The 60,948-nt window shown below is 47.1% G+C and overlaps 6 protein-coding genes across 11 annotated transcripts in view; 2 read left to right on the forward strand and 4 right to left on the reverse strand.

The window, feature by feature from the left end:
- The window catches only part of coq8b (coenzyme Q8B), a 12,417-nt gene extending 443 nt beyond the window's left edge, over positions 1 to 11,974 (reverse strand). Inside the window, exons 1-15 of the mRNA XM_061217841.1 lie at positions 11,851 to 11,974; positions 11,036 to 11,214; positions 10,065 to 10,439; positions 9,320 to 9,386; positions 8,679 to 8,750; positions 7,964 to 8,083; positions 6,835 to 6,920; positions 6,132 to 6,272; positions 5,648 to 5,729; positions 5,227 to 5,320; positions 3,788 to 3,929; positions 2,182 to 2,289; positions 1,438 to 1,503; positions 1,082 to 1,168; positions 1 to 864 (exon numbers count right to left, since the gene is read on the reverse strand). The exon at positions 1 to 864 is cut by the window's left edge and continues 443 nt beyond it. Of these exons, the coding sequence (XP_061073825.1) occupies positions 574 to 864; positions 1,082 to 1,168; positions 1,438 to 1,503; positions 2,182 to 2,289; positions 3,788 to 3,929; positions 5,227 to 5,320; positions 5,648 to 5,729; positions 6,132 to 6,272; positions 6,835 to 6,920; positions 7,964 to 8,083; positions 8,679 to 8,750; positions 9,320 to 9,386; positions 10,065 to 10,439; positions 11,036 to 11,214; position 11,851 (1,911 nt within the window). The 5' untranslated portion in view covers positions 11,852 to 11,974 and the 3' untranslated portion in view covers positions 1 to 573. The remainder of the gene's footprint in view (positions 865 to 1,081; positions 1,169 to 1,437; positions 1,504 to 2,181; positions 2,290 to 3,787; positions 3,930 to 5,226; positions 5,321 to 5,647; positions 5,730 to 6,131; positions 6,273 to 6,834; positions 6,921 to 7,963; positions 8,084 to 8,678; positions 8,751 to 9,319; positions 9,387 to 10,064; positions 10,440 to 11,035; positions 11,215 to 11,850) is intronic.
- An 826-nt stretch (positions 11,975 to 12,800) lies between these two features.
- Positions 12,801 to 13,226, reverse strand: nanos2 (nanos homolog 2). The gene has a single exon (XM_061216345.1). It carries the CDS (start codon positions 13,224 to 13,226, stop codon positions 12,801 to 12,803), a length of 426 nt encoding a protein of 141 aa, XP_061072329.1.
- Positions 13,227 to 15,950: 2,724 nt separating this feature from the next.
- On the forward strand, positions 15,951 to 24,515 carry fbxo46 (F-box protein 46). Of its 3 annotated transcripts, none has more exons than XM_061217836.1 (2): positions 15,951 to 16,425; positions 21,524 to 24,515. In XM_061217836.1, exon 2 carries the CDS (start codon positions 21,641 to 21,643, stop codon positions 23,576 to 23,578), a length of 1,938 nt encoding a protein of 645 aa, XP_061073820.1. In that variant the 5' UTR covers positions 15,951 to 16,425; positions 21,524 to 21,640; the 3' UTR covers positions 23,579 to 24,515. The 3 variants fall into 3 exon arrangements, with proteins under 3 accessions (XP_061073820.1, XP_061073821.1, XP_061073822.1); XM_061217837.1 differs by lacking the exon at positions 15,951 to 16,425 and adding an exon at positions 16,957 to 17,150; XM_061217838.1 differs by lacking the exon at positions 15,951 to 16,425 and adding an exon at positions 21,290 to 21,418.
- Positions 24,516 to 26,737: 2,222 nt separating this feature from the next.
- slc5a2 (solute carrier family 5 member 2) lies at positions 26,738 to 38,578 on the reverse strand. 3 transcript variants are annotated; one of them, XM_061217843.1, is made up of 15 exons: positions 38,468 to 38,578; positions 37,922 to 37,993; positions 37,291 to 37,395; positions 37,057 to 37,116; positions 35,628 to 35,732; positions 34,581 to 34,686; positions 32,745 to 32,825; positions 31,803 to 32,032; positions 31,208 to 31,343; positions 30,693 to 30,800; positions 29,888 to 30,038; positions 29,500 to 29,668; positions 28,870 to 29,085; positions 27,028 to 27,181; positions 26,738 to 26,952 (listed from the first exon to the last, which is right to left on the reverse strand). In XM_061217843.1, exons 1-15 carry the CDS (start codon positions 38,576 to 38,578, stop codon positions 26,738 to 26,740), a joined length of 2,019 nt encoding a protein of 672 aa, XP_061073827.1. The 3 variants fall into 3 exon arrangements, with proteins under 3 accessions (XP_061073827.1, XP_061073830.1, XP_061073829.1); XM_061217846.1 differs by having other exon boundaries at positions 27,046 to 27,181; positions 38,468 to 38,506; XM_061217845.1 differs by having other exon boundaries at positions 27,040 to 27,181; positions 38,468 to 38,506.
- Positions 38,579 to 41,682: 3,104 nt separating this feature from the next.
- si:dkey-260j18.2 (uncharacterized protein LOC325231 homolog) lies at positions 41,683 to 48,771 on the reverse strand. Of its 2 annotated transcripts, none has more exons than XM_061217839.1 (6): positions 48,628 to 48,771; positions 47,070 to 47,308; positions 46,538 to 46,691; positions 46,309 to 46,387; positions 45,852 to 46,079; positions 41,683 to 45,293 (listed from the first exon to the last, which is right to left on the reverse strand). In XM_061217839.1, exons 3-6 carry the CDS (start codon positions 46,689 to 46,691, stop codon positions 43,823 to 43,825), a joined length of 1,932 nt encoding a protein of 643 aa, XP_061073823.1. In that variant the 5' UTR covers positions 47,070 to 47,308; positions 48,628 to 48,771; the 3' UTR covers positions 41,683 to 43,822. The 2 variants fall into 2 exon arrangements, with proteins under 2 accessions (XP_061073823.1, XP_061073824.1); XM_061217840.1 differs by having other exon boundaries at positions 47,070 to 47,470.
- sars2 (seryl-tRNA synthetase 2, mitochondrial) lies at positions 47,861 to 60,324 on the forward strand. Its single transcript, XM_061217851.1, has 16 exons — positions 47,861 to 48,143; positions 49,409 to 49,504; positions 49,852 to 49,881; positions 50,581 to 50,721; positions 51,304 to 51,358; positions 51,513 to 51,576; positions 53,527 to 53,632; positions 54,202 to 54,249; positions 54,389 to 54,497; positions 55,122 to 55,167; positions 56,351 to 56,438; positions 57,653 to 57,765; positions 57,860 to 57,953; positions 58,263 to 58,355; positions 59,345 to 59,410; positions 59,992 to 60,324. The coding sequence occupies exons 1-16, from the start codon at positions 47,877 to 47,879 to the stop codon at positions 60,130 to 60,132; spliced, it is 1,557 nt and encodes a 518-aa protein (XP_061073835.1). The 5' UTR covers positions 47,861 to 47,876; the 3' UTR covers positions 60,133 to 60,324.
- Positions 60,325 to 60,948: the final 624 nt, after the last annotated feature.

The raw sequence follows: 60,948 nt of genomic DNA on the forward strand, positions 1-60,948 counted from the left end.
ATATGTCAGAAGATATTTACCCTCATGGTGATATTGGATGAGAGTCTGATTTCCATGGGAGAGGAAGTTAGCTCACCCTAAGGCTACACAGTGTGTTCTCCAATGGCACAGTCAGAGAAAGAGGAAGAGAATTGGGAGACAGAAAGAGGGAGAGAATAAGAGACAGAAAAAAGAGAGGAAGAGAATAGGAGAGAGAAAGAGGAAGAGGAAGATAACAGGAGAGAGAAATAGGAAGAGAATAGGAGACAGAAAGAGGGAGTGGAAGAAGAAGAAGAGAACAGGAGAGAGAAAGAGGGAGAGTGTACAAGACATAAAGAGGGAGAGAGAACCCGGAGGGATCCGAATGAGAGAGCCAGGTGCTTGTGGCTGTAGCGTGTCATCACAGGCTTCAAGGCCTCTTCATCACTGTCCCATGCCCCCCCTCTTCCTCATGGCACATCCTCCCCCTCACATTGCACAATATTTACAACAGCACCTGAAGCCTGGGGCAGTAAATAAAATTTAAAAAAACATTTCTGTCCCCATCCAAATGCCCCCCTGGGGGGGGCTCCCGGACCTCACCCCCTCCTGCATCTAGGCAGCCCTCTGCTGGCGCTGGCCGGTGTAGGCGTGGTAGATGTCCCGGAACATGTCGCGGCAGGCGATGTGGGCGTCCAGCTTGGAGCAGATGAGGAAGGAGCCGGCCATCTTGCGGTGCAGCGAGTAGCTCTCCTCGGGCGGCGGGGTGAGCCGGTGCCGCAGCATCACCGGGATCAGGCCCTGGATCCGCCGCGTCGTGCTCTGCGTCCCAAAGTCAAAGGGCTCCGGGGAGGCGAAGGCCTCGCCCAGGATCATCACCGCCTCCACGTGCGCCTCCTGGAACGCCTGAGGGAGGGAGCACAGGATGGAGGGAATAAGGAAGAAGAGGGTCAGGGAGGATGGTGGTTGCCAGGGGAAGAGTGGCATAACACAAGGTAGCATGGAAAAGAGTACAGTGGTTTAGTGCCCATGACATAAACACTGTTCCCCCTCATGCTCGACAATGTCAGGGCACTCGGAGATTTTCATACACAAAGCAAAGAGCAGGTGGGGAATAGCTCACTTTGGTTTCAAATCCAGTTAGGAATTTGAGGTCTTTGGATTTCTGCAGCACAGTTTCCCGGTCTCCTACGGAGGCAGCATACACGACCTGGAAACAGGGAGGGCAGCAGTGCGTCACAACCAGACCATGGGGCAACAAACCCAAAGGGGCAACAAACCCAACGGGGCAACAAACCCAATGGGGCAACAAAGCTAACAGGGCAACAAACCCAACGGGCTGTAGCCTCCGTCCCAGACGATCGTGCTTGCTACCCGATTGGCTGATTAGCAGGGCCCACTCATAGTGGGCAGGCAAAATTAGTTCCGAAATTAAACCACGACTTCTAACATTCGAAGGTCACAGACAGGAACCCATACCTCTATGTACTGGTCGGTGAACTCTACTGGGTAATCTCGGCAGGCTCCAAAATCCAGGAGGATCACCTGGGGGGGACACATACAGAGGATGAGACTGGAGTTTGGAGAATAACGCTTCAGTACTAAGCCAATGGTCAGCTCCAATCTTGAGAAAGTTCAGTCTCCACTGCCACTTCATCTCAGGCTCACTGTGAATACGCATGTAGCACTGAATCCTCAATTATGTAATTAAGATAAAATGTAAAGACTCACATCTCATGTTTTCAGTATCTGATTACTGATTCAGTATAATGAACAACTAAGTCAAATAACCTGAGATGTCAGTTATTAACGGCCGAGACATGAGAAAACCACCGCAAGTTCCATAAAACAGCTGTCAGATAGAACTTGTGTAGCTCAAGTCCACGTGTGCTCTCAACAGGAGATTAGGAGGCTTAGCACTGCACCATCAACACAGCAGAAATACGATGTACAAACAAGGACAGTGCAAGCAACACATATGCACGCACACGCACACACACGCGCGCACACACACGCACATGCACACGCACACACACACACACACACACAGTAACACAACAGTACACCATGTACCGGCCATGGATAAAACTCCACGGTATATTTATTATTATTATTTACATTATATATTACATATATATATATATATCATATTTCATTTAACAATGGAACAAATCAACATGGCTTGCATGTATATTCAGGAATGCAACACAGCCCCACACGCACCTTGTTCCTGTCAGCATTGTAGAAGAAGTTGGCCCAGTTGGGGTCTGTCTGCATGAAGCGGAACTCAAACAGCTCTCTCAAACACAGCTGGAGAATGTTGTGGCTGATCTGCGAAGGGTGAAGGGTGAAGGGTCAATCAATTCACAACTGACACCTTCACTGCCAGAAACAGGAACCGGCCAAGAGTCCGCGATCGCCTCACACTGCAGTCTAGGTGGTTCTACTGCCACCTGCTGGTCTGCTGGAGTATGACACTGACCGGATAATGTGATGCCTGAGCCAGGGTGAGGGTGAGTCATTCAGGCAGTAATGATATGGGCAGTCACGCGAATCAGAATGATCATTTGGTGGATCATAAACTCCTCAAACTAAGAAATATGAGGTATAAAGATCACATTAAAGTTTGTACATCCGTTCTGTGCAAAACACAGGACTGAATCAGCAACTGCACTGAATTGTAATGCTGACCTGACTTATGAGTGTGTCCCGAATGTACTCCCTTTTAAAATGGTTGCCTAGTTACAGTTGCTGCAGTAGAATGGAAACCAGGGTGTTTATAAGCAGCAGGCATTGGGACACGGGCAATATTTCAGGCACACTGATGGGTAAGAGGCTCTGCTTTTAGGCAAGCAAATAAATCCAACTTTCAACAGCTGTGTGGTCTTAATATGGTCTGCAGGCTATGGCTGACTACTCATCACAATGTAAAAACACACACAATGTTTTTTCACCTGAAGAACAAATGGGTCCTAGTTGTTTCTGTACCTTGATTCACTAAACGACATGGCGACATGGCTCAGGCAGTAAGAGCAGTCGTCTGGCAGTTGGAGGGTTGCTGGTTCGATCCCTGCCCGGGCTGTGTCGAAGTGTCCCTGAGCAAGACACCTAACCCCCAAATGCTCCTGACGAGCTGGTCGGCGCCTTGCATGGCAGCCAATCGCCGTCGGTGTGTGAGTGTGTGTATGAATGGGTGAATGAGAAGCATCAATTGTACAGCGCTTTGGATAAAGGCCCTATATACATGCCAACCATTTACCATTTACTAAACCACTCTGCATAAAGAAGATGCTCAGGAGAGGGAAGTAGGGGGAATTCTGGGATATGTTCACTTATGACATATTTAGGCATTAAGAGCTCCAGGAAATGGTTGTTAGGTCAGACTGATACTAAGCGGGAACCCTGGCTGGTGATGCACACCTGCTATGACATCATCTCAGTGTTCCACAGGGAAGAGCACTTCAGAGCACAGTTATGTCACTGGGCTACGCCTCGATTCCGCAGCTGACGCAGCTGTTACCAGCTCATCCAGGAAGCTGCAGAAGCAAGAGCTTCCCGTAACACACTGTGAGTGTGTGTGTGTGAGTATGTGAACGTGCGTTTGTGTAATAATGAATAATCCGTTATTTCGTTGATGCTTTTATCCAAATCGACGTACAGTTGATAAGACTAAGCAGGGGACAATCCCTCCCAGAGCAACGTGGGCTTGAAGGCCTAGCTCAAGGGCTCAACAGCTGTGCGTATCTTATTGTGGCTGGATCAGGGCTTGAGCCACCAACCAGTTTGCGAGCAGTCATGGGACTCCACAATCAGGGCCCGGTTAGCTCACCGCGTTCCGGGTCTCCTGGTCGAGCTCCACGCAGCTGTCCAGCGGCACCCCGGACACCAGCTCCATGGTCAGGACCCGGGTGCCCGTTAGCTCGTCCACCACCTCGGGCACCTCGAAGAACGGGTCCCCCTCCAGCAGGGCCCTGGAAACAGGGCACAGGGCTCAGCGCAGGCCCCCTCGACAGCGCCGCCCACGAACCCGGAGATGACCGCCGCACCGTGCCGATCAGCAGTCTGCGGAGCGGTGCTCTTCATGTCCAACACGCGCTGACTAAATAGACTGCTGCTTATGATTTTCCATTCACAGGCCTTGTAGGCTGTCAGTCGAGCAGATAACGCTTCAGTAAAGGCAACTCCTCTCCTGTATGCAGGATTTTGCTGCAAGTTACCCTGGCTCAATCAGCTAATAAGCTGTACGGACCATGACCAATTCACTCGTAAAGTAGACCCCAATACAATGCAAGAACATATAGACAAGAACAAGATCATTTATCTGCTGTGGTTTATATCACAGAATGTGTCTATAAATAACAGATCATGTAAATGATTGGGCTGATTAAATAATAAAAGAAGCAGAAATTGGTCTGAAATCCAGAGACCGTTACGGCCCGCCTTGCCCATCCCTGAAATAAGGGATACATGGGACACTGAAAGCAGGTGCTTCCACACAGGTGTGGTTCCTGGGTCAGGTTAACCAGTAACATCCCAGCATGCTCATGGTTGTGTTTAATAATGCTGGGCAGCCCCTGATTGGCTGTTTCTTTGGTGCCATAGCTGGAATCTCAGTGACTTCGATCTCTGAGGTGATTGTTAGGGGATGTTTGCCAGGAGCTTCAGTGACTAAGACTGCTGATCTTGCTGAGGAACAGTTGCTAAGGTGATGCTGTCATGCGAATTTGAGGGAAACAACAATGTCAAATGTCAAAACCGAATGCCAATCCATGACCAAGAACAAGTTTAAAGGAAAATACCAACATTTTGGGAAATAAACCTTTTTTTTTTTTTTTTTTTTTTACTTACCCAGACTTAGATGAGATGTTCAATTTCATTTTCATTTTTATGCATTCACTGGCTCAATCCCCATGTTAGCAAAACGTGTTAGCTTAGCATAAAGACTTGAAGCCTATTGGAGTCAGTACCATACCTCCTTCAAACTGAAGAAATACACCTTACAGCAACTCTGAAGCTGTCAACATGGAAACATGGAAATTGAGTCAGTGAATGCACAAAAATTCAAATGAAATCGAACAGTCTGGGTAAGTCGGAAAATATTATTTTTAGTTACTGATTAATAAAATAATATTTTTAGTTACTGACTGAAAATATAATTGAGCGCCAAAATTATAAGTTGTGGTTTAATGAGAAATACTGAGAAACAATATTAATGAAAGGAACAGGTTTACACTAAATAAGGAACAAACCAAATGACAGTTGGCCTACCGGAACCGCTTGGCACACTCTGCCTCTCTCTTGTAGTCGCATTCCCAGGCCAGCTCTCTCTGAAGGACCTCTAGACTGCTGTCAGCAAACAAGCCTGAATGAAAAAAAAGGCTGGTTTTCAAAGCTTACTGAAAATTAAACTATTTAATTGACCAGAGTTAAGATTTCTGACTCTGAAGTTATGATTCAAAGATTAATTCAGATTAAGATGAGATTTAAAAACAGCAGCGGTATGGGGGGAAAAAAAATCCCCCAACACAATAGAAACAAACCATCATTGTGTATAACAATAAACATATTGTTATGCGTAAGTGGCACAGTGAATGGAACGGCCTAAAACAGGACAAAATGAGAACTGCTACCACAGAAAGACACAGCGGCAGTGGCCAGCCCTGCCGTGTGGGGGAGGACAGAGCGTTACCTTCCGGGAGTGCCACACTCATCTTCAGCACGGACATCAGGTTGTTGATGTCACTCCGGATGCTCTCAGCAACCCCCGGGTACTGCAGGCAAGGCGTGTCCAAAAATAAAAAAAAATAAAAAAATAAAATAAAGAACACAGGGTTACTGGGACAAAAATGCTCAGGGACACGGACAAGCTGGTACCCAGGGTTACTGGGACACGGGGTTTCCGGGACATAGGGTTACTGGGATACAGGGTTGCTAGGACACAGGCTAGCTAGATTATGTGTACAACAACCAATCCATAATAATCATGTGATGTTTATTTCCTGGTAAAATAACACTACTCATGGGAATTACTGAAGAAATAATTAATTGAATGTACCATTGTGACAATGACAAAAATCTCTAGCACAAACCCACTGAAAACAAACTGAAATGGGAATGGTTTCCAAAGGGAGAGTGTCTCTGTCTTACAGTGGCTTTTCACCTCCTGCTCTCACCTGGATCTTCATGGCCACCTCCCTCCCATCATGCATCACGGCATGGTGCACCTGGCCAATCGATGCAGCTGCAAAGGGCCTCTCCTGGAAAAAGGCCAGCTTGTCCCTCCAGCCAGGTCCTAGCTCCTCCTCTAGAACTTTCTACACACATAAATGCACATGTACACACACACACAAGCACACACATAGACAGACACGTACACGCAGAGACACATACATACACATGTACACAGACACATACACACACACACAGACAGACAGGTACACGCACACACAGACACACATACACAGTTCATAGTTACCTCAGGGACTACTGAACTTATTCATTTCAAGGCCCCCTAAAATGACCAAATAATGGCTGCCATGAACTGGTGAAATAAAATTTGTGTAAGGATTCAAAGAAATGGAAAAATAGTGAAACATATGTATGGAATGGTAAAATTGTTTTTTTTCTTCTGCAAAATCAGTAAATTGAATTAAATGCATGTAGGGGAAAGCAAAGAACTGATATTTAACAAAGTTCTTCAATACTCTGTAAACATGTGTTTATCATTAGAAGTAAAGTAAAGTATCAGCTGATATACAGGAGAATCATAAATATTTTTTAAATAAATACTGAAATATAGAAGTTCCAGTGGCAGAAACATAAAAGGCCTGCCACGAGCATATAACAACACACTAGTGTGTACAAACACACACTTACTTTCATCTGCCAGGTGGGCATGAAGTCAGCACTCTGTCTGACCCGTTCAAAGACCTTCTGCAGCTGGGGACTGATGAAGCTGTTATCTGGTAAAGAGTTTGAATCAAATGAAAAATACATTCCACTGATATTTTCGTATTTTCGGCCAAGCACCGTTTAGTCCTTTGATATTTCAATCATGATATTTTATCCTATGAAATAAAGAATTGTACATAGCATACACTTGTTATAAACTAAGTTGTCTAACAGCAACAGTATTAAACATTTATCAAATCCACAGGGTTTTCCATACAGACATCGGCAGCAGGGAAAAAAAAAACAAAAGAAAAAAAAAACACGCACACACACACGCGTCAACATGACTTACGGACGATTACATCATTAACCGTGAAACAGGATTTGTAAGCAAGGCAGTTTGCACTGCTGACTCAGCAAAGGGATTTGCTGTCTCACTATGGAGTCCCCTGTCCTGGAACAGATTCAGTGAGGCTAAGTCTTTGGCCAAAGGGAAGTATAACAGAACATCAGTAAAGACAGCAGTGACACTGCCTTGCAATGGAAAATACAACAATAGAGAGGAGAGAATGCTGGTAATAATCAATGGAGCAATGCCAACCGTGACTGATGGATCATTTCTGGGCCTTTCCAGGATCCTGGAGGGATTACCAGGGAGTCAGTCCATCAATATTAACCTATCGGTGGCTAGCAATGTGTACTATGTGACTGGTGGAGCTCCTCGCTGTTTCTATGACGAAGGTGACATCATGCCTGTCTGAACCCCATTCTATTACCCTCTGTTACCGATGCCTGCCATTCAGCTATTCTCTCACACACACACACACACACACACACACACACACACACACACACACACACACACCAATGATGATTGGCTGCCATGCAACTGAATACAACCATGACCCATCCAACTGGACACACCCCCGCTGTTTTTTTTTTTTGAACTAATTTTTCCCAAAAACCTAAAATGAAACTACAGATCAGGGACATGCACAAACTTATGGAAGATATAATTGTAGGAGCCCTAAATGTCCTTTGTTCCCGTCTCTGGGAGTGAGCTGACAGTGGGTGCTGTGCTGTGCCCCTGACTGAAGGGGACAGGGGGGTTTACCTTGTATACTCAGCATCTGGCCGATTTTGAGCGCCGCTCCCCGCACCTTGCACAAGGTCTGCACGATCCTGTCAGCGTTGGCTTCAGACAGGAGAGGGGAGTCCAGGAGGGCCTGTGAATCTGGAGACACCAGAACACTGCCTTCAGCTTCTATGCATACCAGAGCCTAACGTGGCCTTGAAATAGTTTCTAGCCAAGTTTAAAAGAGACGATTACGAAACTCAATTTCCCAGAATCTCTTGATTTGTGATCTCACTTGTGTTCTCACCCATTTAATTTCAGGGAATTTACATCCATATCGGGTTTTATTACAGTTTTATACATAGTCCCCCCCAAAGGCAGTCAAGGAAGCCATAACGAGGCTGAGAAATAAGAAGCATGTATGTAAATATATACACCATGCCCCCTTAGATCCTCCTCTACAGACGCTAGAGGAGGCGAGGCATTATGCCATCCATGCTCCTACATCCCCAGTCCCCTGAGCACACTAGAGCCTCAAACAAAATCTTACTTTTAACTTTACTTACCGATTTTTATCTTCTGCATTTTATTTACCATATTATATTTTATGTTATTTTATGACCGTTTTATCACTCATTTTACTATGTATCTGTTTTTGTTTTTGAAAGTGCTCTGTGTAAGCAGCAAGAAAATTGCTTTATAAATAAAGATTTTTATTACTATTAAACTGCCTGCACCCAGCTGTCTATAGTACCTCCACGCTTGCTTCCCAAGGACTGCTTAGCCAACTCTGCAATGGCTCCAAGACTCAGCCCCACGGCCAGACCTGCGGGAACCACAGTACATGTAACCCTTCAGCCCAGCACAGCACAGCACAGTGCAGCAGAGGGATGTCTTCAGCTCAGCACAGTTTACACAGCACAACCATACCATGAGCCAAGACAGGCTTTGATGATGCATTAATAATCTCATTAGGAGGGATTTTCAACTATAGATGAGGGGGCCACATGGGGCCTACCACAGCTGTAGTCTTGGCACTTTGCTCATTGAGAAGAGAAACTACTCATTCATATCAGAAAATGTGACTATTTCTAAATCAGTGTTTGCACAGTGTCAGCATGCCCGCCCCCCATTACATTGCTTAAATACATACCCAACATTTTAGGCCTGAAACATACCCTTCATAAGTACAACACAAATGACAACGCCAGGCCAACACACTGCAGACTCGCAGCCCGGTTGAGCATAATCAATGTCTCTTATGGCCCTGTGGAGGTAATAAACCAAGGTGGCCATCCAACCATAGCTGGGAAGGACTGATCTGAAGAAAGCAGGAATCGAAGACAGCTTCATCCTGCTGTTGCCTGTTATAGTGCTTTGGGGAGAACCACGTACCCCCGAAATTAGCGAGCCGGCTGATACGAGAGGCAGGGACCTTCCTTTCTCGCGCTCGGTCACTCAGCTGGGGGGCACAAGGGGGAAGGAGGGGGGCACACTGTAAGACTGCCCTTATTTTAAGAAAGACATATACTGTAAATACTAACCCTAGACCACAGGACCACGTTACAACTCTAAAAACGATCCAAATCTGGGAAATAAGGATTAGCTGTTCCAGTTGTTATGCAGTTCTGTGAATGAGGGGTTTAAACCTGGGGTTATAAACTCCAGATAAGCACACCCTACAAGTAACCTTGCAGGTTTATACATTTTTATTTTATTTGTTTATTTGACAGAAACAATGTACAGTCATTTGGCTGACCCAGAATGAGCAATCAAGACAAATTTCAGTTGTGGTCCCTGGGCAGGTCACATTAAAATACTCAATTACAGTGGTAAATATAAAAGGGAATCACAATCAGACATAATCATTAAATGTCATGGCTAAAAAAAAAACATGCAATTACTTCACCATTTTAAGTAAAAGGAAGAAAATAAGAAGAAAAAAAACCAATAAAACACATTTACAGCTGACTTTGATTTCTTTACAGCCATCATTTAAATAGTGAAACTCTTCATTTCTGTTACAATGGCAGGTGCTACATTCCAAACATTTGTTGCTTGGCTCGAGCAGTGAATGGGCACGAGGTTAACACTACACAGTGTAAAGTAAGGACACATGACAGTGCTGTCACATACTCACCTTCTGTCTGACTGGTCGGGCAAGAGTCATTCTCTCAGGCACCTGTTTGGCGTCTCGGGCCTTCTTAATGTCCTCTGCCGTCAGCCTACCGATCGCAGAGTCGTGGAGAAAACGGGCCCCACGAAGCGCCGAGGCGTAGTGCAGAAACCTGGCCCCTCCCGGCCCCGCCGGGGCCCCGGGGCCTTCCCACCCTGCAGCCCGGTGGGAGAGCGGCTCCCTGGGGGCCTCAGGGCCCTGCAGGCCCTCCTGGGGCCCCGGGTACCCCTGCCCAGCAAACTCGGGGGGCATCTCAGACCCCATGGCCCACTTGGTGGCTTCGTCCTGGTCCATCTCCCCCCACCCCTCATCATCAGGGAAGTCGACTGGCTTAGGAGTCTGTGGGAGGTGGGGTTAAGGTCATACGGGTTTAGCCTTAATACTGCGAACACTGCTTCCAATGAGTCACACAGTATGTGTTCATTTCTGCAGCACCATTTAAGAGAAATAAAAAAGCTTAACAGCTTGGACCGCAGCAGTTTACGATCCACAGAAGAATTACTTACATTTTGAAGTCGCAGAAATAGGAGTCTCAGTGATACAAGTAGGATATTTCTCTCAATACCTCACATGATATAATTAAAATGTAACTGGTCAAACAGTAAGTAAGTAATGCCACGCATATTTCTCTCAATAAGCCACAGTACAGTAATAATGTATGGAACATAATTTAAACATCTCATTTATGATGAGCAGGAGATGTTGGAATGCTTGATGTTTATGGTATGACAATGCTAATAGGCAATTGCCTTTTTCTCTAAGAATTTCTGTCAATATGCCACACCATATACAGTAAAAAATAATGTCTGGCTAGGGACCCACTACAGTACCTTCAAGGACCCCCCTGTTGAAAACCCAGGGTTTAATGATTAACCAGTCAGTGAGGCTGTAGGTTGAGGGCTCATAGGAGATACTGTCAGAAGGTGCCCACCTACCCCATTGCTCCCCATCGCCATGCCAACCACACCCTCCACAGCCTCCTGTACCAGCTGGATTCCTGCGCCGAGGGTGGAGTTGCAGGCCAGGAGCCTCAGTTGCTCCCCCTGCATGGCAGCAAAGGCTGTGCCCACCCGCCCTGCCCCACGCAGGACCTGGAGCACCTCCGAAAGCATCACTGCACAGACACAAACAGTGCGTGGACCTTAGAACCAATTGTCTTCGGCCACTGTCAAGGTATTGCAAATACACACACACACACACACACACACACACACACACACACACACACACACACACACACACACACACACACTACATAAATATTCTCTTAAAGAGAGTTGCTGCTAGTTTCCTTTCTGAAATCTATTAATTCTTCGGACGTTATAGCATTCTTGTTCTCATTGGAGGGCACACAAGTACACAGAGGCTATATGTTGCTATAAGGCCACCTGGTAATGGAGAGTAACAGGAGTGGCTCTCCAGGACCATGTCAGTAACAAATTGTCTGCTGCGTTTTATTTACAGACTTTAAACTGTTCGTAGCTAGCTAGTTTATACAAAACACTACTCTGAGTCAGTTCATGTGGATGTGGATGTGGATGTATGTGGATGCACATTGCAATATCCGTCACGTGCAAGACATGCATTTCATGAAAAAATACAATTACAGATGTTTCAAAGTTCGCTCAATTCTTAAGACATTGACATGATTCAAGACATGATTCCCTTTGGATGAAAAACATTAGTGGCTTGAAAAACAAGCACGCACAGACTATATTCCACAATGTAATATTAACAAACGATTACTCACTCTGCAAAAATGTATATTGTAGACAACAATATTGTCTTATTGCCGTCTTCCCTACGTGCCCTTCGCTAGTCTCCACACAGTTCTTGTCGGAGCTATTGCTTAACTACTACCGGATACGGAAATGAAGAAAAATTATGACGAACGCGATGTTCCTCCAATTAGATTCCAAAACAAAAGGCGGGTGGCGCAGGACCTTTTTTGACAGGCATAAAAATACTCCAATACGGGTGCAGGAGAATACTTTTTTAATCGGTTGCCATGGTTCAGCCAATCGGGATGGAAAAAGGCGTGCCTCCCCACCGCAGTGGCCAATAGCAAACCAAAACGACTAGCATGTTATAATGTGTTGTTTCTGCACGTGTTGTTTCAGTTGGCTCATCAGCGCCCTGTGGCAGTCTAGTCCGAAATAGTCTAGTGTCCTGAAAATATGTATTGCCTACAAAATGTACAGCTGACTGTCCGACAAACGGAAGGATATGCAATCGCCTACTTTTCTTCACGTTTGTAAACCAAGACAATAAGCTATTCACATTTAGAGGTGTCAATTCTGAAAATACCAATGTTCCCACCTTTGAGCTATTGAGTCTACTGTTTGTCAATTTTTTTAATATGTGCACATGTAGGCTGATTGTTCACATTTATTTACGTCAGTGTACATAAACAAAAAGCATGATAAACTTTTGTTCATTCATCGTTTTATATTTAAAGTAATTTAAGATAGTTTTGAAAATAGAACAGGGTTTAGCAACTTAACCAAACAAAATAGAAGTTACATTGCACTCGATTCAAAGTAGAAAAATATTTTTCTTTTCTTATGGCTACAGCAACGGCTGGAACATGTTGCAAGCAGTATTCATTTTAAACATTATTCCTTATCAACATTGGCACTTTGTTTTTCAAAAACACACTATTTACATTCTTTTGGGAGCTGTTCGGTCTCCAGCGAGTCCTTAAAACGAGCTGCGCTGTGGGCAGTACCGGCGGGTGTGGGCGCGGTCTCCGGTGGCCTCACAGATCGGGCAAGTGTAATTCCTCAGAATTGGACAAATGACCCTGCCGTCCTTCGTCTTAAGCCGATGGGAGCGATAGATTTCGGCAGTCTCGCCGTTTTGTTTGCAGAACCCACAACAGACACCGGTAACACAGAGGGAGGGGTCTGAAATGGTGCTGATGGTGCTTGGGCTTGAAGTCTGTCGGCTCGCGGAGAGTACGTGCTGCTGCAGATTGTGCTCCGCCGGCTCCGGAAGCTGAAGTTTGTTGTGCTGTGCTGGACCGCTCTGGGCGCACAGTCGCGCCTGCAAAGGCGCAAGGTTCATGTAATCGTGCCACATGTCAAAGAGACCGTTATGGCCACGGAAGTTCTCCTGCGGATTCATATTTTGCTGCACTTTCTTGTCTTATTTTTCAATTGCCACATACGCATGCCGTATGACTTGTAGCCTGTGGTCAATTTATATGTTGTCAACCAATGAACAAGGAAAAGAAACATATGTATCAGTTACGCACTGGCCGAGTTGTAGACACGCGTAGACACTTAAAATGAACCCATTTAAATTACCCAACTGACGCCAGCGAAACGCCGAATGTAAACACTTGCGATAACTGCGCCTAACTGCATACCTGTGCCAATCGGAAGACAAAAATAGGATACTAACACGTTTAATGTGAAATATTTGGAATGCATTCAGTTGCTGTTCAGTTGTGGAACAACATGGCACAAATTAATATAATACCTTGGAGTAATAGCGAAATAGTCATTTCAACATCAATCTCTTGTGACAGTAGGCTGATTCACTACAACCTTGCGTCATTCATCAGTATGACAGATGATTAAAGTGACAGTTCTGTAGACGCCAAGTAGGCTATCCATCACAGACCGGATAAAATGCAAGTTTAAAAGCATAACGCCCAAAACAGCTGGAAAGCAATCAGAAAAGAACAGTGATGGTTATAAAATGTGTTATAACCAGACCTCTTATAGTGGAAGATGTTCATCATTGTATAGAACATCTATTATAAAACATATGTATGAATGTAGCTTTACATTTATTTATATATCATATGGTCTGCCTGGATAATTATGAAATTATATTTTCAGAAATTATATTTAAAATGTTTTATTCAATAACATTTTAATAATATCGGCTTGTATATATGAATAATGTTAGGAAATTATGTGGGTGACATTACTTTGCAACTTGTAATTTGAGTCACGGAAAAAAAGGTGTAGGTATGTGTATGTATTCATTATTATTATCATTATTATTATTTTTATTATTATTATTATTATTATTATTATTATTATAATTATTATTATTATTATTATTATTATTTTATGTTTCTTTTCTGTTAACACTATCATGCTTTTCCATGTAAGTTGTGGGGTGAGTGCATGAGGGTTTTGTAGTGTGTGTGTGTGTGTGTGTGGGGGGGGGGGTGTGACAGGTTAAAAAAAAAGTATAAAGGTCATTGCATGGTGTTGCTGTCAGGAGGAAAATGGCCATGTGGTCTCAATAAGCATGACGTCTAGACTGAGCTGAGCAATGGCAACATTGTAACTATCTCTCTCTGGCTTTGCCTGCTGTTTTTCTTTGGACAGCAGACAAAAAATATTGTGTGCTGGGGGTCACCCCTGCCAGTTTCTGTATATAGACCTGCTTGTGTTCTAGCAGGCATGCAGAGGTCAGTGCAGCCACTCCTCCATGAAACAGGGGATCTGCTGGTGAGCTCCACTGGCCCAGGAGACAGGCATGCAACCGTGCAAGAGGCTGCACACACACAAGCCTTCTGCTGCAAAATGGCTGCCATGCATCACCCTGCATGGTGCACATAGGTGGTGCCTGAGGTGAACACCCCACTTCATTGTAAAGTGCCTTGTGATTATGGATTATTTTGTTTTTTATTTTGTTATTCCATGTATAATTGTTTTTCACACAAGTGCTCTGTGTTCAGTAATCATCGTTGTGAAGGGGAACCTTTATGTTTCAGAATTGGTCTTCCAAAAGGTTAAGTTCAAGTTCATTTAATCAAAATGTAACAAAGTAAAGGTTTAAATGATGTTTCATTAGGTGACTAGGTCAAGGGAATCAATGCATACTGCTATAATGAGTCAAAAGTTTGGTCTTTTCCATTCTGACTGTATATACTGGCTTTGGTCTGTGAGAGCTGTGCATGATTACCTACCCTGACAGACTTCCAGGTTTAGTTTACTATCTAGTTTTCTATCTGCCAAATGGAAAAATGTGATACGTTCTAAGTTATTTAACAAATCTAGATTTAAAAATACCAGGAAATAAAAGCTGAAATCCTGTCATCTCATGTACATATTTTGACCTCAAACTCAATTGTCTTCAGTGTTTAGCAAAAACAAAGGAATTGACCTTCGGAGGGGATTTGCAGCAGAAAGGGTTCCAAAAGGCTTGTCTGTGTCTCCATGGAGGAACTATTGAATTCAGGTGTTCTTTGTCAGACAAAATGCTTCAATAAGGGAGCTTTCACACTTTCCAGAAAATAAATAAAATGGGTTCCCCCATGGAGGCAAGCCAAAGAACCCTTTCAGAACCCCTTTTTTCTGAGAGTGTACAGAGCAGTTTTTGCCTTGCCCCATGGTGATGGAGGACATTTACTTGTCTTTGTATATTCCATTGAAACAAAAAGGCATGGACAAAAAAAATTGAGAAGTGAAAGTGTCATGTAATGCAGATTTATTTTTGTTGGTTTTTAATTAGTTTGAATCTTGTCTTTGAAAGGGTCTTCCAGAGCTGGTTCTGCTTTTCAGATCTACAGTTTCTCTGGTGTCTCTTGCGAGTGCTGAGCCTGGTTCTATTCTAACTATTTTGAAAATATGTGGGGTTTGCAGTGAATTATATTGTTAGTCTTGAAAACTAAATTTTAAGATGGAATTGCATAATTGGCACAAATTGTACGGATGTGTATGAACAAAACACAATCAACGTGTGGCTGTCCACTGTCCGGTGCAATGACATGATCAGTTTAACTCCAGTACCCGCAAGCTGGTGGGCGGCAAAAGAGGGGGGAGTCAGTGTGTGATCCATATATGGGCACGCCATAGACTCTGCATTGCTATTGGATGTTGGCCCTGTGCAGCTGCCTGTCAACAAGATGGCCTTCCCCTCTGCTCCGCTCTGGCCGATTATTTTGGTTATTCGAAGAGCCAGCTAGCAGACTAGCATTTGGCCTGTTTCTTTTACGACGTAGGTGAAGTGGTACCCTGTCATTCGAATCAGATAGTTAGCTACATTAAGCATAAAAGACGTAGCGGGCTGGCTAACGTTACATTAAAGGGCAATAATTCAAGCCCGATATTTACCCAGGGGCCATAACTAGTGCAGCTAGCCAGGTACCGCTGCGTGGGTAAACCGAAGAGGTAACTTAGCTGCCTCTCGCTACCTCGCCTGACATTTCCATCGGACCTCTTCCTCGTTCTGTAGCTGGCTAGCTAGTTTGTTGTGTTGATGAAAAACAGGCCGTAGAGCCGGGACACTGGATTAATTAAGACCACTGGAGACACTGGGACGCAGAACAAAAGAAATAACTTGTAACATATTTTCTGAGGTAAGATCACCCAATATTTTTGATTAGCTGTAATCTATTTGTAAATGTTTGATCAAAATCGATATATACAGTCAGCCTTCACCATGGGACAACATCAACATTTCTGTTGTTGGATTTGGCTGGTAAATTAGCTAACGTTAGCTGGCTAATGGACACTCTTATTTTACGCTAGGCTAATTGGCGAGCACTTGCTGTCTCATTATGTGTTTAGTAGACTTAATAGATGACAGTCAGTGTGTGTATTGAAATAGTATCAAACGTTAGCTAAGTTAAACGAATAAGTGGGTCTGGCTGGCTAGCTAATGTTAGCAACATTCTCATACATCCGCGTTGGCGTAGTCTAACGTTAGCTAGCCTAATAACTTGGCTACTGTATTTGCCTAGCTAGGTAATTAAATGTTGGCTATCTATTAGCATTAAAATCGAGTGGAGCAGTAGCTAAATGGTTTCCTATTTATGACCGCTCAATTGGCTAAAATGCTATATAATCTACACATGTCAGAAATGGTAACGAACTTTAGGTAGCTAGGCTAAGTGAGACTGTTAACGTTAGCATAGCTAACGTCAACGATAGTTTGCTAAAATGGTTTGTTTGCTAGCTAACTGGAATAACTAGTTGCTTAGCCTAGCTAACTTTGCTCTGCTTCGGCTTGTTGTCTTTTAGATGGTCGTTAGCCACCGTGTTATCAAGGTTTGAACCATCATCGGTGTGAATGTTATCAGTTGTAAGTTTTAGTAAAATCACTTCGCATTATTTAAGATCGAAAGATGCGACAACGCTAAGTTGGCTAGCTAGCAACATGTTTGCGTCAAATTGCCAACAAGCTAACTTGGCGAAGCAATGGCTGTCTAGCTAGAACTGACGTTTCGGTTGAATAGAAATATTGATGACATTAGCTGCTTAGGTAAGCTAGCTAAGTAAGCTATTATTAATTTTCAATGTTCACTGGGTAACGCACATGTAGCTGCAACTCTAGCTAAATAATATACCCGTCAACCCCAGCATGTAACGTTAGCTCGACTAGTCTTGCTAAGTTATTTGTAGCTAGCAAATTTAGCCTGCTCCTCTCAACGCTAAATTTAACGTTAACGTAACCAAGTTGGCTAATTTTGTCATTTGGTTGAAGTATTTAATTTGTACCACCACTTAGCAGCTTTACTAACCGAGGTAGTTAACTTATAATCGTAGTTTTGGTGGGATTGTTTAACTACATGAAAAGTTGGCTAACTAAGCTACAGTAGGTTAAATGAAGGCAACAAAACATTTATCAGCTGTCTCCGTGGTATGACCGGTACGCTGACGTTACTCACAAACAATCGATCTGAAAATTGACAGATCTGTTTCAAGAACAGTGTCCAGGCTGATTAAGACCAACTGGAGTGGTAACCATACATGTAATTTAATAATACCGAAGTTGTTCAGGCCGAACCAACGTTATGTATCTCGCAACTGGATATAATGCATACAATATAGAGATTGTATTACCTATTTGATCTGTTAATGAATGTCTTAATGTGTCCATGTGACGTAGAAAGCTTCGTATTCATTTTTTATTGCATGCAACGTTATCAGTTGTGTATGTGTGACTTTGGACGCAATGCATATTTAGATTCACTTACGACTGTTATAAACAGTCTGTCAGGCATGAAGCTTTCTGATTCACTCTGCGTGTGCCAACCTGTTGGATAGATCTTAACCCTATGCTAATGTGAACAATCGTTCAGCTTTCTGAATTCACAGCAACAGTTCAGACTAAGCCCAGTTATTGAGTGATCAAAGTCCTTTGAAAGCAGTCTTCAGCATTTTTTTAAGACCCAGCAATTGAATTTCCTGTTAGGGTTTTTGTGCAAAAAAAACACTTGAATCCATGAATCACTTTCCCGTATTTACCAAAGATCTGTAACCATGACAAATCGGTCCACCTCGGTACTAATGAAAGCTGGGCTGGGAATTATGAGCGATTGGTCCAAAAAAAGGCTTTAATTTCACATGCATGTATGATGGGGGGTGGGGTTGAGGTGGGTGTTGGACAAGCCATTCATGGTGCAGGAGGTAATACTTTGTTGAGTGAGAAACCGGAGGGCCAGGATTAATCAAAGTGCGAAGGTTCTCCTCCAGACTTGACTGTAACACCACAGTCCCCGGCCCTTAGCCAAGGCTCCTTCGATCACTAATTTACCATTTATTTATTTTCTTTGTGAGGAAGGGGCCCTCTTGATTATTTAATCGCGGGTGGGTGGAGTGAATGTGGCGGGGGGGCCATTGTTCCAGGAGCCCAGGAGTAATGGGCCTTTCCTGCTGGCCTCTGACAGCCGTATTGTCTCCGCCTAGCCCTGCGATGGGGAGAATCAGCAGTGGTGATAATTTATCGCCCTTCTATGTCGTCCGAGAGCCTCAAAGACAGGGGGGGGGAAGAGGGCAGCCGGCCTCTCTCCGCTGGATGGGACGGGTTTGAAATTAGGCACTTTGGAGTGATGGGCATGCGGGGGGCTGCCTTTAAACACGTATCGGTCTGAGGTTGAGTGAGGCCCTTTTTATCAGGCTGAAGGGCTTTCCTGCAGGGGCCGTCGGCTGTGCTTCCAGTGTGATAAGGACGTGAGAGCTGCCATTCAGGAATGCGTCCCGGGCGTACTTGCTCGTGAGGGGCGCGACGATGACACATTTGGCTGCACTTGCTTTGGCTCGGTGAGGTCACTGGGATGGAGACGCTCCTCTGGAGGTGCTGCACCGCTGTAGGCCAGGCGGTGGCGCCAGCGAGGCGCAGGAATGATTTTATGTGGGAGGTGATTTGGAGGATTATGCAAAAAGCTGAAACCATAACACAGGGGCTTTGGTGTTTGTATGGGAATTTATTCTTGCCTTTGATTTTGTCTCGCTGTGTGGAAATTGAGATGTTTGTGGAGAAGGGTTAAAACGAAACGACTCATGTTATTTCTGTGTATGATTCTTATTTGCTTTCTCTTCCCCTTCTTAACTTCTCTTCCCCAATCTTTTGGGTCAGTTCAGTTTCACCGTATTTCACAACTTAACCGAGATAGGTACCGGAAAGCGAGTAGTTCAAATCATTCCTGGCATAGAACATGGGGGGGGAAAAAAAGTAATTGATGGTGATCACCATAGGACTTTGCCCATTTGCTGTGGGATTGTAGGACTGTGAGCTGCTTCAGCAGTTCTTTAGGTAGAGGGTAGCTTTTTCCACGCCACGGATCAATCCAGACGTTCCATTGTCCGCGTCGTGCCAGTTAATCTGCAGTGGTCTGGTTGATAGCGCTCGCTTATCTTGGTGCAAGCACTCGGCACTTTTAGTCGGCAGGCAGTCGTTACTGGGGCCGTGGGTGCAGGGTTCGTAGCCGCTATCTTCGGTTTGTGTTCGATGAGCCAGCAGGTAGGAGCCTCGGTGTCGGTCAGCCCCGATGTGCTTGTTGCTCGTGGCCCTCGCTGGCGGCGAGGCGGCGAGGCTGAAGCGCACTGAAGCCGGCGGCGGGAGCGCCGTTCACCCACACCGGCTCTCAGGCAGGCTGCGGCAGCGCCTGTCCCTCTTATCTCGTCACGCTTTGTCCGTCCGTGGTGGGCGTAAATAATAGATGTGTGCCGATAGACACGCCCTTCTGCCCACTTTGCAGAGTGTTCTTCAGTCGGGGCCAGGCCGCTGGACCCGAACCGCTCTCAGAACCAGGCCAGGCGTTGCCCAACTTATACAGGACCACTGCTGTAATAGAGAGAGGAAGAGGGAGGGAGAGAGATATCTGGGGTTCATGTGCGGTGTAGGCCTATGGCGGGGGGCTCATGGCTTGGGCGGCCTGATTATAAACCCCTTTACCCGTACTTCTGCTGTGACCCGGCTGGGACTACTGGATCTGCTCGCCTGTGAGGAAACCCGACCCTGTTCCTAGAGATCTTCCATCCTTTAGGTTTTCACTTAAACCCTAATTTGAAAACCTGCAGGACGGTAGATTTCCAAAGAACTGGGTTGCGCAGCCCTGGCTTACAGGAACCACATTGGCCTTCCCGGCTGGCACACATGCATGCATGCAGGAATGCACACACGCTCTTTTGGGGACGGTGTGCTATGCTGGCATTTGCACCCCCGTCCAGGCGGAGGGCAGTCCAGACAGCACAGAGTCATGGACCTCCCACCCCAGACCTGAATGGACTCCCCCAGCGGTGGGACATTGTGTTCTTCTCAGATTTAGCCATGTAAATTCACAGCACTTGTCGATGAACAAGCGTACTCCTCTTGGCTGCGAGAGGGCCGTTTCTGTTGGCGACAGACCAGCGTATCTGTCATTCGAAACAGCTGGACAGTCGGTCCCGAACATCTCGTCCCTCCTCCTCTCCTGGGTTTTTGGCAGGACAAAGCGAACGGCTCTCTGCCAGGGTAACCCGCTTTACCCTCCCTGAGCTCGTGACAGACACTGTCAATCTTAAAACGGCGCAGACGCACGCCTCGCCCTTCCCCTCCCGATGGCTCCGTTTTGGCCTTCCTCCGTCCTGAAGTGCACAGAATCCATTAGGCGCGCTATTTCTCCACTATCGACTGCTTGGGAGAGGCTGAAATGGAGCTGTTTAATTAATTTGAGGCCTGCATGAGGAGAATTGCTCTTACCGTAACCTGACGTAAAGAGTAATCGAGTTTGGCCTTTGAGCCCCGGTGTTAGACCCAGGCTCTGTGCCCTGTCTGGGCTTGCAAGGCCCCTTCGAGTGGAGGCGTGACCGGGCTGCTCCCGCCGGGACCATCTCCCAAAATTAGAGCGCCGCGCCCCTGAAACCCGACCCAAACGGGGAGGCGCACGGAAAGCTGCAGCCTGTACCCCCCTCGGTAATCTCCGTACTTACTCGCCTGAGGGTCCTGTGTCTTTGCTTTGATTTGGCGTGTGTTGTGAGTGTCACTGACCTTTGAGATAAGCTGTGAACATTTTTATTCAGAAAGTGTTCACTCAGGAATTCTCGCCAAGGCGGCAATATTTTTCCAGTGTGATCTTGGTGGCCACAGTAAGCAGAAATCCAGAGTACAATGTGTAATGATTAACCTGAAGGAAGTTGAGTGTGTCCCTCCTGACCTGTGAGGCTGACGGCTGGTGTGTGTCTCTGTTTCAGATCACATGCGCCCCGCCCTGTGGTGGCGCCCTCTGGCCCGTGCAGCGAGTATGAGCGGCGAGGGGCACAGCGGCTACCCCGCCTAAAAGACCACAGGCTCCCCGCCGCTCCCCGAACATGGACCGGGACACCTTCTCCCACATCCGGCTGTGGTGCCCCCGGCCCTTCGGCACCTACTCCCAGAACAAGCCCCGTGCCGGGGGGGCGGGGGGTGCGGGCGCCCCCCTGTGCAAGGCTGACGCTCCGTCCGACGCCAGGGAGGAGCAGGAGGAGGACGCCGGGTCCGAAAACACGCCCCCGGACCCGGCCCTGCCCGCCAACCCGCCCGCCCCGCCCGCCCCGGCCGCACCCTCCTCCCCGGGGGCCAAGGTGGAGGACGGGCGGGTGCTGCTGGACACCTGGTACGTCATCAAGCCGGGCAACACCAAGGAGAAGATCGCCTTCTTCGTGGCGCACCAGTGCAGCGGGACGGGGCTGCCCCGGCCCAGCGCCATGAAGGTGAAGGGCAACTGGGCCACGGACTGCACCAAGGCCAAGCGCCGGCGCCGCTGCTCCTCCTACGAGCCCCCCGGCCGGCCGCGGGACCCCGTGCCCCCCGAGGACCCCGCCGAGACCGACCTCCTCTCCGTGGCCGAGATGGTGGCGCTGGTGGAGCAGCGCACCGCCTTGGCCCTGCAGGGCATCGTGGGCCAGAGTCCTCCCGCCACCGGCAGCGCCCCCCAGACCGACCCCACCCCGGACCCCGCCCCCGTGTTCCTGTCGGAGCCCCCCGCGCCCCGGCCCCCCTCCCCCGGCGCTCTGGAGCCGGAGCAGGAGGAGCCGCGGCGGGTGGCCGAGACCGTGGCACATTTCGAGCAGCAGCAGCAGCAGCTCAGGGCGGGGGCCAGCCAGCCGGCCCGGGAGGGAGACTCGGGCCCCGGGGCCTCCCACGCTCGGGGTGAGGTCCGGATCGCCTTCCGGGTGTCCAGCCTGGACCCCCGGTCCCAGTCGGAGCCGGCGGGCCGCCCCAGCTGCATGTTCATGAGCTGCGGGGGCGGGGGCAGCCAGGCGGGGGCGCGGGCCAAAGAGAAGATCACCTGCGACCTGTACCAGCTGGTCAGCCCCTCGTCCAGGGACCCCGGCCTCCTGCTGGCCTCCTCGCCCAAATCCGACCCCCGTGGGGAGGGCGCTCCCGAGAGGCCCGCGGGCGGCTCCGCCCCCGGCTCAGACCCTGCCCAGGAGCTGGGCGCGGCCGATAAGAAGGGGGCGGCGCCGCGGGAGCGCGTGACGGGGTTCCACGTGGAGGTGGTGGTGACGGGCGCGGTGGACCAGTGCGTGTTCTACGGGAAGGACAGCACGGAGAACGTGCAGGAGGAGACGGTCTGCTTCGCCATGTCCGCCCCCGCGCCCGACACCTGCGAGGACCCGCCCCCCGGCCAGCTCTTCTTCCTGCAGGCCCCTCGGCCCGAGGAGGACGGGGGCGGGGGCCTGCGCTCGCTGGACTGCGCCAACAACAACGGGCCCTCGGGGGGCGCCGTGGAGCGCCCCGCCTCCCCGTCGGGCGCGGGCGGGGCCGGGGACGAGCGGGCCGACCCCTCGCTCTGCCGGCTGTACCGCCACGTCTCCCACGACTTCCTGGAGATCCGCTTCCAGATCCAGCGGCTGCTGGAGCCGCGCCAGTACATGCTGCTGCTGCCCGACCACATCATGGTGAACATCTTCAGCTACCTGCCCACGCGCTCGCTGGCCGCCCTCAAGTGCACCTGCCACGACTTCAAGGCGCTGATCGAGACGTACGGCGTGCGCGCCACGGACTCGCGGTGGAACCAGGACCCGCTGTACCGCGACGACCCCTGCAAGCAGTGCAAGCGGCAGTACGCGCGGGGCGACGTGTCCCTCTGCCGCTGGCACCCCAAACCTTACCACCACGACCTGCCTTACGGACGCTCGTACTGGATGTGCTGCCGGCGCACCGACAAGGACACGCCGGGCTGCCGGGTCGGCCTGCACGACAACAACTGGGTGCAGCCGTGCGAGCTGGTGCAGACCCGCGCCAAGAGGGAGGACGGGAGGTGAGGGGGGCGCCCCCTCTGACCCCCGCCCTCCCCCCTCCCCCAGAACCCCCCCCCCCCCACCCGTGCCAGGATTAAGGGGTCACTTCCCTTCTCACCGACTTGTCATATTTATCTCACTTCACTTCTGTTCACACACTGCAGTCTCCTGATCCGGAGTTCAATTCGGATTTTTACGCTCGTTCTCGGAAGTTTCGCAATTCCTCAGATTGGAACCCCGGCGAGGAGTCCGTCCTGGTAGCCGGTCATCCTCAGCCGAATCTAGTAGATTGAGAGACCTTGTAAACAGAACCTGCCCGCCCAAAGCTGTCTTTAAAGATTATTTGGGGAGGGGGGTGCGGAGGGGTGAGGGAGGGTGTTGTCGTCGGCAAAAATGCTTGAAATGAAATGAAATACGCCGACAGCAGAAAAAAAAAAAAAAGCAACTGGATGTCACTTTGTAAAGATGGTATGTTTGATTGCTTGGTTGTTTTCATGTGTGCGTGTGTGTGCATTTATCTTCTGTGCTGTTTTTTTTCTTTTTAGGAAATTACCCACCAAATGATTTTAATCATCTTTTATTGATTTAGGTTTTTTTATTTCTCTGGCCAGACTTTTTCACACCCCCCAGCACCTCGTCCACGTCCTGTTGGCCGGCAGAGGCCACTTGTTGCCAAAGCCGACCCTCACTCCATACGCGGGGGGTGGGGGGGAACAGGGCCACACAACTCTCGACACCAGCTTCCAGCCTTAACCCTTTTCTGGCCCGTTCGCCCATTCTCTCCCCCCCCCCCCCTTTAAACTGCAAATTCTGTCTACAAAAAAAAAACAAAATGGTGCCCAGTGATAACCGCTGACTTGGTTGTGGGAGACTCCTGTAGCGTCTCGAGCTGTACATTGCTAATGGGGAATTTCTGCTTCTCAAATAAACCGTGATTAAAGTTTTAAGCGATTAAAACTGGCATCCTTCCTGCGGTGTGTCGTCTGTGTGAGGTGTCTCTTTATTCCGGGATGGCTTCTTTGTGCGTCTAGGTGTGGCCTGAGCACTTTGATGTGGCTGGCTGTTGATTTCGTGCCCTTTCATGACCCCTCTTTGCTGAAGGGTTTTCCCCTGCGTCTCGACAGAAAGGCGGCCGGAGGAACGCCAGCGGTGGAGGCGGCTGTTTAAGCCAGAGGCTGAGATTAACAGCGGCTTCATGGAGGAATCCCAAACGTTTTTCATTATTATGATTATGCCTTCCATTTAAGTCCTCCTTCTGTGGTGCTGTTGTGTTTTACAGCGAGGGGAGATCACTGATCTGCTGATGTGGCACCACAGCATACCTGTCCGCCATTTTGTGTCAAACGCTCAGTCTGCGGAGCAGCAGTGACACTTCCAAAGCCAATTACAGTGCCACGCACTGTAAACACAGACTTGCTCCTGTCCAGAATGAGCAGATTGCCAACAGGTTCTATCATTACACTGGAACAACAAAATCTCTTGCATACAGATGTCACATTCTGCCAGTATTTCCCTTACATTTAAAAGTGGTGAGATTAGTGTTCCCCCGCCTGCCAAGTTTTTCCGCATTAAATGTTTTCCGATGCTTAATCCGTTATCCGTAGAGATTTATGGTGCATGAGATTAATTAATATGAGCAACAGTGCCAGACCAGCGAATATAGCCTAGTTGCAACATGACTAAAGCCCAAAATGCTAATTAACTTTGCTCACTTGGAACCATGATGCAGATCATAAATACGTGCAGATGACATTAATACATTACCATAAATGTTATAAAAATGCATTTCATTACATAAAATGGGATTGTTATGGTTGAAGATGGGAGAGGAGCCAAATTCAGCCTGATGAGGTGGGTGTTTGGAAAATGGCCACCAGTTCTGCTGTCCTGACCAGCATGGGACAATGAGCCAATGAGAGGCCAGTACAGACCAGCACCATGGCTGTGGCTAGAGACCACATTGGTACAGGAGACCTGGTTCCCCCCCTGGATACAGTGCCACGAGGTCTGTCCTGTGTGCCCATTTTGGAGCACCCAGTTACACTTAACAAAAGACACTGAAGCATCAGACTAGCACATGTAGGGACAGTTGCACAGACAGATCAAGTGTAGTCCCAAGATTCAATTTTGAATGGAGAATCTCCATACAACACTCAATTTAGTCCAGGAGTACATGTAATCTGTCTGTGAAACTAACCCCATGCACACATTTCAGCTTCTGTGCGCTGCTAGGCTTAGTGAGCAGTGTGTCTGGGGAGCTACCGTATCTGGAAGCCCAGGCTCACACTTCTCTCCGCAGTGTGCAAAGTACAGATGCATCAGCCGAATGCGCCACGTGCCAGCCCTGTTATTGGACAGTCTTCTACAATTTACAGTTATTTAACATGTCCTTGTTTGTGCCATAAACCTAATAGGGGAATATAAGCATCAACAAAGGTGAATAGTGCAAGAAGTTTGTCATCTGTGTGTGTCTATTCACTGAGGATGACACTACTAGTTCTTGGGTGTTCATTTTGTTGGCATAATTGTACTAGGCTCGAATCCCCCTTTCAATTATCTCAGCTGACGAGACGCCACGCTAACAACAGCCTACAGTGGCGCATGAAAGTAGACCGTGTGTTATCTGAATATGAAATGAGTAGAGTTTATGTGGTCGTTTTCCTTACCCCAGCTAAATATGGAGCCTCAGTCCAATAGCAGAATGTAAACGTAAAAGATGCTGTTGCGGATGAGAAACGGAGGTAATGTAATTCCAGTGCCTTGCCACTAGATGTCAGGTTCTGCACACAAACACAAGCTACAGGCCTAGCTCTCTCGCTGGGCATTTTAGTAATTACCAATTTTGTGTATTGTAAAGCAAACCAGCTGGATTATTTTCAAGTCTCCTTGCACCTGCATGAAGAGATGTGTATCGATCCAACACAAAAGACAACTGTTAAAGAAAACTAGAATGGTATGGTTCAAATTGTGTTCACATTTATTAAGTTCTATAAACAACCGTGAAATATACACAACAGAGTTGTGTTTTGCCGACATGTATTTGTGGATATATGTAATCCTATATACCATTTAATGCATACATCATTATGCATAGGGATGCATGTTTTTTCATCAGTGTCGTATTCAGGGTCTGATGGTACGAGATGGGTAAATATGGGAGTGCTGGTATTCAGCTGGTGTCTCCTAGGCATAGTACCCCCACATGAAGACTGCGACAGTCATCATAATGATGCCGTTGGCATTAACCACGTGTTTCCAGAGGGGGTCCTCACTGATATCGGGCATCTGGTTGGCCGCCTCCTCGACCTCCTGCTCCGACGGTTCGGGGGCCTGAGCGGAACTCACACCGCAGAACCAGCCAATCAGGCGGCCGATGCAGGACTGGGTCTGACGCCCCTCTGTGTGAGTGGCAGAGGGATTAGGTTAGAAAATGCAGGCTAACAGACGTGCGGAATCTATTTTAACTTTTAAACGCAAAGGCCTGCCCTCACCCTCTCCCTCTTCCATCTTGAAGGTGTTCTTCTCCTCTTCCTCTCTGCGGGCGTTTCTCCCTCGTTCTTCCTCCTCTCGGTCCAGGTCCTCCCTCGGTTCCTTGGAGTGACGCAGACTGAACACCAGACGATGGAGCTGGAAGGACAGGAGCGGTGGTCAGGGACAAACCCCTGGCACAGCAGGACCAAACCTCACTGTGTGACTGCACTCCTGCACTCCCCATCAACTGCACAGCAGGGCTACAAATCACACATAAAACGCAAAATACTGTTGACTTCTAGTATACATAAAGAAGATTTGAGCTCAGATTTGCATGGGAGGAAAAACGGTGAAAGCCAAAACAAATGTAACCCTAACCTTTGTCAGTTTGTCCCGTTTTCTTTTCCAAAAAAAAGGCGTCCTTACAGCATGAAGTTGATATGTCTGCTGCCTGTTACTTATTTTATCCTATCAAAACTTCAAATCAGTGGGTCACTTGATGGCACATGTATTAAGGCTTTGGGGTTGGTGAACCCTCACATACCAATCAGTACTGCAATCTGTCAACTTAGGGAGGCCAACTTCCTGTGTACAAATCAGTTTATTGATCAGGCTTCACTCTTCTCACTAACACCATCAAGAATAAGTACTGCATGTAGCAGGAAGTCAGCCTCCTGAGGTATGTACTCTCAGACTGAAGATACATCAGATCATATTTCCATTCAGTTCACCCTGCAATATCCTGAAAGGAGAAAACAACACCCAGGCATTTGTACCTTTTTACTATCTCCAGATGATCATATGAACACTCAGAGCATGATAATGTCCTAAACTCTTTTATAAGTCAGATAAATTACACCTGTTGATGTATTTAAGAAGAACTCTGCTCCTTTTTATTAATAGCCAGTGTTCATGCAGCTGTGGTCTTGTCATTATCTTATATATACATATGCCTTATATGTGGAAGGGTTAAGACGTTATCCATATTATTCTAATTATTATATATATATTTTTAGGTTATATAAAATGATATGATCAGCATTACTGGGTAACCATGTGAGTCGGATACAAATATCTCATAGGCCGGAAAGTTCAAACTTTTCCAATCTTGTACCAACAAGATTTACTTGCTTATGGAATGAGGCGGTTGTCCTTGACACTGCCACACACATTTGCACAGTCCTCTCTAAAAGGGCTTAAAGGATCGTAAAGAATGCTTTCCTTAGTAGTGTTGCCTCTGTCAGCAGGTGTGCTCTTGTAGGAATAAAGACCCTTATAATTGGATTGAGTGCTAAGTGGTTTCATGACTGGATGGCCTCTTTATTACAAGACAAGGGTGGATTTTTCCTTCTTCATGTCCTTGCTAATCAAGCAAGTCGGCAAGTTAACATGATATTATGATGATCTTGGAAGATTGTTTACAGCCAGTTTATGTCCTTTTCCTTAGCCTCAAGCTCCCACGGTGCATTGCAAAGTCACTCTGCATGTTGCCTATCACACCTCCTATTGTGAGTGTTTTACCATACCAAATCAGAAGACCAGTTTTGCTGTTTAGATTATATAAAGGCTATATTTGGTATATATTATTACCACAGTAAACATAAATAGTAACATAAAATGGTGTGTTTTTCCTTTAAGGGTAGATGAAATTTAACCCAATGTATAAACTTTACCTTCATTTAGGCAGATGGGTCAATGGTGAACTAAATTATCATATGACAAAACATGACGGAATGATTGGATGATTGTTGTGAATGATTTTCCACCACTGCACTAAACTATAGAGAAGTTGCCTGCAGCAAGTTAATGGGTGTTTCTTTCCAGTGATGTTCCGGGATACTCACGTGTTTGTCTGGTACAGCTGGGGTGCAGCCGCTCACGATGACCACCAGGGCGGCAGTACAGAAGAACAGCAGCACAGCAAAGTAGAGGTAATGGACCCCGCACACTACAGAGGGGCAGTTAGAGGGGAAGAGGCAGCTGCCCGACCCAAAGGCAAACTCAGGCGCCATTCGGCATAGTCCCATGGCCAGTCCTCCAATCAGACCCCAGAACGCTCCCTGGAAGAGAGGGGTAAGATGGAGGGAATAGAAGAAGAACAAAATAAAGAGACTGAAAAAGAAAGCAATCATAATAAAAAAAAATGATTGAACCTTTATTTATACAGGATAAGCTTTCTGGACACACAATGCTCATTTATAACAATGCCCTGTTAATGGCCCCCTGAAGTAGTCTAACCTGCTTGTGTTTGGATTGTGGGAGGAACCCGGAGTACCCGGAGGAACCCCACGTGGGCACAGGGAGAACATGCGCGCTCCACACAGAGAGGCCCCCGGCCAGGTTTCCACCCAGGACCTTCTCGCTGTGCGGTGGCAGTGCTACCAACGCTTCGTCCCAAATATCTGTCATATCCATCCACTGTCACCGCCCGTTCCATCCACCACATTCTCCCCGTTCTCTCCTCTTTCCCTCACCGGCTCGTTCACTCGTTTCACGAACACGGCCAGGAAGAAGACGGCCGTGATGGGCGGGGCCAGGTAGCTGGTGACGGACTGGATGTAGTCAAACAGCTGACCGCTCTGGGCTGCCTGCACCACAGGAATCCAGCAGATACTGACGGCCACAATGCACAGAACCCACACTCTGAGAGAGAGGGAGAGAAGGAGAGGGGGAGAGAGCGGGAGAGAACGAAAGAGCAAAGGCAGAAATAGAGAAAGAGGGAGAGAAAATGTGATGGGATAGAGGAGAAAGAAAATAAAATAAGACTGATATAAATGACACATAAGGAGACACAGAGAGACTTATGGTGACGATGTAGACCCGGGATTGAACTGAAAACACACACGGTCAGATTTTTCAAACCTGCCCACGATCATGAGTTCGCGGTCGCGGGCCTGCGGCCTCAGGCGGGTCCAGATGTCCATGGTGAACAGTGTGCTGCTGCTGTTGAATATGGAGGCCAAGGAGCTCATCAGGGCTGCTAGCATCACTGCCAGCATCAGGCCCCTGAGGCCTACGGACAGAGCACAGCCAATGAGGGAAGAGATATTTACACAGAGGCAGGTTGGGAAATCTGAGCATGGCTCCCAGCCTATTTCCCTTCATACTGTAGATACAGCATCTATTGCGTCCTACCTTTATTATGTATTATCCACACCCATATTGCGACTGGGTCAAACACAGCATTGTTATGGATTCAAATACTTTTCTATGCTTTACTGAGCAGGTGTATCGGAACCTATGAAAAAAGAAGTGCAAAGACCTTCTTTCTCGTCCTCTTGACTGGCTCAATTGCACCACAATGGCAAGATCAATCGAGGCACAGCAAAGTATTTGAATCCAAAGCAATTACTTATTTGATCCAGGTCATCACTGCAGCCAAATCTAATTCACTCATTTAGTAGAAACTGTTTGCTATGTGGCTACAGAAGAACTAGCAGCTACCAGATGACAGGCTTGTGACCCTGTGACAAGAACTGCTAACCTGCAATTACCTAGTGAGTAGCTAGGGGCTGCATATTTAGCTTAGTGCATACTGTAGCCCAGAAAGGCTCTTAAATGTGACAGGCAGATGATTGCTGAGACACAGAATGCACACTGTCATTTCTAAAACTGTCAGGAGCAGCAGTAAGTCATTGATGGGAAATCAATGACAGAGCAGACTCACCCCGAGGCATGATGGACACCACCAGTTTGGGGTAGGCGATGTTGGAGCAGCCCACCTCAGTCCCACACACCTCCTTACACACCTCCGGGACCACACAGCCCACCTCCTCTGCAGGGAGAAAGGGGGATCGGGGGGGGGGGGGGGAGAGGTAAGCATTTAGAAGCCGGCTGTTTCCCAAGGTAACTGAGTGAGTCACTGACATAGCTGCAGAACCCCACAGACACTGACAGCAGTGTTGGACATATAAACTATCTGTACGGTATAGCGCATTTTAGTGTCACAATGATGCTTTGTCATGATTCTCCTATCAGTATGAACTGTGTTGATTGCTAGACATTTCCACACTTTGAGTGAATAAGAGCGAATGTCAATCAACTGCAAACTCTGTGTTATGGATGGATAACAACTGAAATGTGCGAATTTCTGGAGTTTTGCGGGGTCTTGAGTTTATAATCAATGCTGTATATCGGTGAGGACCCGAGAAACCAGAATTTGGGGGTACGGGGTTGACTCACCGGGGTACAGGACCCGGCTGATCATGCCAGGGAAGACCATGAGGAACATGGGCAGCAGTTTGAGGTACCCACACATGATGCACCCCGCTTTCACATGCGTCAGACTGCGGGCTGCCAGGCAACGCTGCACTATGACCTGCCGTCGAGAGGGGCGGGGTTAAAACTGTTGTCATTTTGTTTTACAGAAGAGATAAAAAACAGTAACATACCCCTGTGTAAAATCCAGCTATGACCAATATGAAATACTTTTGAAGCTTTAGCTGGTCAAAGCATGTTGAGTATGGAGCTGGTCTAACTGGTCAACCAGCTACCAGCTGTTTTTAATTCTAGCTTGAGCTGTTTTTTCAGCAGGGTGAAATACCCTCTGGGTTTACTGAATGGAAATGTACATTCAGTAAATATCAAAATTTACTAAAAGATGGCCAACACACCCCAAACAGCAAGGTAGAGTGTCAATTCTGCAATGCTAGTGGTCCATTCCTGCCTCACCTTCCCCATGTTGATAGAGTTTGGCATGTGTGTCATATACCCCAGTGAGACTCTGGGAGTGGAGTGGAGCGGAGCGTGACCCCTGCAGAGCGTGTGTGGGCCTGACCTGGTCGGTGCACCAGTACCAGCTCCCCACGATGGCGATCCCGAACAGCACGCCGGGCCAGGGCAGGTCCCCGCTGGCTGGGTCCCGCAGCAGCCGGAAGGCGTCGGGCCGCGGGGTGTAGCAGCGCTCAGAGATGTTGTAGCGCTGCGGGTCCAGGGACGTCCTGGTGCCGGGCACGGCGGACGGGTACCGCTCCAGCAGGGCGCCGTACCCCCCCACCTCCACAAAGGCTGCCGGCATCAAAACGGGGGGTACGGTGTTATTTCATGTCAGTCAAAGTCTTTCTGCTGTTCTCAAAATATATACACTCAGTGAGCACTTTATTATGTATTTATTAGACTTCTACTGCTGTAGCCTATCCACTTATAGTTACGATGCGTTGTGTGTTCAGAGATGCTCTTCTGCATAGCACTGTTGTAATGTGAGGTTATTCGCGTTACTGTAACCTTCCTGTCAGCTTTGAACACTCTGGCCATTCTGCTCTGACAGCTCTCATTAGCGTTTCTGTTTGCAGAACTGCTGCTCACTGGATTTATTTTGTTGTTTTTTTGCACCGTTCTTTGCAAACTCTAGAGACTTGTGCGTGTGAAAATGCCAGGAGATCAACAGTTTCTGAGATATTTAAAATACTTATTCAAGCCAAATCTGGTGGATAGAATATTCAGGCTGCACCCACTGAAGCAGAGTTCCAGTCTGACTTCAATCAAAACCTGAAACAACAGAAGGGCGCTCACTGTCTGTGAGTGTCTGCTGAAGTGTGTTCCAGCAGCAAAGATAAACATTTTTACAATTTACTTAGAAACGACAGCATTTTATTTATGTATTTGTTGAATGTGGTTGTTGGCTTTTAAATTCCCCATGAAAGCTCCTGTCATAGGTTCTGTAAAACATGTCACTTTCGGATAAATACAATATTTGGCTAGGCGAGGATTATTTGCTCACAGAAAGCAGCAAGGACGAAGGCTCCAGTGATGATGACGAAGGTCTGGACGGTGTCTGTGTACATCAGAGCAGCCAGACCACCTAGACGACATGAGGATATCATAGTTACCAGTTAATGAAGAAGTGACAGTTACTTATTAGCAGAGTGTACTGTCAGAGTGTAAGTTTTGGAGTTAAAAGTGGTAATCAATATAACTAATCAATATTACCCATAGTTCATAATTACTGACCGTATAGCCTATGTAGTTTAGAAGGGAGAGACCTAGGCTCTCTCTCACTCTGTCCTCCTCTCTCACTGTAGCAATTAATCTAACTCAATTAACCTTAGCAGTCTGGCAAATGTAACAAATTATGATTTATTATGTGAAACGTAAACACTGAGAGATGTGATATGAATGCTATAAATGCCCAGAGGGACTTCCCCTCTGTGGGATTTTGGACAAACATCTTGTTGTGTGATCCCTGTCTGCAGAATAAATAATACTGTTATAGTTCTTGCCTGTTGTTACCTGTTGTACAGGTGTTATTGTGGTGTTACCTGTGACAGTGTACAGGGCTGTGTTGTTACCTGTTGTACAGGTGTTATTGTGGTGTTACCTGTGACAGCGTACAAGGCTGTGTTGTCACCTGTTGTACAGGTGTTATTGTGGTGTTACCTGTGACAGTCTACAGGGCTGTGTTGTTACCTCTTGTACAGGTGTTATTGTGGTATTACCTGTGACAGTGTACAGGGCTGTGTTGTTACCTGTTGTACAGGTGTTATTGTGGTGTTACCTGTGACAGCGTACAAGGCTGTGTTGTCACCTGTTGTACAGGTGTTATTGTGGTGTTACCTGTGACAGTCTACAGGGCTGTGTTGTTACCTCTTGTACAGGTGTTATTGTGGTATTACCTGTGACAGTGTACAAGGCTGTGTTGTTACCTCTTGTACAGGTGTTATTGTGGTGTTACCTGTGACAGTGTACAAGGCTGTGTTGTTACCTCTTGTACAGGTGTTATTGTGGTGTTACCTGTGACAGTCTACAAGGCTGTGTTGTTACCTGTTGTACAGGTGTTATTGTGGTGTTACCTGTGACAGTGTACAAGGCTGTGTTGTTACCTGTTGTACAGGTGTTATTGTGGTATTACCTGTGACAGTCTACAAGGCTGTGTTGTTACCTGTTGTACAGGTGTTATTGTGGTATTACCTGTGACAGTGTACAAGGCTGTGTTGTTACCTGTTGTACAGGTGTTATTGTGGTGTTACCTGTGAAAGTCTACAAGGCGGTGTTGTTACCTGTTGTACAGGTGTTATTGTGGTGTTACCTGTGACAGTGTACAAGGCTGTGTTGTTACCTGTTGTACAGGTGTTATTGTGGTATTACCTGTGACAGTCTACAAGGCTGTGTTGTTACCTGTTGTACAGGTGTTATTGTGGTATTACCTGTGACAGTCTACAAGGCTGTGTTGTTACCTGTTGTACAGGTGTTATTGTGGTGTTACCTGTGACAGTGTACAAGGCTGTGTTGTTACCTGTTGTACAGGTGTTATTGTGGTGTTACCTGTGACAGTGTACAAGGCTGTGTTGTTACCTGTTGTACAGGTGTTATTGTGGTATTACCTGTGACAGTCTACAAGGCTGTGTTGTTACCTGTTGTACAGGTGTTATTGTGGTGTTACCTGTGACAGTGTACAAGGCTGTGTTGTCACCTGTTGTACAGGTGTTATTGTGGTGTTACCTGTGACAGTGTACAAGGCTGTGTTGTTACCTGTTGTACAGGTGTTATTGTGGTGTTACCTGTGACAGTGTACAAGGCTGTGTTGTTACCTGTTGTACAGGTGTTATTGTGGTGTTACCTGTGACAGTGTACAGGGCAGTGATGGCCAGAAGAGCAATCACAGCCACATAGATGTTCCAGCCCAGGGCCTGCTGGATGAACACAGCACCTGAGAACATGTCCACCTGTGAGGACAGAGACAGACAGAGCTGAGATCCAGCAGTAACACCACACACTGCCCCTGTCCAGTGCTAAACTCACAGAACCTCACATCAGTTAGCGATGCATTCTCATAAGCAAAATATATTTTTTATACCACTGTGAATTGTTTTTTTCCCAACTTTTATTCCTTTATTTTTCCTATTCTCAGAAGATTCAGGAAGTCCAATCACAACTGTCAGCCAGCCTCATCCTGACAGCACCCCCTATCAATTTGAGAGAAGGCAAGCCAGGACACCCACCCTCTGAAGAACATGCTAGACACTGCTACAGTTTCCTCAGTGCAGTTTGGCAGCTGAGCAGAGCTATATAACTGTAAATTAAATTAAAATGTTTCCTGTGTGGCTGGTGTGTGCTGGCACCTGACCAATCTAATGACCAGGACTAATGCCCAAAACCCTCCCTCCCTGGGCAATGCTATGGCTACTGTGCACAGCCTGGTAGAGCTCCTGGCTACAGTCAGTGCTGGGGGTTTCAGACTGGACTGTGGGCAGTGTCACTGTTCCAAGGTCACTGTTCTAAATCTTTATTTAGCCCTTGGAACAGTCACTCCATGACTGCATTTTGACATCCCTGCTTTATAGCATAGTATTGTATAGTAAAGTATAGTATTGTACAGTATAGTATAATATGCTAGAAAATAACTGCGTTTTATGCTGCCCAAGGACTGCAAAATGGGAAAGACAGTTAACTCAAAGGCTCTGCATATGTTAACCATGTGCCACTGTCTTCGGTCCCATATAATATACTTATAGTGCAATATGATATAATCAGTTATAACACATCACAGATCTGCATGGTAGCCTCTATCCAATTTGGTTCATTGATTTATATTAGTCAAATAGCCATGCTCCTTCAAATGAAATTTTGAACATCCATCAGCTTTGACAGACACTCTCAGACTCACAGAGATTTTGGTGAAGATATAAAGGAAGAGAGAGATGACGGAGAGGTACAGGCTAATCCTTCCACCTCCAAACCTTTTCTTCAGGTACTGGGGCATGGTGATCACCTAGAGGTTAGAAGGGAGGGAGATGGGTGGGGGGGCGAGACCAATAAGTAGAGTTATGGGTAGTGTCACAGAATGTGAACTCTCTGAGATGACTGTTGCCTGAACAAGACCATTACAGAGATCAAATATACTGCAAATAGATGTTAAAAAAATAAATAAATGACAAAGCTATAATAACACTCATTGCTACTTTCAGATACTGTGATATTTATAAAAATGTACTGCTGTGAAATGTATTTATTATTATATTATGCAACAGCACTACATATATTACAATACATTTCAGCATATTCCAAATCCATGAGGGTAATCTCCAGTCCCATATTGGACCCAGTAAAATAAGTTAAACATCATCAGTGTTATCAATGTTCAACTGCACAAGAACCATACTGTAATTGGTCACAAAAACCTGGTATTGAACAAGTGCTGCCTCAATAAAAGAGGTGGATCAATAATAATAATGAAGTCCACACTTTTGTTATTTTCTTATTCAGTAGCCTGATAAATTTGAACTGCATCAAAACACGCAGTGACATTCAGTGTTATTACGAGTGTCTGCACACAGTATTTAAGCAATGTAAATAAATCATCTATAGGATTTCATGAAGAAGACAAAGAATGCCCAAGAGAAAGAAATGGCAGCCTTCTATGAACACATTGTGTTTCAGTTTATCTTCTTGTGTAGAATGGATCTAAAGATACAGTAGCTATCCTTGATGAACTTCAATATCTCAATGTTAATCATCACCTTTCTTCATGTACTACCATGTTGATTGTACTCTTCAAGGGTTCTGATTATCTGTATGTTTACACTAGGACTCGGAACTGTACTGTCCTCTCAGGTCCTCTACTTGTGTTTGATCTGCACTTCGTTGTACGTCGCTCTGGATAAGAGCGTCTGCTAAATGCCATGTAATGTAATGTAATGTAACTACCAGTACAATGCAATTGTTGATTTACTGAGGACAACATAATGTAATCAGTTGGGTGTTGATGACTTTACCGATTTAAGTAAAATACTTTTTCCAAGTTAAAGGATGTTACATTATATTCCCCTGTACGACAAACACTTCAGTTTCATTTTTTATTAATTCTGATTCTTTGGCAATAGAAAACCCAGAGAAACAGCTAAAGTCTGTCTCAGTTCAATCTCAGAGTAGGCTTTTCTGAATGATTTTAAAATGAGTACATTTATTTGAGCTCCATTCAGTTACCAGTAATGATTGATTACATCAGCATTAGAATGTTCAGTTAAGAGCATTCTCATCACACATAACCTTAAGGGTTAATGTGATGAATTCATGTGAGAATCTGTGGGTCTTACCCCAGCTGTGAGATAAACGGGTACAAACAGCCAGCCCAACAGGAGGACAATAAACAACGCCTGAAACGAAAACGGTAAAGGAGTCAGAGGGGAGAGAAGCCAAACTGAACGGTTTAATGATACTGCGCCACTGTGAATTTATATTTCAGAAAGCAAACTGTGGCTATGTTTATCAGATATATGCTGGCCTCAGAGAGATTGCTCAAAGGACAAATAAAACAAAAACGTACATACATTCCATTCAAAGCCACCCACAGCGATCCCACTGGCTGCTCCTGTCCCAGCCAGACCCACAAAATGGCCACTGCCGATATTACTAGCAAATAGGGAGGCACCCACCTGAGAGAGGGAAAGAGAGGGTGAGAGAGAAAGAGTGAGAAATTGGCTGAGGGAAGAAAGGGTATCCTCCTTTCTTTTTTTACATAAAACAAGCATCTTTGATGACCAAGAACATGTTGCAGTGTTAAATTATTTCTTTTCTTTTTATTCAATGTCCCTTGTAGTGTAGCTTTCTGCATAGTAGAATATATGGACAGAAATGCATTGCCAGGTCACAGGAGGATAGAGTGGCTGTGTGCTTTTGAGTGAAAGCAGGAAGAGAGGCAGTGAGAAATAAAAGGAGGGAAGGCTTGAGGTGAAAGAGTGATAGGAAACGCATTGATAAAGAGACTGAAAGTGAAATGACAGGCTAATTATGGTTTATATAAAAGAAGAAAATGGCAATGAAATGATTGGACCTTTCACCACAGCTGAGAAACTGAAAAGCACTTTAGGAAATGGGAGAGATTAGAGAGAATAAGAGGATTAAAAATAGATTCCACAAAAGAATAAAAGGGTGTCGTTAAATTCATGGATCTTTTCTCACCGGCCACCATGTCATGGTCCGACCTGCTAGGAAGTAACCGCCCACCGTACTGCGATTGGTCCGGAACATGGACTGAAAAATGGGACAGAGGGGTGAATTAGCTCTACCCCATACCGGTGTGTGGCCATCTGTAGTCTTGTTGCATTCGCATGAGAGTCAGATCTTTGGGTACCCTGCTGAAAAAAACAGCTCAAGCTAGGTTTTGAAAAAGCTGGTAGCTGGTGGACCACTTCAGACCAGCTCCATACGCAACATGGTTTGACCCGCTCAATTAATGTTTTGAAACAGCTGGTAGCTGGTTATTTCAAGCTGGTCATAGCTGGATTTTACACAAGGGACAAACTGTAACCTCTAGCTTTTGCTCAATGCTTGCCACAAAGCCGGGTGTTACGACACTCCATTTCCCTATCCTTTATCCTGTCACACCCTAGACCAGGTCATAACACCAGGACAAACACACACACACAAAATGACAGTCATCAAAGACACAAAATGGAGACTCAAACTTGATTTACAGAATATGTATGCAATGACAGGCAAACAGACCCAAATTCCCACACTGATGACCATCAGGAAGTAGCCCACGATAACGATGATGTCGGCAGGGTTGTTGATGGTAACCTTAGACCCTGAGCCCGGACCCGTGGAATTCTCCATCTCCAAAAAAGTGCAGTTACTTCTCCCCTCCACAAAAACCCTCAACCGATTGTCCCTCTCACAGATAACCTGAGACAACGGGTGACCAACACTGGAGCAGAAAGGTTTACTGAAAGGCCCAGGAAAGACTTTAACTGGTCAGAGAGCGAGAGGGAATGAGAGCCTCCAAATGGCTGGAGCCTGAGAAAAATGAGTGAAGGAGTGATAGAACTGTGAGAGAAAAGTGAGAGAGAAAGGTGGGTATATAACAGAGAATGTGACTATGAAACACATTAGACCTTTGCCCACTAGAAAAAGACTGATTCAGGACTTCATTAAGGCAGTAATTATTAACACACCAACTTCAACCCAGGAGCTCACACCCCCATCAACTAACATGTGTATATCACACTGGGACTCTGGGACACTAATTATTCTTGTAGTGGTAAAACAGTTGCAGTCACTGCACAGTAATCCAGGAGTCTGGCTGACTGAATATGTTCTAGATACCAGTCAGTAATATTCCAGTGAACGGGAAATTACTAATTTAAAGCCTATACATTTTGTGAGGTCCTCAAATTCACCCATGTTAGTGATTGTTCTTTAATTATGAAACTTTATGAGCTTCTATCTTTTCACTTGTTCATAATCGTTCACCTACATGCCCTTGAACCCCGTACCAAAGAACAGACAGAGATAGACACAGGACCACGAGCAGTACTAAGAAGGTGACACCACATTAGGAAGGGTCAACATGTACAAACCCATTAAAACACCTTCCCTTCCATTGCAGAGTCCAAATGAGTTCAAAGCCATCGAGTCATTAACCGTACAGGGCAGATCCTCCATTTTAGATGTTCAGGAGCCCCACTCTCCCATTGGTCAGGTGATACAGCAGGTGCTCTGGTGTCTTTGTTTGCTGAAGTTCTCTCTAATGTGTAACAGTGGTCCGGTTAATGATCTTTACTGCTTCACAACATGCTTAGAGTTTCACCAGCGTCTACAAGACACCACTTCACGAGTTCAGAGGCCACACTGAAGAGTCGCGTCCAATTAAATCCCAGCTACCTTGTATCGGAAACAACAGGCACGTTGAGCTTCAGTGAGAGACTGCGTGGTTTACCCCTACTCACACAACTGTGGAGCTACTGCCTTCACCCATCAACTGCCATCTGTGACCTTCTTCTCAAGGACCTGAGAGTTATTTAAACCGAGTCTACAGAATGCCAGACTATGTACGGCCATCTGAGATTCCTATGAGTTTATAAGATTTGCAAGTGCAACACACTAGTCTCAATTAAAGTCCAGATGCCTCAGTGCCAGCAATTTATTTGAGAAGTAATAAGAGGCATGAACCACAAAAATGAAAAATGCTATGTAAAAAAAACACTCAAAAATATTTTTTTTGCAAATGCATCATCTGTATGTATTTTTGTGTATAAAAACAGCATTTACACAAAAGAACAGTGCAGACAAGGATACATTCTGTGCATCTTCAAGGAGGGGGGGAACAAGCAGAAACACCAAAAAAGCCTGGGAGCCAGCAAAGCCAATTACTCACAAAATGTATTACCAAGTTTTTAATGGTTTTAAGGTCACCGGTATCATAACCAGTGCTTTTCAGTCCCATTTCTGAACATCGGCTCATGTGCCTTCAGGGGTGTCCTCTCTTTAGTTGGACACACACACACATACACACACATGCGCACGCGCACACACACCTCTGCATTCAATATACACAGCTTGTCCCAAAGGGCACAAAAGCAGAGGGCCCATTCCAATCCCTTATTAAACTTTTTCTTGCTCTCTTTTCTACTCCTAGCTCCACCCATCGGGAGAGGCTAGGAAAAGTGGCAAGAAAAAGAAATTAAGATGGTGAAATCAAGAAAACATGAATTAGGCAAATGGAATGTCCTCATACCTTCAAATGTCAGTTCAAAGCCACGGCAGTTACAGACATGGCAGATGGGCAGAGGTGAATCCACAGGTCGATCATTCATACCTCAGGCTTGCCGAAAAAAGCAAAGGATGCGCTGATGTTTTCTTGCTCAAGTGAAAGATTGTGTGTTCTTAACTCCCTAATTCTAGCTCCCAGAGGTAACATTTAATGGGTTGGAATGTCCTTAAAGATTTCCAGATCAGGAGCAAGAGAAAGAAAGAAAAATAAGCGGTTGGAATGAGCCCTGAAACTCACAATGTCAGAGAGCAGTAAGCCAATCAGATGACAGGAAAGAGGAGTGCAGGACATGAGTGACAGGCTGACAGCATTCCTGTTACATTAAAGCACAGTTTACCCATCCTAGTTCTGGATAGCCCCACCTCCCTCCAGTGAATGAACCAGATTGTCAGTCTTCTTTAATGTTGTACAGAAAGTGTTTGCGTGTACTGTGTGTCTCGTTACGGGATGGTGTGGTTCAGGAGGTTTCGGAGGGCTGGGGTCAGGGTGAACCCGATCACAAAGGGTCCCAGGGCAGCACTAACGGGACGGATCCATTCTGAAGACCATGCGTCTGTGAGGTGGGGACCACAGTCACTGAACCCCCAAGACCTGAGCTGGGCCATCTCATTCTGTCAGGGCCCAGGGGGATGCCTGGCTTTCCTAACAGAGGCCGGCCTCCATTAACATTCACACAGAAAGACAGAAAACCACAGAGACCCGAGTGGCACATCCCAGCCTCAGCAACCGGAGCTGCCGCACGGCTCAGGAAATTAAACTGAAGTTTGCGTCAGTCTGCAGTGTGCTTTTCTTTTTTTTTTTTTGCTTTTTTAAACCGATATTGCAAATCGAGGGATGTCAGGGAAAAACAAGGGCAATTTGATAGGTGACAATTACTAAATGTTGTTCAAACCACAGACCCTTCCCCAAAAATGATGGTTTTCCTGGACAGTCTTGAAATGTAAATGGTGTACCTTGTAAACATGCAATTCTAATTAAAAATGGAATGCTGACACTGTGCCCTTGTTTTAGTGCAAAATCGATTTTTGGGATCTGGATAGGGGAATGAACACAAGCAAATATTTTCATGAGGGCCCCGGTCTTGACAGAAATTCATCTTGTTCCTGCAGAAACTCTTCATGCCTTTCACAGTATGAAGATATAAAAGATTCAACCTGATAATCGCACATTTTCACTTTTCAGTTTATTTGCACAATCAATCAGCACTTGGGGTTCACACTCAAACTGTGTTAGAAAGAGCAAAGAACCTGCAGCTGGCAATGTGAGAGGCCAATCAACATTCCGAAACGTGCATGTCCCAAATACTGCCCGCAAACGTGTGTCTCCGTCACGGCCAGCCAACAATAAACCCGGGGTCACTACTGCGGATGGAAGAACCCTTGAGTATAGGTCCTTCGCGTGTTCGCAACATGGCAACTCCTCGACATTTCACAATTATGGCACCTATTCATGAGCTGTAGCAATGGCATCTTGTAGTACACTGCTTTTAATCAATCACAAAGCCGTGAACGTTACTAAAGCGCCTCATCTCAGCACCCGCTGAGACGAACACGGAAAATGCAAATATGCGCAATTCAAGCTTCTGTGGCAAGTTTGTAAAGTGGTTTCTAAATCACTTCAGGATTGGGAACCATAATTCCTTTGGTATTATGTGATTCACATTTTAGATAAAATTAAAATTATCTAGTGAGCCCTTGGGGGTTACATTACATTAAAATTAATTAGCTGACGCTTTTCTCCAAATCGACTTATAGTTGATTAGATTCAGCAGGGGCCAATTGCCCCTGTAGATGGGGTTAAGGGCCTTGCTCATATTATTGTAATTACACCAAGGCTTGAACCTCCAACCTTCCAGGTCCCAGTCAAGCACCTTAGCCACTTGGCTATACAGTTGGCTAAAACATTTGGTTCTTGAACCAATTTGAACCAAGGGTCAGGGGTTGCCCAGTAGGGGCAGGCGGCTAAAGCTAAGAACCAGGGCTCAAAAACTGATGGTTGCCATGGTTTTTGTTTTTTTTATCAGTTTGCATTAAGGATCTCCAGCAGGGCTAAGATTGGGGCACAGAAGCAGCAGACAAACAACCCCAAAACAAGACTGTGGGAAGCGTAGGAGTCCAGTGAGGAGCACAGGGCAGAGTAGTGTCAAGTAAAGTGGATTCCTGTGCCAGAAATACAGGGAAATCTCAGCCCATCACAAGTGCAGTATTCCAGAACATTCACAGTCCATTTTGGGTTTAATCGTCGATAAACAATGAACAGTTATTTCATCAGGACCTTTTCATATTTATACATTTAAAAAAAATGATTTCAGTCATTTATCATTGTTAGCATTTCTCCAACATTAGAATTTCTAAAAGAAATGGCCTTGCCATTATCTATTAAACAGTTTCGTGTTAAAAAAGCAACAAACAGAAGTTTGTGCCTGTTCTCTTATGTTTTAAAACCTAATTATAGAATTATTAAATGAGCAATTCTTGGAAAGCTACCTGGTACCATGTGCAGTGGCCTGATTGGGTGCACAGTGCCTTCAGGAAGTTCTCACCCTCATTGATCTGTGTTGCAAAGTCAAATTTAAATAACTCCCCTACAATTACACCAATTCTTCTTTTCCCATTTAAGAAACACTATGATGGAAAAATCTAATTAAGTACCTACGTACTCTTTTAAACGCTGCTGGAAAAAAAATCCATCAAATGTGTTAAATATATTGCACTAGTGAAAATCCGAATTAAAAACTGAATAAAATGTTAAGGTGTAAGAGGATAAAATGTGAAAAGGCTGAAGGAGGGTGAATTCTTTCTGAAGCACTGTATAAGGAAAAACTACTTTATGTTCTAAAACCATTTAAAATGTTGAAAAAACTTTTTTTAAGGAGTTACATTTCAATGTATCTAGAATAGCCCTCTTGGTTTACACATACTTTGCATAAACTGCTTATTCTAGATCAGGGGTGTTCACTCATCTGAAAAGTGCCGTTCTGCGTGTAGGCTTTTGTTTTAGCTCAGCACTACCACACTTAATTGAGCTTATTAACTAATCATGGTCTTCAGTCGAGGTGTCTTAGTGCTGGGGTAGAACAAGCACCCACACATTTTAGTTTAAGACTGGACACCCCTGATCTGGACTGATTGGGCGGAACCGCTGTGGCAGTTGGCTGTGGCAGTTATGGAACACTGCTCTCGTGTTACATTCAGATACCAGCTTCCACTTGAATCGATCTTCCACACAGCTAATAAAACTCCATAAAACCCATAAGGGCAGAATGAATTCAGACGCAGTCTCAGCCCTGGTCTTCCGCCCGCCCGTCGTCATTCGTCAGGGGAGCGGCCTTCCTGCGCCAGTCTGAGGCGGGACAGGATGTGCTTTTTGGGGAACTTGAGGGTGGTGCAGCCGAACTGGCTGACCCCGCCGGTGTCCCCCGGGAGCTTCTCCCGCCGCTGCACCCAGCTGCGCCAGCCGGGCTTCCAGCAGTACACGCTGTCATAGAAACGGGCCCCGTTCTCCCCGCCCAGCACGTAGATCCGCCGCTTCCAGCGGGCCACGCCCCCGCCCGCGATGCGCCGCGGTAACCCGGGGAACACCACGGGGCTGGGCGCCCGGTCGCTGCCTCCGCCCCCGCCCCGGTCCGAGCCCACCGCCCCGCCCCGCTCGCCCCCGGACCCCCGGCCCTCCCGGAAGAACAGCACGCGGCCCGTGGCGTCCAGCGGCTCCAGCTGGGTGTAGTTCCCGTCCAGGAACTTGGTGGCGTCGCGCAGGTACCCGCCCACGGCGCAGACCCCGCCCCGCACGGCCACGCCGCCCGCCAGGCAGGTGGCGCCCGAGTCCAGCCCCACGCGGCTCCAGGAGCGGGACAGGGTGTGGTAGATCAGCACGCCCGAGTGCACCACCGCCCGGCTCTCCTCCAGCGTGGTCCCGCCCAGCAGGTAGAGCCGGCCCCGCAGGGCGGCGCAGGCGAAGGAGCGCAGGGGCAGCGGCAGGCGGGGCCCGGGGCCCCAGCGCAGGCCGGACAGCTCCAGGGTCTCGCAGGAGTCCAGCAGGGCGGCCTGGTTGCAGCCCCCCAGGGCGTACAGGGTGTCCCCGCAGCCCAGCAGCCCCAGCATGGCGCGGGGCAGGGCGAGGGAGGGCCGGGGCAGCCAGAGGTCGCGCACCGTGTCGTACTCGTGCACCGAGGAGGACACCTGCCCCCCCCGCAGGATGCCCCCGGCCACGAACAGCCGCCCCCCCACGGCCGTGCAGCCGGGGCAGAGCAGCGAGCCCAGCGCCGCCAGCTTCTCCCACTTCCCCGTGCGCGGGTCGAAGCAGTCCACCGCGAAGTCGCTCTCCTGCAGCGCCTCGTCCTCCCGCGGCTTCAGGTCCACGCACACGATCTTCTTCTCGAACATGCCCTCCCGCGGCCGCAGGGGCCCCGCGGGGCCGTCCCCCAGCCCGGGCCCCAGCTCCTGGGCCAGCCGCAGGCTCTCCTCGGGGGCCAGCAGGCCCGGGCGGAGGTGGCGCAGGAGCTGGGGCATGTGGGGGTATCGCTGGCGGGGCTGGTGCTCGGCCCAGCGGCGGGCCGCGTCGTACACCTCCGCCTCCGACTCCACGCCCAGGCGGTCCGACGCCAGCAGGCTGCCCAGCGTGCCCGGGTCCAGCAGCAGGAAGTCGGTCTGCCGCGCCACGCGGGGGAAGTGCTGCGCCACCAGCCGCAGCGAGGCCCGGAGCAGCAGCTCGTCGTGGTGGGAGCGCGCCAGAGAATACATCCCCAAGCAGTTCTCCACCGACAGGTGCTCAAACAGGAACCTGCAAACACAGCGCCACACGTCAGAGACTCACCTGCTGCAGACGCTATGACAGCCTGTTGTTCTATCTAACCTCAGAGGGCTGTGTCTGTTAAGGTACAGGTGCTCAAACAGGAATCTGCAAACAGCACCAATTAAACCAATTAAACCAGCCAATCACCTGCTGGAGAGGCTATGACAGCATAAAGGCCCATGTTCAATCTAACCTCCAAGTTCATAATTTCCCCATTGCTCAAACATCATGCTGGGCTAGTTGTTGACAATCAAAAAATAATGTGAAAGAAGCTGGAATATATAGCTAATATAACTAATTTAGCAACAGGAACTTAAAAATGAGATGACCAGCAATTGGACTGAGCCTGGGCCTGAACATGTCAAGATGGAAATGGTATCTGAGAGCGCGTATGACAGAATGACATTTTATCTATCTATTTATTTATTTAATGAAATATGTGGCATTAAACATCATTATCAGGATTAAAGCGTCATTAAGTTCCTATGACAGGACAGGACAGGACATTCCCCTCACTGGACCTCCTGCTGCGGGCTGAGCCCTTACCTGGAGCACAGGTCCTGCAGGGGCATCACTTGAAGCCGACTGGCCGCCACGAAAAGGTCCTCCGCTGTGTCCAGACTGAGCCCCGCCTCCCCCGTGTACACAAAATGGATGACCGTCTCCATGACGGACGGCGTCACCTCCTCCAGCCGGATCTCGGTGAGCCGCGACTCCACCAGGGGGCTGGTGAACATGGCGCGGAAATACGGGCTGACGGCCGCCAGGAGAACTCTGGAAGAAAGGAAGAGCGAAGAGCTACAGGCGGGGGGCCGGCATCTGCTGGAGACATGCCCAAAAATACTAGCAATGAAGGGCAGGGTGTTGATTCAAGGGTGTTTGGGGGGGGGGCTGAAGGTTGGTGGTTTAAACCCCAGTGTAACGACAATAAGATCTGGGCAATTGTGGGGGGATCGACCAACTGTATACAGTGCTTAGGTCTGGCTTTGTGTGACAAACCCACCTGTGACACATGAACTTCTTCCCCTCCACCAGGAGAGTCACATCACACAGCTGCTGAGCATCCAGGAGCTGCTTCAGCCCTGAGAGAGGGAGGGAGGGAGGGGGGTGGGAGGGGAGAGGAGAGAGAGAGGATCCAATCGGTGCTCTACAATCAGGACAGATAAATTATGAGACACCTTACCCGGATAACTTCACAGGGACTAGTCCAAAACGCATCACCACTGCCTCACCGTGTGTGATGTAGTTTCCCAGGGGGGTGGTGCTGTCATCCGGAAAGTCTTCCTCCTCTGAGTCGCTGTCAGAGAGGGGCTCCCCGCCCCCCCCATCCCCGTCCTGCCAGGGCTGCGGCCGCCAAGTGGCCCCCACACCCCGAAATGCACTCATCTGATGGGAGGGACAGTGTGCCATCACCAACGGGGAACCGTGTCAGTCGGCACACCTTCAGGTTTAACCACAGCTGGAGTACTCACTTAAGCATTTCGTGGCAAAAACCACACAGGCATGCAGCTAACGAGAGACAACTGCGGCACAGGAAAGAGCTATCAGACGAAACTGGATTTGACTGACAGTTCTGGAAAAAGAATCCCCCCAGCCTCGGGGAACGTAAACTGTGTATAGTTATTAACAGAAACTTGGCAGGAGCGGCCATACTGTGGATTTATTAGCAACCGCCTCCCTACAACTGCACCATTTTATTGGCTGAGTGCATCAGAACTCTTCATCCGGCAGTAATGTCAGCTACAGATATAAAGTTCCACTCACCTTGGCAAGCTAATGTCGGATCGTCTTTCCGTTCACAGTTTGTAACTCGTCTTTTCTGCCTTCTCTCCGGCAGCAGGCTACTTTGTGTTGATGTCCTTTCGGGAGCCGTTAGCTAGTAGGCTAAGATATCGCAGTGGCCGCCCGTGTCCTTCGCCCCCCCGCCACCGTGCAACCTGGCCGTCCTGCGCCGTATGACACCGAGTATCTGGTGCATCACGGCTCATTCCGCATTTCTACAGCTGGGGTGAAGGAGTTCAACCGTTTGCCCGGTACCTTGCCGACAACTGCTTCATTCAGTCACCCTCTAGCTAAGGCACCCTCACGCCGTCCACTATGTATGTCCCTCCTTGCGTCACCCGCGTCTCAGTAAATTAGCCGGAGAGATGCATGTACAGTATTTCCTGTATAAAGAGACAATCGTGTTGTTACTCTTAATTGGCATAGTGATTTAAACGGTCTAATTCCATTAAGCAGACAACAGGCTGGCCATGTCGAAGCGGCACTGCAATGCTTCGGACCTTCTCATTGGTTACCCTCTGACCTATTCTGACGGAAGTGACGCTTTGTTTTGAGTTTACTGACAATAAAAGGAAGCAATGTACCGATAAAAACGTTTTTTTATTCAAGCGTCTACAAAAACCATTATGAACTTAGTAGCCTGAAAGCAATAGAAATATAAATTCGCATCATTCATTTCTGAAACTGATATGTCAAGCCTCAAGCTCATATGACTTTCCAGTTACGATATCTTATTGGTCCCTGGTGTAATCCCGCCCCATGTTATTGAACATGCTTCCGCCAGCAAACATGGCGACCTCCGTGGGCACGCTTATACGACTCGGAGCATCGTTCGTCCTGAAACCGGCTTCGCGGCACTATCCTTGGGTGACCGTGCCATTATTTCCAAGCCGATGTGCACACAATCTCGGAAGTAGCCTGTACGAGCAAGCCCGGGAGAGTTACATTCATAAACCGGACTTGGACATGCGAATGGTTTGCGAAGAGATGGACAAAGTCATTTCTAATGTAGAGAGTCGGAAAGGGGATCTGCAAGGGGCTGACGTCCGTGATATAGTGAGTTTTTTGGGGGGGATGTCAATCACAGGTACTCAACGTTATGCTGTAACTTATTTTCATGAACTTTACCGTTTGATCGTTCCTGTCACATACAACTAGCAAGCTAGGTAGATTTGTGCAGCACCTGTTCTGAGCGGAGTCCTGCGTGTTTGAATGAGCAGAATGGAATGCTACTCTTTTCACTGCCTTTTCAACAATAGCATTTGATAATAATAATCCCAATAGAAACTGACATAGGCCCAATCTACAATACGAACTAAAACATCAAATCAGCACCTATTCGTACATGGTAAAACGGTAACATCCAAACATGTTTACCCCTACATCCACTCACTTTTCTGTAACACGCCATACACATTTGCTACATACACAAATACACAATAGAATCATCGCTGTAATTAAAAACGGCAAATCTAAAAGAAATACACCCTCAAAAGTTGAATAAACACTTTAAATATTCAAACATTTTTATAATACATACCCGTGACTCCCGCTCTCTGTTACACGATGAGATGAGAATATTTGCATTTGGAATACCGGTACTCAACAATTCGGTGCTAGGGCACAGGTTGTTTGGCGTGGGCCCAATGCTGGCATGCTCGTGCCCTACTACATGCGCGCCCACCATACCCCAGGAGGGGGTACGTCTTAGCTCCACCCCCTACGTCCACTCATGAAGCAGGCCACAAGAGTTAGTATGTGAATGGTTAAGTATTGTACAAATGTATTTAGCTCCTTATGTACGTCTATACAAGTAAATACATTTTAATTGTATAATGTGTAGGCCACAGGCAGGGCTGTACGCAGACTTAGGTCAGTGAGGTCAGTGGTGAACCCTAAGGGGATTGGGGGGCATGCTTTTTTTAGACAATTTTAACAATGAAATGCATCAATGTAAATATATTATTAAAATACTGAGGTCAGGACCTCACACACACACACACATACACACGCACACACACACATACACACACGCACACACACGCACACACACACACACACACACACATACACACGCACACACATATACACACATCACCTAAGTGTCCTCAATGGTAGTTACGGGCCTGGCCACAGGCAATCCTGAAAAAACTGGAGGGAATACATCGCTGTGCATGATATGCGTGTAAGAGACAGCTGCTGGTGTCTGCCTTTTTTCAGACTGTGCATCTAGGCATGAGAAAGTGTGTTGCACATAGCAACTGTGTGTCAGACAGGTGTGTGTGTGTGTGTGTGTGTGTGTGACGATGTGTCTGCTGCAGGTGTCAGTGTGGCAGCAGTTGCAGGAGGTCAGGCGGGAGATCTCTGATTTGGAAGCACAGAAGAATGAGATCAGCGCCCAAGTTCGTGCTCTTGTAGTAAGTCAACTACTCCTGGCAGTCACACAAAAAATGGCAAATCTCCAGTATCTGGGTTTCTTTTCATGAACATATTTATTTATATCGCTGCAGAAGTGTGCTGATGAAGGACCTTTGCTCGTAACCTAATAGTTATACAGTGTGAGCTTGCCACCTTTCAAGGATGTTAAGAAAATAAATTATACATATTATGTCATATTCACTTTTTGGTTATGACTTTAGAATTTTATTTAGAAGTTTATTTGGAAATTTTGTTCACTTGTATTTTATTTGGTTGAATTGTTGAATTGGACTGCCATGACTGATGAGTGAAAGAAAATTATTAATCTGTGATTTTGTTTTTATAGGATCAAAATGATAAGAAAGTGCTGCCCACGGTAAGTGTTTCAGAAACAAACACCATCTGCTTATATCTCAGATATGTTGCATCATAGATGTGCTCATTCTACATTGTGGCATGCTACATTTATCTGTTATGTCATTATTAACTGTTGTGGCATTATTCTGTTCAAAAAATTTCGTCGTCAGTTGATGAAGAAAGGAAACTGCTTGTATGTATATGTATGCATATGTAGCAGAAATGCTGTGAATATCGTTCCCCAGTCAGTGCTCTGAATGTTTTAAAGAGGGACACAGTTTTAGAGACTCAAATGCACCATCTAGAGGCAGTGCAGAAACGGCAGCCTGGTTACACTGTTTAAAAAAAAAATTAAAAAAAAATAAAAAAAAATAAAAAATCGAATAAAGTTAAAATGAGACGTGCGTATTACGGTACGTGTCGTCTGCAAGCTTGACGCGGGGCGACATGGCTCAGGCAGTAAGAGCAGTCTTCTGGCAGTTGGCGGGTTGCCGGTTTGATCGCCGGCCCGGGCTGTGTCGAAGTGTCCCTGAGCAAGACACCTAACCCCCAAATGCACCTGACGAGCTGGTCGGCGCCTTGCATAGCAGCCAATCTCCGTTGGTGTATGAGTGTGTGTGTGAATGAGTGAATGAGAAGCATCAATTGTACAGCGCTTTGGATAAAAGCGCTATATAAATGCCTACCATTTACCATTTGACGCGACTCTCCTCCTCAGCTGCCAGAGTATACGCAGGCGAGGGTGAAGGGGCGGGAAATCCGGCTGGGCCTGAACCGGCTGTACCCGCGGGAGACCGAGCTGGAGCAGCAGCACTACCTCCGCGCGCTGCGGCTGCCCAACACCACACACCCCAGCGTGGTGAGGAGCCGGGCCCCGAACCTCACACTCTGAACCGCTGACACGCCTCGGGAGTTCATAACACTGACACGAGTAAAGCGACGGGCTGACGCTCGACTTAAACTGCAGGAAGTTCATGAACGTTCTATTGTCGCCCGATACGGACTGTGGTTGTTGTCCTTCACATGAAAAAGCACTCCAGTTTCCCAGAGAATAAACCTAATGTCACTGTGACCAGCAACAGTCATTGCATGTCATGCTGCTTTTAACTGGCCTTTAGGTACTTATTTGCTGAGTGACACAGAAACTCTTTCATGTTAAATAATATTACACACTTATCCGCATAGAGATAATGGCACATTTATTCGTGAAGGTACAGATACACTCTGACACCTGGGAAGTTATCTGACAATGGACAATCTAGATCATTTGCGCATAGGGATGCTGATTGGTGCTGATTGGTGCACTTGTTTTCTGAGAGCTACTGAAATGTGAAGCGAGAAACGTCTTTTGTTTGCCATATGAAACACTTTATGTAGTGTATCTAAGTGTATAGAATGTCTTTGGTTCTTTTATTGAAATTCAACCTGTTTCTGCTTTCAGCCAATAGGAGATGAGAGCCAGGCTAGAGTGGTTGACCTGATTGGAGAGAAGCCAGGTAAGGTGGGAACAGAACCCACCCACATATCTTGGGGAAGATATGTTCATATGCTGTTTGCTGCCGTCTCTGACTCTTACTGTGATTATAAAATAGCTTTTATGTTGGAGAGAAAGTATGATGCAGTTTATTTCTGTTCCGTTTCTTCCTCCAGAGTTTGACTTCAAAGTAAAGGGACACCTGGAGATCGGGGAGAACCTGGACCTCATCAGGCAGAGGTCAGAGTTCATGGCAGTGTGCTTGTCTCCCATTGCCCCCTCCTGTCTCTCCATCCATTTCCTGTGGCAGCCAGATAATTCAGTCAGCATGCAGACTTACAAAGGAATCATTCCTACAAATAGTGGTCTCCTTCCCACTGTGTTGCTCCTTCTGTCATAAATGAAAGTACCTGATTCCACCACTAGGTGGCAATTCATTAAACCAAAAGCCCAAGCATTTATTGTTTTGTTTCTCATGTGTTAAAGTACTGATTAACATTTTTGTTTTATTTTCTTACTAAATGTTCTGAATTTGTTTGAAGGTCAGGCAAACAGTTTGGATGTTTTGGTAATGCTTTACTTGAATCCCTCGGCATAAGGCTGTCAAAAACTGTCATACTTTTATCTGTAAATGTTATGACAGATGTCACTGTCATAAGATTGACTGAAAAAGGGTATGACATTTTTATTTAATTTGACATAACCTGACATAATCTGTTATGCCATCTTGAGACAGCTGATATGTCAACCTTAAGGCAAGAGGTTCAAGTAAAATGTTACCGATAAGTTTTACAGATGATGCGGTCATTGCGGTGTGTGAGAGGCTTTGTTTACCTGCCAGGATGTTGTCTTTGACTTTTTAATGCCTGAATATGTAATGATTTTGTGTGTTTTTTTTATTATTTATATATATTTTTTGTAATTTTGCATGACTTCATGAGTTCGATGCTAGTGTATGAGCGCTCTCTCTCACTCTCTCTCTTTCACTCTCTCTTACTCTTACCCTGTGCCACTCTGTCCCTTTCCCACCCTCCCTTTCCCTCCCTCCCTTTCCCTCTCCCTCTCTCCCTCTCTCCCTCTCTCCCTCTCTCCCTCTCTCTCTCTTCTCTCTCTCTCTCTCTCTCTCTCTCTCTCTCTCTCTCTCTCTCTCTGTCTCTCTGTCTCTCTGTCTCTGTCTGTCTGTCTGTCTGTATAGCAGCCTGGGGGTGTCATTAGCAGATAGCTGGTTAATACTGTATGAGCTGTTTGCTGTGCATCTCTGCCCCCTGGCCCTCTGTGCTTGGTTGCCAGCTGTGAGCCGATATCCTGGCGACGGCACGCCCGCGTCATTGAGCTGTTCCTCGCATGCCATCCCTTTGTCCCTAATTACCCACAATCCTCCCCTTTGTCTCTCGCCAGCTCGCTGTTCTGTAGAGACCTGAGTGACCCAAGTGTAGGTGTGCCACTGTCGTTTCCTTCAAATGATCTTTCTGCGAATTACAATTGTGATATGCAGTTGCAGTCTGTCATCTGCTATCCAAGCATATGGAGTTGGAGTTCAATCACTGCTCATCTTCGATGTGCTGTAGGTGTGATCTTAACCACTGCCCCTGGAACTGTGGAATTAAAATGGCCCCAAAATATCACTGACCCGCCATCATTTTTCACCGTGGGTGTGAAGTGTCTGTGATATTATGCATCTCTGTTTCAACCACAAACATGCCGATGTTGTATCAGACCAAAACAAGTATTTTTGTGCATTGCCAGTCAGGGGTGCCAATAACTCTGGAGCTCTTATGTCACTGGTTCTGAATGTCAGCCTGCTGAATACTCCTCTAGTATGTAGCCGAGATGCTAACTCTTGGTGTTGAGAATTCATACACTGGAAAATTTAGCTGATGTGTAAATTTGGTCTTAAGTGTAGTCCATCTGCGCCTCTCCATCCATTCCCCTTCCTGTCTCGCTCACCCTTTCAGTGTTCTCCTCTTTCAGTCAGTCTGCATAAATCCACTCTCCCTCCATCTTTGTCACTGACAGAGTGCTGGGTCCTCAGGCTAGAGAACCACAGGGTCTGCTTGCAGCCTCCAGGAGCTGAATAGGCCAGCTCTAGTCTGGAAGTGAATGAGGAGCTAAGATGAGCTGAACTGCCTGTTTTCATTATCAGAGGGTCTTTCATACGTGGCTCTGTCTGTCTGTCTGTCTGTCTGGCAGGCGGCTGGCGCATGTGTCGGGTCACAGGTCGTACTACCTGAGGGGGGCCGGGGCTCGGCTCCAGCTGGCACTGCAGAACTTTGCCCTGGACCTCCTGATGCGGCGGGTAGGTCCGTCCGTCCGTCCATCCGTCTGTCTGTCTGCCTGTCTGCCTCTCTGTCTGCCTGTCTGCCTGTCTGCCTGTCTGTCTGTCTGCCTGCCTGCCTGTCTGCCGTCTGCCTCTCTGTCTCTGTTGATATTTGATATTGTACACAGGCATGCATGCATGCATGCACATATACAATACCTACAGAGAGCATTCTAAACCCTCTTGAACATTTTGACCGATACCATCACATTTTAACGCAATGGTTATTTTTCTTTCCAATTAATCCAACAAAAATTGAATTTATTCAATGGCATTTCTCTTTTACAAAAATATTCACCCTTCTCAATACTTTTATACATGCCTTAATAATCTTTGCCCTAATTGTAAATGGAAAGGCTTTGCACTTCGAACCGGCAATTGTCAACTCCCATACACAGATATTTGTAATTAATTGCCTATATCCAACTGTCTGTATGTGTGTATATAACCGTGAGTATACACATTTCAATAGTTGAATATGCCTGTGTGTGTCCGTCTGTGTTGAGTCTGTTGAGCTCAGCGAATAAAGTGCACTCTCTCTCCCTCAGGGTTTTGTGCCCATGGTCGTCCCAGATATGCTGAGGGGGGCGGTGTTCGTAAGTACTGGCATCTTTTATTTGGGTACCCCTGCACTCAGTGCTGTCTGAGGGGGGCAGATCCTGGCCTGAAACAGGTGTGCTGTGTGTAAGACTACCAAAGCTCTTTATTCATGCCCCCCCCCCTCTCATCCCTCAGGAAGGCTGTGGAATGCAGCCTCGTGCTCACCAGTCTCAGGTGTACTCCATCGACCCCGCCCGCTTCACTGACCTCAACCTGGCCGGCACGGGGGAGGTGGGCGTAGCAGGTGTGATGGTGGGGCTCTGGGCGGGTTGGGGTTTGGATGGGTGGGGCTCTGGGTGGGTGGGGGTTTGGGCGGGTGGGGGTTTGGGCAGGTGGTCTGTATGGTAGGGCAGAGGCTGAAGTGCAGGGGCTGATTTATGTATTGGGGTGGGTGGTTGGGTGAGTGTTCTGGTTCGGTAAGAGTGGGTGAACGCAGGAACGGCTCCATGGGGTACAGTAACTGTTACTCTCCCACATTTGGTCTCCAGAGGCTGCTCAGAGCTGAGCTTGCTTCATGCGGTGTAAAGTTGCTATGAAACTGAGCTACAGAATCAGCCATCTCAGCCATCTCAGCCAACGAGGGATCGTTGTGTGCTTCTTATGTACCATCGAATTATGGATAGTCTCAGAATTTTTAAGCCATGCGCTTTTTCTGTTTCTCAAGTAAAATTCTAGATGTACTCATGGATCACAGGATGTTTATATCATAAACCGCAGTGTTCTCACATATATATGAGAAGAAAATACCCATTTACATTCTTTTGGATTTATTTGACCTGTGATTTGTACGTTTGCCCATATATGCAAGGGTACACAGCAGTGTGGTGTAGTGTTGCTCTGTCTTACACCTTCTGCCTGATTTCTCCAGGTTATTTTATGGACCACGCTGTGAACCACAACGACCTGCCTGTCCGGTGAGCTGCTCTAGACCTCTCTATGCTAGTTTAGCTGTTACAGTACTGCTCTAGACCTCTCTATGCTAGTTTAGCTGTTACAGTACTGCTCTAGACCTCTCTATGCTAGTTTAGCTGTTACAGTACTGCCCTAGACCTCTCTATGCTAGTTTAGCTGTTACAGTACTGCTCTAGACCTCTCTATGCTAGTTTAGCTGTTACAGTACTGCTCTAGACCTCTCTATGCTAGTTTAGCTGTCACAGTACTGCTCTAGACCTCTCTATGCTAGTTTAGCTGTTACAGTACTGCTCTAGACTTCTCTATGCTAGTTTAGCTGTTACAGTACTGCTCTAGACCTCTCTATGCTAGTTTAGCTGTTACAGTACTGCTCTAGACCTCTCTATGCTAGTTTAGCTGTTACAGTACTGCTCTAGACCTCTCTATGCTAGTTTAGCTGTTACAGTACTGCTCTAGACCTCTCTATGCTAGTTTAGCTGTTACAGTACTGCTCTAGACCTCTCTATGCTAGTTTAGCTGTTACAGTACTGCTCTAGGCCTCTCTATGCTAGTTTAGCTGTTACAGTACTTCTCTAGACCTCTCTATGCTAGTTTAGCTGTTACAGTACTGCTCTAGACATCTCTATGCTAGTTTAGCTGTTACAGTACTGCTCTAGACCTCTCTATGCTAGTTTAGCTGTTACAGTACTGCTCTAGACCTCTCTATGCTAGTTTAGCTTTTACAGTACTGCCCTAGACCTCTCTATGCTAGTTTAGCTGTTACAGTACTGCTCTAGACCTCTCTATGCTAGTTTAGCTGTCACAGTACTGCTCTAGACCTCTCTATGCTAGTTTAGCTGTTACAGTACTGCTCTAGACTTCTCTATGCTAGTTTAGCTGTTACAGTACTGCTCTAGACCTCTCTATGCTAGTTTAGCTGTTACAGTACTGCTCTAGACCTCTCTATGCTAGTTTAGCTGTTACAGTACTGCTCTAGACCTCTCTATGCTAGTTTAGCTGTCACAGTACTGCTCTAGGCCTCTATATGCTAGTTTAGCTGTCACAGTACTGCTCTAGGCCTCTCTATGCTAGTTTAGCTGTTACAGTACTGCTCTAGACCTCTCTATGCTAGTTTAGCTGTTACAGTACTGTTCTAGACCTCTCTATGCTAGTATATTGAGTTGTGTGGCTGTGTGTGGGTTGCAGGACAGTTTGCTGCAGCACGTGTTACCGGGCAGAGACAGACACTGGAAAGGAGACCTGGGGTCTGTACCGAGTGCACCACTTTAACAAGGTGAGCCTGGCCCCACTGGTCTATCCATGTGTCAGTGTGACAGGGTGTATACACAGCTCTGGTCTGTTAAAGTATTAGTTCCTCATTTGTCTGTACTCTGTATCGTATTAATGAGGCAGTGGAGATTTGCCACTGTGTACTCGGGGTATCAGTCCATTGGAGGTATGTTAATATGTAAAGTGTAATGTGTTGTGTGAGTGTAGCATGTGGCGGTTTCACAGTACAGACTGAGTGTCTGTAGGTACTGTCCCAGGGTCACGAGTGTTTTTACACACAGTGGTTGTGGGCAGGTTGCATTGGGGAGGACTGAAGGTGGCAGGAGTGCATGTGCTCATGCAGTCTGGGTGCAGGTAGAGATGTTTGGAGGGATGGTTCTCATGTTGTCTGGGTACAGGTAGAGATGTTTGGAGGGATGGTTCTCATGTCGTCTGGGTGCAGGTAGAGGTGTTTGGAGGGATGGTTCTCATGTAATCTGGGTGCAGGTAGAGGTGTTTGGGGTGATGGTGCTCTGGGTACAGGAAGAGATGTTTGGAGGGATGGTTCTCATGTTGTCTGGGTGCAGGTAGGGGTGTTTGGGGTGATGGTGCTCATGTCGTCTGGGTGCAGGTAGGGGTGTTTGGGGTGATGGTGCTCATGTCGTCTGGGTGCAGGTGGAGGTGTTTGGAGGGATGGTTCTCATGTCATCTGGGTGCAGGTAGAGGTGTTTGGGGTGATGGTGCTCTGGGTACAGGAAGAGATGTTTGGAGGGATGGTTCTCATGTCGTCTGGGTGCAGGTGGAGGTGTTTGGGGTGATGGTGCTCATGTCGTCTGGGTGCAGGTAGGGGTGTTTGGGGTGATGGTGCTCATGTTGTCTGGATGCAGGTGGAGGTGTTTGGGGTGATGGTGCTCATGTCGTCTGGGTGCAGGTGGAGGTGTTTGGGGTGATGGTGCTCATGTCGTCTGGGTGCAGGTGGAGGTGTTTGGGGTGATGGTGCTCATGTCGTCTGGGTGCAGGTGGAGGTGTTTGGGGTGATGGTGCTCATGTCGTCTGGGTGCAGGTGGAGGTGTTTGGGGTGATGGTGCTCATGTCGTCTGGGTGCAGGTAGGGGTGTTTGGGGTGATGGTTCTCATGTCGTCTGGATGCAGGTAGGGGTATTTGGGGTGATGGTGCTCATGTCGTCTGGGTGCAGGTAGAGGTGTTTGGGGTGATGGTGCTCATGTCGTCTGGGTGCAGGTAGAGATGTTTGGTGTGACAGCAGATGAGACAGGTGAGGAGAGCTCCCAGCTGCTGGATGAGTTCCTGTCTCTGCAGATGGAGATCTTCTCTGCCCTGGAGCTGCACTACAGGTGAGTATGCCTCTGCAAAGTGTGTGTGTATGTTTATGTACTGTATGTATGTGTGTGTGTGTGTCTCACTCCCATGCTCTTTCTCTGTGTGCAGGGTGCTGGACATGCCCACTCAGGAGCTGGGCCCCCCCGCCTACAGGAAGTTTGACATTGAAGCCTGGATGCCCGGACGGGGCAGCTTCGGAGAGGTGGGCATGTCACCATGGTCTAATGACCTCTGTCCATAACAATAAGACAATGGAAGAGCAATTACAGTGTATTTACTGTTAATTATGACACCTTACTGTGCAGTCACTGTTTTATCTATTTAAACCAAAGCCATTCATAATATCTACAAACTGTGAAACAGAGAGCTTATTTCGCTGCAATGTGGAGATATGGTGCTTTTGGGCTGTGGCTGCATCGCCTTTTGTCCTGAGATGGTGAAGTGCAGCCGTTTTTGCCTGGTCAGCCGGTCCCTGCAAGGCTGAGCAGTAACCTGGGCCTTCTCACCTCAGATCTCCAGCGCGTCCAACTGCACAGACTACCAGAGCCGGCGCCTCAGCATTGTGTACAAGAAGGAGGCTGGGAGCCTACACTACGCCCACACGGTGAGAGAGGGAGAGAGACAGAGAGAGAGACAGAGAGACAGAGAGAGAGGGAGTGTGGAGAGAGCGAGAGAGACAGAGCGAGAGACAGAGCGACAGAGAGAGAGAGAGATGCTCAGAATCTCTCAGAACATTTCTGAATTACTCAGAATGGAGTGTGACCTTGTTTCATACAAATATATATTTATTTAAAAAATGTAACTGCATTCATGTACTGTAATAAAGCCCTTTTGCTGAGTGGGGGGGGCAGGATCCAATGAGAAAGTAGAAAAGCCCTCACAAAAGTATTCAGATCCCTACCTGCCGCTGCCTTGCTCTGTGAATCAAACATCATGTGAATGAATATGTATGATCTACAGCTTACTCAAACTGTCAAAGCAAAAATGTATTTCTGTCATGTACAGAAATGAATTAAAAACAACATGGTCTTGATTGCCTAAGTATTGAGGCAAACATAAATTCAGTCAGGTGCAAATAAATCATCATTTTTCTTTATATATGTGTTTTTAAAAATAAATATATAGTCATTACATTACATTACATTATTGGCATTTGGCAGACGCTCGTATCCAGAGCGACGTACAGTTGATTCAACTAAGCAGGAGACAATCCTCCCCTGGAGCAATGCGGGGTTAAGGGCCTTGCTCAAGGGCCCAACGGCTGTGCGGATCTTATTGTGGCTACACCAGGATTAGAACCACCGACCTTGCGGGTCCCAGTCATTTACCTTAACCACTGCGCTACAGGCCGCCCCATCATAGTCCCTTCATCAGGTTATCCAGGCTTCATCCAATTTGGGGGTAAAGTTATACTTCATTTAAGTGCAGATCAGGAGAAAAGGAATGAAATCTTCACCCACTGAATATGTCAATTTTGTAGAAGTTCAAGTTGATAATTTGCGCAGGTGTATCATAGCTGCTAGCACTGTGGGTGAAGTGCGTGCTCAGGGTGCTCAGTGTTCTGAGTGGTTCTGTCTGTCTGTCCTGGCCCAGGTGAACGCTACGGCGTGTGCCATCCCCCGCACCATCATCGCCATTCTGGAAACTCATCAGACCAAGGTACACTTACAGACAGACACGCGCGCACACACACTCACACACACATACACACATACACACACACACACGCTCACCCACACATACACACACACACACGCTCACACACACACACACACACACATACACACACACACACACACATGCACACACACACTCATGCACACACACACATACACACACACACGGTCACACACGCACGCACACACACAGTCACACACACTCTCAAACACACACCCATGCATATATGCATGCACACTGTACATTCGCACTCACAATGGATGTATTGTCCGATGCTTCCATGAAATAAATAATATATGAGCCACTATGCTGTATGTCACCTGCCTTTATTCCCATTCTCTCTCATAATTATAATGAGCTTTATTTGGATGCCAATTATACACTTATGCCATCAAAGCATGTGCTGAACAATAACAGCTAACACAAACAGCATCTGTATCTAAGAGGCATCTACATTACAATAGCCATGGAACATACCCTGAATAGATCATTATTCTGTGAATGTGGCAAATGACAACATCCTCTGTCGCTCTCTCTCCCCCTCCTCCCTCCACCAAAACCAGGACGGGACAGTACGAGTGCCCCGTGCCTTACAGCCCTACGTGGGGTCGGAGGTCATTGAGAAGCCCAAATACTCTCCTCTGGAATACATTGGGCCAAACCAACCACAGCGCCCACCCCGTCCGGCCCCCAAACCCAGATGACATGAGTTGACCCAAAGGCCGCCGTGAATACTGGACTCAACCAATCTCCTCCCTATAAAGGGGTGTTTACTGTTTCCATTCATACCTACATTGTTCCTTCCGGATACCTGATCAAGTGTGTATAAATATATAAATTCAGATATTGCACTGTGTTAGCGTATGCAGCAATGTAATAAAACCCATTCCAATCTAGGCATTATATATCTGTCGTTCTTGACACCGAACGACCGGTGTCTAGCAGCTAGTGCTGAATTTGGACTTTAGTGGGAGTCCCACAGTGTAACTTGAGGGAGGGTTGTGGTCTGGAGAGTTTCCCCCGTTTTGTTGGAGAGCTGCTCCTGTAGTCGGTCCGGCAGTGGCTGCACCCAGGAGAGCCGTCTTCCTCACAGTGACTGCGCACTGCTTCACCAGGGAGAGCAGCTTTCCCCGCAGTGACTGCGCACTGCTTCACCAGGGAGAGCCACATTCCCCACAGTGACTGCACACTGCTTCACCCGGGAGAGAAGCTTTCCTCACAGTGACTGCACACTGCTTCACCAGGGAGAGCCCCTTTCCCCACAGTGACTGCTCACTGCTTCACCAGGGAGAGCCCCTTTCCCCACAGTGACTGCGCACTGCTTCACCAGGGAGAGCCCCTTTCCTCACAGTGACTGCGCACTGCTTCACCAGGGAGAGCCCCTTTCCTCACAGTGACTGCGCACTGCTTCACCAGGGAGAGCCCCTTTCCTCACAGTGACTGCGCACTGCTTCACCAGGGAGAGCCCCTTTCCCCACAGTGACTGCGCACTGCTTCACCAGGGAGAGCCCCTTTCCTCA

Source organism: Conger conger, chromosome 13 (genome assembly GCF_963514075.1).
Source record: "Conger conger chromosome 13, fConCon1.1, whole genome shotgun sequence".
Taxonomy (NCBI): Eukaryota; Metazoa; Chordata; class Actinopteri; order Anguilliformes; family Congridae; genus Conger; species Conger conger.

Bases quoted from the DNA above. Each gene is read 5' to 3' on its own strand.
- nanos2 (XM_061216345.1), bottom strand. From the start codon at position 13,226: ATGAATCCGCAGGAGAACTTCCGTGGCCATAACGGTCTCTTTGACATG.
- fbxo46 (XM_061217836.1), top strand. From the start codon at position 21,641: ATGGACCGGGACACCTTCTCCCACATCCGGCTGTGGTGCCCCCGGCCC.
- slc5a2 (XM_061217843.1), bottom strand. From the start codon at position 38,578: ATGGAGAATTCCACGGGTCCGGGCTCAGGGTCTAAGGTTACCATCAAC. The intron at 37,396-37,921 runs GTGAGAAAAGAT...TCCCTCTCTCAG, and splicing joins GGACCATGACATGGTGGCCG to GTGGGTGCCTCCCTATTTGC. The intron at 29,086-29,499 runs GTGAGGGAAAGA...CCTCTCTTCCAG, and splicing joins TGAAACGAGTGAACGAGCCG to GGAGCGTTCTGGGGTCTGAT.
- si:dkey-260j18.2 (XM_061217839.1), bottom strand. From the start codon at position 46,691: ATGAGTGCATTTCGGGGTGTGGGGGCCACTTGGCGGCCGCAGCCCTGG. The intron at 46,388-46,537 runs GTGAGGCAGTGG...TCCCTCTCTCAG, and splicing joins GGGAAACTACATCACACACG to GGCTGAAGCAGCTCCTGGAT. The intron at 45,294-45,851 runs GTAAGGGCTCAG...CTGTGTTTGCAG, and splicing joins CTGCAGGACCTGTGCTCCAG to GTTCCTGTTTGAGCACCTGT.
- sars2 (XM_061217851.1), top strand. From the start codon at position 47,877: ATGGCGACCTCCGTGGGCACGCTTATACGACTCGGAGCATCGTTCGTC. The intron at 53,633-54,201 runs GTAGGTCCGTCC...TCTCTCCCTCAG, and splicing joins TGGACCTCCTGATGCGGCGG to GGTTTTGTGCCCATGGTCGT. The intron at 57,766-57,859 runs GTGAGTATGCCT...CTCTGTGTGCAG, and splicing joins GCCCTGGAGCTGCACTACAG to GGTGCTGGACATGCCCACTC.